General features: G+C 49.7%; 4 long non-coding RNA genes across 5 annotated transcripts; 2 read left to right on the forward strand and 2 right to left on the reverse strand.

Moving 5' to 3' along the window:
* Positions 1-2275: 2275 nt before the first annotated feature.
* On the reverse strand, positions 2276-22075 carry LOC125410546 (uncharacterized). Its single transcript, XR_015736044.1, has 9 exons — positions 20761-22075; positions 19749-19978; positions 18407-19216; positions 15521-17487; positions 10441-15021; positions 8740-8815; positions 2738-2916; positions 2560-2611; positions 2276-2459 (listed from the first exon to the last, which is right to left on the reverse strand). It is a non-coding gene; the product is annotated as an uncharacterized LOC125410546 (long non-coding RNA).
* Positions 6472-8781, forward strand: LOC148118619 (uncharacterized). The gene is made up of 3 exons (XR_015736045.1): positions 6472-6805; positions 7115-7196; positions 8195-8781. It is a non-coding gene; the product is annotated as an uncharacterized LOC148118619 (long non-coding RNA).
* A 1816-nt stretch (positions 22076-23891) lies between the features above and the next one.
* Positions 23892-27712, forward strand: LOC125410547 (uncharacterized). 2 transcript variants are annotated; one of them, XR_014999124.2, is made up of 4 exons: positions 23892-24221; positions 24920-24963; positions 26088-26279; positions 27340-27712. It is a non-coding gene; the product is annotated as an uncharacterized LOC125410547 (long non-coding RNA). The 2 variants fall into 2 exon arrangements; XR_007235096.3 differs by lacking the exon at positions 23892-24221 and having other exon boundaries at positions 24255-24963.
* Positions 27713-29655: 1943 nt separating this feature from the next.
* On the reverse strand, positions 29656-30812 carry LOC125410522 (uncharacterized). Its single transcript, XR_014998955.2, has 2 exons — positions 30468-30812; positions 29656-30238 (listed from the first exon to the last, which is right to left on the reverse strand). It is a non-coding gene; the product is annotated as an uncharacterized LOC125410522 (long non-coding RNA).
* Positions 30813-71230: the final 40418 nt, after the last annotated feature.

Here is a 71230-nt window from a genome sequence, read left to right on the forward strand (position 1 = left end):
ACAAAGAGCCAGGGTCCCTCCCCAGTGTGGCCAGTGTGACCAGGGTCCCAGGAAATATCTCTGAGACCCTCCCCGATTCCACAATTTATTCAGAAATGGTCCCCTGAGAGCTCATTTAGGAGATATTCCCCCACAGATCTATGTAAGTCCCTTTACATATGGGGGCCTAAGACGGAGAGATCTTGGAAAAGTAAAGAAACAGGCAGGAGTTCCAAGGGTCACATGAAGTTGGGGAGAAGATTTATTTGTGGTAGATCAGTGAGTCCCTTCTGTTGCTATTAGGGGCACATACATACATGGTCACATACGTCACCTATGTAACCACAGAGGTCAGGATGGTTCTTCCCAGGCCTGCGGATGCTGGAGCCACCTATGACAACACGCATCAGGGATTATAGCATCCTCTGCTGTGCCGTGAACCTTCACACACACACACACACACACACACACACACACACACACACACACACACACACACACACACACACACACACACACACACACACCACACACACACACACACACACACACGTCAGCCTTCTGCTCAGGACCAACGGCTAACAAAAATATTGTCTCTCTGGCTGCAGTGCGGATTAAGTCAAGAGACGTGTTGACTATACATGGCACAGCTGGCAAGTGCTCACAGGAGACGTAGGCTGATGGCTGTCATTTGTCCTCCATGGCGTGACGGCGCACACAGTTGTACTGTGAACACAGCCGCTGCAAAGTCCAAAGTGCCCCATTGCTATTATTAGGCCGTGACCAGCTGCAAAGCCAGAAAAAGTGACCTGGCTCAGAGGACCTCAACCTCTGAACGAATGTCGTCATCTCGCTTAGTTCCTGAATTCACCGCCACTAGGTTGGGACATTCTCTTTAAGAGCCAGCTCCACAGTCAGACTGTAGGGCGTTGTGTAATCGGTGAAGTTCACTGGCAAGGGTGACTTGCGTCTTTTGCACATTGACCCTCAAGTTCCTGGAAGCTAAAAGCGATGAACGTTCTGTTCTTCCCCCTCCCCCACCCCATTCCTTTCTGTTCTCTGTCCTTCAATCAAACTATGTGACACTCACGGTGCCCAAGGGACCTGACCAGAATGCCAGCTAGCACTCACATGTCCCTAGAGCCTGCACACATACATCTTGGGGGCTCTTTCCTTTTAAAGCCTAATACATGACCATTCTCTGTCAGAACTGCAGAAGCCAGAAGCCTAGCGACTGAGACTTGGGCCAGAAAACACACTGGCTGGACTATTCCTCAGGGACAAATGAACTAGTATCCCAAGGCCGGGAGTGAATGGGGACCATCCTTCCAGTACCTTTGGGAGATTCTGATGAATGGCTTAGAGACGCTTCTCTGTAGATCCAGGGTAAAGTAGGCTGGATATATACACTAACCTGCACTAGATGCAGGGGTCACAGGATCATGATGGGCTGCTGGCAACAGCCCAAAGGTGGCACCTGGCAAATAGGGGTGGGTAGAGGAGAAGAGTTCTAGGAAACAGCTCTGTAATGAAGGCCACTAAGCACTGTTGTGGCCTGTGGCTTCCTCAGTAAAATCTGTTCAAGAGAATGGAGCTGCACTTTCCCAAAACGTCCCTGCTTCGTCTTCTCTGGTTACTCTCCTTTGGTTCACAATCTTTGTTAGCTTTCTGTCCCTAAATGAGAAACGACCCAGATTTTTTATTTTGCTTTGTTTTGAAGCTCTGCTGTGCCTACACCCACTGGCCAAGCCCCTGATGACAAACTTCATCAAAATAGCATGCGTGTGTTACAACCTCTGTCCTAGAAGCAGGCCTTCACTGGGGCCTGTGTGTGTTTGCAGAATGGTTTCCAAATCTGACCTGTGTCCCCAAAGCTGAGATCGTCGTAGAGAGCTGTTATTACATCTCTGTCTTGCCTCAGGAGATACACAAAGTCCAGAACGCTGTGTGCTGGGAGCCGTGCCATCCCCAATGCTCCTTTTGCCTTTGGGATCAATGCCCCCCAAAAACATGTGATCGCTGGACACTAGAAACACAACATCCTCGTGTGTTACTGCTTGAGAGAAAAGAAGAAACTGGGGAGGGTCACTGCTGGGATCTGCCCCTGTCCCTGTCCACACAGCCCTTCCTCCGTCAGGGGACTGACCTGACACACTCCAGGGCAGGCGACCTCCACGGCAGGGCTAGTGTCCTTGCTGCTTCCCCCACCACAACCTAAGATGGCTTCCCTGGCCTCACTTAATTCTCTAGTCCACCTCGTCCATTTTTCACTGACAAAATACCAGAGTCAGGGTACTTTATAATTTAAAAAAACAAAACAAAACAAAACAGTTTATTTCACAGTATTGTGAGTTCAAGAACATGGTGTCAGCTCCGGAAAAGGCTCCCTGAGCCTGCCAGATCATGGCAGATTGCATCGTGTGAAGATCACATGGGAGACAGTAAGTCAGGAAGAAGTGGGGGAGGGACCAGTCTTTCTCCTTTATCAAAAAAAAAAAAATCATCTCTCATGAACCAAGCAGGCTCTCAGGAGAAAGTCTCTAATCCCTCCCCTAGGCAAGCATGCCACTGACGGCTCACCTCGAGCAAGCGCACATCAGGTCAGGTCTGCATGCTTGGACAGTGGGTGAGTCTGGGGTAAGGGAGAGAAGCCTGTAAGAACTGGAGCTGCGGGAGGACGAGCAGTCTGCACTGAGCTCACGGGGACACATTCCAGCCATCATCATCATCACCCAAGGACCCCCCATGCCAGCCTCACCTTCTCCTCCTCCCTCCTCTCCCTTGGGTCCACCTGGCTCTGTGTATCAGGGCTGGGAGGGGCGCTTGTCTCCTCTCATGGACACCTGCCTGGTCCACAGCAACTCAGGTTGAGATCTGTCCACAGCTAGACGATCACTCGGCACCTGTTGCTGAGGCTCTCTGGGAGTCACGCCAGGCCTAGGCAGGACAAACGAGCAAGAATGCATTCCCGCCCTGTAGAAGCTCGGAGGAAAAAATTGTTGAAAATATGGGCCAAACGGGGCCATCGTCTGTTTTTGTACACAGAGTTTCACTGGACCATGCCACACCACTTACCCATGGCTAAGTCACCACACAGAGAACACATTGGACAGTTGGGACCAGAAAAATGATGGGCAAATCAGAAAACACTTACTACGTGGTTCTACGCAAAAACCACCTGTAACAAATCTTTCTCTGTACCACCTGTTCACTCACAAATGACATGGAGAGTTATTATTGATTATGAAAGTTCAGTCTGTAGCTTAGGTTTGTTCTTAACTAGTTCTTATAACTTAAATTAACCCATTTCTATTAATCTACATTCTACCACATAGTGTGTGGCTGTTACCTCTCCTTCTGCATGTCTCGCTTGCTCTGCATCTCCTGGTGTCTTTCTCCTGTGCCTTGATTCCTCCTTCTACTTCCTCTCTCTGCCAGGAAGTCCCACCTACACCTCCTGTCTCGCTATTGGCCACTCAGATCTTTATTAAATCAATCACAGAAATATATCTTTACACAGTGTACAAATATCCCATAACAACCTGTCTGTCTGCTCTGCCCCGTTTAGGGAGCACCAGAAGATGGGCCTTGTCCTGTTTATGTCCCAGGGATTGCCACCCATACGTCCTCAGCAGACAAACTCTCAAGCCTGGAAGGGCCTGGAGACAGGTTCTCTGGATGCTAAACCCAAGGCACGTGAAAAATAGAGGAGAGCTGGGCTGAAACTCAGTCAGTAGAAGGCTTGCCTAGCATGCTTGAAGCCTTGGGTTCCATCCCCAGCATTGCATAAGCCAGATATGGTGGCTCATGCTTCTAATCCCAGCACTCAGGCAGTGAAGGCAGGAACATCAGAAGTTCAAGGCCATCCTTGGCTATATAGTGAAGCCAGCCTGGGCTACCCAAGACTATGTCTCAAAAGAACAACAAAATTGAAATGAGGCAGGTTGCATAGCATCTGCACCATCCTGTCAACACTGGGCTCTATTGCTAAATTATCTTAAATTAAAACTTCTATCAGAAACAGCATCACTATCCCCAGGACAGTGAAAGCCTCCTGTGTTGACAAGAGTCAGCAATTGTCTAGAGATGACCTCAAAGACCTTTTGTTCTTCTGCTTCAGGCATTGAGTGGCCACCATAGAAACTGAAACTGAAGAAAGGGGCCTGGACAGGACAGCCCTAGACAGTCACACAACTGTGCAGGACGCACGCATACCTTCCGGAACTCTGCCTGGCGACTGCCTCACTCCCCTCCACCCCTGCCATGTCCTGCCTACCCCACTCTAAAAATGAAGACAGTTGCTCCCAGAAGAACTACACAGCATACTGAACCCAAACCCCTCCAGCCTCGCTAATGGTTTTCTTTGTTCACACGAGGGATGTGACCAGTCTCTTGGCACAGATGGTGGATGCAGAGAAGGGAAAGGGGTCCTCAGGTTCAGTTCCTGTCTGCTACTTGGAAGGTTTTGCTTTCCACTGTACTTCTTGTGTGCGTGGAAGCCCCTTGAAAACCAAAGCCTGCATGGAGAACCCCCACCCCACCCCACCCTACCTTTCCCATGACACAGGAACACAGCTGTACCTGTGTCTGCTCCACCTCTGAATGATACTTCTGTGCTGCCCTGGTGTGCTTCTCCTGAGCCCCTGCTCTGATCCCCTCTCCAAATGCCCCTCCACCCCAGAGAAGTCACCCACTGGCAGCCGTCCCTGGCCAGGGTCAGTCTGCACACACAGCCCCTTTCCACACACCCCAGTCTGACCTTTCTGCTGTCTCCAGATGTCCAAAGGTTAGCTGTGCATTGGCTGTCACCCCTTACTCAGCCACGCAGCACAGCAAGGTCCTCCTGGCCTCCTGCGCCTGTTGCTATCTGGTCAGCTTTCGCCCGACTGACTCAAGGCCTCGATGTCCTTGAGATGTCTGAGGACCCATCCGTTCGCCTTCAGAAGGTCTCCTCCCACAAACCTCGCTGGTGGGGATGTGGAATGGTCCAGCCACTATGGAAGTCAGTATGGAGGGTTCTCCAAAACTAAGAAACAGGCCTGCCATATGACCAGCTACATCACTCTGGAGGAGTCACCCAGAATGTTCTAAGTTAACACATCACAGAGACACCTGCACATCCATGTTTGCCGTGGTATGGCTTCACAGAGGCTAAGATACAGGGCCAATATAGACAGCCAACAACAGAGGAATGAATAGGAAAAATGCCGTACATTAAAATTCAGTACTTAAACCATAAAAAGTCAGGCAGTTGAACCCTGAGTGACAGGGCGTACGTGCAGAAAGTTCATTACCCAGCAGGTTATGACTACTAAAGTTGCTTCAAGTCTGACCTTGAATCAACAATAAACACCTGGGAATTCAAAAAAGGAAAAAAGGAAAAATGTCATATATACCCAAGAAAGATTTTTTTTATCCATGAAGAAGAGCAAAGCCCTATCATTCATGGGAAAAGGGATGACCCTGAAAACAATAGAGTAAGTCAGTCTCAGAAACACAGATGCTGTGTTTTCTCTCGTATGTGATCTCTCCATCTTATATGACCACACCTAAACGTGTGTGTATGTATTAAATGAAAGCAGATATGAAATTGTAAGGAGATAGTGAAGGGAGAATGGGGGGACAGGGTGGGGCAGAACAGACCCAACATGTCACACATACCTGTAAGAAAATTTAAAATAACTAGGAGGCTGGAGAGATGGCTCAGTGGTTAAGAGCACTGGCTGCCCTTGCAGAGGCCCCAGGTTCAGTTTCCAGCACCCACCTCGTGGCTCACAGCCATCTGTAACTCCAGTTCCAGGGAATCTGATGCCCTCTTCTGGCCTTCACAGACATTGCATGTGTGTGGTGCACAGACACACATGTAGGCCGAACACTCGTACAAACAAAATAAAATAAATAAACATTGTAATAAACAAAGAGAAAACGTCTTCTCTCTCAGACCTCTTCTCTCCCATGCCCAGGGCTATCCGCATGCCAGGCTCTGTTCCGGCATCTGTCCCTGTCCTCCTGTGCCTCACTGTCCCCTCTTCCTTCCGGAAGGCGGATCCCACCTTAGGAGCCCATCACCCCCTCTGGACCATCCCCTGCCAGGCCTTCCAGGACTCTCACCTACCCAACCCCCTCCTAGCCTTCCTTCCTGTCGCACTCCAGCAGGAAGTCTGGATGCCCGCAGACTGCCCCCAGCCCTGTGACCATGTGTCCCCCCACCGTCATCTCTGCTGCGCTGCCCTCACTTGTCCCTCTCCTCTGCCCAGGCAGCACCTCCTCTCAGCCACGCCCAGGTCAGCTCCTGCTGGCAGCCTTCCAGACTCACCAGCAGGCCTGTCCTCCCTGCTCAGCTCCGCATCCCGTCAGCCCATCGCTCTGTGCTGACATCTTCAGGCGCGAAGATGTGGCAGTACTCGCCACCTCCCCACCAGCTCATATGCTAACTCAGCACGTTTCTCTTCCTTCAAAGCACCGCCTCTCCGATTAGTGCCCCAATAGGCACGCACATGTGGGATGCTTGAGATGAATGTGACCTCCAAAACGGAGAGTGCCGACCTGTCTGCATCCCGCCCCCATGATTTAAGTGACAGCATCGTTTCCTACACCAGCTCTCTGGGAGGCCATGGGCCTGGGCCTGGCATTTGTTCTCTAGGCTGTCTCCTGACTCTGTCACCTGACTCTGCACCCGTCAACTGCCTCTCTGTGCATCCCTTTACCTCTTCTGAAAGAGGAAGGGGGGTGCTGCCTCAGTGGCCGGTTTCTGCAGAACAAGGCACATGGCAGAGATGTGCCTTGCAGATGTGGGCATCGGTGTCCTCTCCACTAGGGATGAAATGTAAGAGTGTCTTCCAAATTCCTGTATTGAGACCCAAACCCCCCACCCAGGTGATGGGAGGAGGAGGAGGCCTTTGAGCGTGGTTAGGTCATGAGGGTGAGGCCCTAATGAGTGAAAGCAAGTGTCCTGTGAAAGGAGCTGGAGAGAGGGACCCCACTCTGTTCCCACCACGTGGGGCCACAGCAGGCAGGGCTCTCATGTCGAAGATGCCCTCGCAGAACTGATCTATGCTAACACACTGGTTCTTAGACATCCAGCTTCCAAAACTGTGGGAAACAATGTCTTTTTTTTTTTTTTTTCCACTTTCAGGTCTGCAGAACTTCATTACAATTGGGTTGAGACTGTCTGCCCGCTCGAGCAGGGACGGGGAAATTGAGAACCTGGGAGATTGGTAAGGTTCTGCTTTAAATACACTACATTCTCAGGTGCTGGCTTGGGGGTTCCCAGAGCCTTTGGGGTGTCAGGCAAATGGTTCCTCCCCAGTGCCTTGCCAGCTGACTGACGGCACATGTTCTCACGGAGCATGACTCTCTAGCCCAGCCCCGCCGTGCGTGAGTACAGTAACTCCAAAGCAAGAGCTGCTGGCTGTGCCTATCTGGTTCCCCCACATACGCTTTCATGGAAGAAGAGCCAGGAGTCAGGATGCTGACTCAGAGCTTTTCCAGCCCCCGCTGGGAGGAAGGAAGTGTCCGACTCATATCAGGTCCCAGGGTTTGAGGCGTGATCTCAAAGCATGACTGCCCCAGTCCACCCTGTTCCTCTAGCCATAGCCCTCCTCCAGGCAGGACTTCCTCCTCCACGGTCTTCTGCTCCTGTGTTTGTGACAGCAGAGCGAGGGTGACAGCAGCCTACGCTCCTTTGGGGTGGCTTTCACATCATCGTGGGGTGAGACCCCTGGGTAGACAGATAGGAGGGAGAAACAGGAGAGCCCTACGCACTTGCAAGTCAGCTAGCTTAGTATATGCAGCGCCAAAGGGACCCTGTTTCAAACACTGACACCCAAAGGTGTCCTATGGCCTCCCCAAGAACACCTTGCATGCAGCCCACCCACATGTACCATACCCACAAATATTAAGAAAGAAAGAAAGAAAGAAAGAAAGAGAGAGAGAGAGGGAGGGAGGGAGGGAGGGAGGGAGGGAGGGAGGGAGGGGGAGGGGGGACGGCCCCTTCCTCAGTCACTCAGCTGGAATGTTTCTACCCAACGCTAGCGAGGAGGAACCTTCCTGCAGAGACTGGAGGCCTCGGCAGAGCGGCTTGCCCTTTCTAAAGTTGCTAAGCGATGGCTCCCATTCACCAAAGAGAAAAGTGTGCAGTGGAAGAGAAGAGACAAGAGTCGTGGCCGTAGTTGCTACAATAGGAACCTGAATCTTTCTGTGTTTCTGTATACAGCTTCATACAGGAGAGGACGTCAGCCTTCGGCACCACTGTCACCTACACCTCACTGATGCAAATGTTTCCAAAGGAACAGAGCTGAGGGTGTGTCTCCAGAGACACAGGGAGCCCCAGGGAGGCAGGGGAGCTGTGCTGGCTGGTTCAGGGAGCTCTTAGAGGAAGGAAGACCTGTGGTAGCTGCTCCCATGTGCCTCCTCCTCCTCTGTCGCTCATCCTGCAAGCTGGAGCTTTTGAACCCGGAAGACCAGGAGTCATGTGGAGACTCCAACTTCCAGAAAGTGAAGGCAGGCATGGAGGTCATCCTCCAGCCTGGGGTCGGGGGTGATAAGGAATTAGAGCATTAGCCTTGTGGGCGGGGAGAGACTCGCATGAGGAAGTCCAGCCCCCACATAAAAACCTTCATGGCCAGCTGACCTTGCTGTGTAAGTCGCTCCCGGGAAAGACCCTGTCTCCAAAAGTAAGAGGGAGCCAGCCGGATGGTTCATCGGGTAGGGTGCTGGCCTCCAAGCTCAGATGACCTGAGTTTGTTCCTTGGTACTCACGGAGTAAAAGGATAGAACCAGCTCCTGTGGATTGTCCCCTGATCTGCATACATGTGCCACGGCATCCATGTCTCCCCTGCTCCACATATATACATGAAAAATAAATAAAATATAATTAAAAATAAAGAATGATTGAGGAGGGCCCTGATATTGACATCTGGCCTTCATGTACCACATGTGCACCCACACATACATGTTCATCCATGTGCATGTGTGCACACATGAACCTTCGCCTCTCAGAGAACCTAGTGTTCGTTAACATTAACCCTGAGCTAAATGGAACTCATGATAGTTGAGCTACAGTCTTGGCAACTAAACTCTGCTTTGGATGATAGAAAACAGAAGATTGTGTGTGCATGGCATCCATACCAAGTCCCAAAGAGGAAGGATGAGTCCTGAGACTTCCACACACCTAGGGAGCAGGAGCCAGCCTCCGAAGCCTGGGCTCCTAGTCACTGAGCCCAGTGATCATCCCCAGGTCTCTCAAATCTAACATTATGTCAAAGCCACTTCTATTTTTAACTCATGAAACCAAATGATGATGTTAAAGTCTCCCCCTTGATAGCAGGACCAGGGGGAGAAGGTGCCAGAGTGTGAGGAACACGCAGGCATCCTTGTGAGTCATGCTGTCACCCACAGTAGGCCGAGGCTGGCTTCAGTGTTTTGATCTTCACTCTACAGTGCATAGCCTGCATGCACAGTGGAGCACTAGCTGGAGACGGAAGAGTAACAGCGTGGATGGTGAAATACAAGAGCCCAGCTGTGCATGGAGGGGAGGGGCTTCTGCAAGTTCCTCTCCAGGCTGCTTCCGCTAGGGCCTACATTTCTAGGACTTCGCAGAAGGAACGAGGCTCGGTAGAGTGGGGCAGACCTGTAATCCTAGTTCTGGAGAAGCGGGGCTATATGAGAGTCCCAGGCTAGCCAGGGCTATATGAGAGTCCCAGGCTAGCCAGAGCTACATACTGTCATCCTGTCTCAAAACAGTAGCCAAAGAACAAAATGGAAAGAAATTGGTGTGTATTGGTAGTTATACACGGATTTGACTCTTTTTTCTTATTAGTAAAAATTTTAAAATGCAATTAGCACAACGCAGGTTTCAAGAAAAACAAAATCTCTTAGCTTCTCTTGGCTACTGGGAACAAAATATCAAAAACTGTTATGAAGATATGGTAGCTCTGATACCTGTCATCCAATACTCCGAGAGACGATGGCAGGAGGTTTGCCAGTAAGAGTTCAGGCAAAACTCTTTCAAAACTGTTTCAAAAAAAAAAGAATCTTTTTTACAAGAGGCCAGTTTGAGTGTAAGATAAAAAGATTCTTAATGCCAGGAAAATAAAATGATTTTTTTATTATAAAATTACGAAGTACCGTAGTCACTGAAAGTCATTTTATGTAACTGTAATGTGTCTCAGACTGGTAAACCGTCACATGCTATTTGTGCTCCCTGAGGAGCTGGCTCTGGAAGCAGAGTAGACACCTCCCCATTTCAGACCCAAGAGTCTTCGTCTCAAAGTATCCTCCGAGGCCCCTGTTTGGGTAGAACTGGTCCCCTAACTCTGTGAGATCAAGAAAACAGCCCCAAAAGTAAAAACACCGCATCCTTGAGAACAGCCAGAAGGGAGCTATTTCCAGGAGAGGGAAGTAATGTTTATCCCACACGATAGAGACGCCCACAGCGGGAAGGAGAAGTTGGACGCTCACCCATGAAGAGGAAGTGTATCCAGGGATCCTCAGCTTCCCTAGTTGGTTTCTGCTGGATATTTTGAGCCTTAAATCAGATGATGTTTTCCTGTCTATTTGTCTCTTTAACTATTGACTGAGGCTGGACACGGCAGCACTTGGGAGGCGGAGGCAAGAGGATCTCTGTGAGTGAGCTCAAGGCCAGCCTGGTCTACATATCAAGTTCCAGATCAGCCAGTGCTACAGAACAAAACAAAACAAAGACCCAAAAAGACACAAAGCAAAACAATAACAATGAAAAAATAAAAGCTACTGGTAGCTATTTATTCTTTTTCTTTGTTTTTCTACAGACATAATAAGCTCACTCATTCGAATCTGGAAGCATAGCTATTGTCGACCATTCTCTGAACCCTATAGATTAGCCGTGCTTCAATTGAGTGGAATGTGTCATTCAAGAGAGGAAAAAGGCAAAGGTCGTGACTAGTCTAGACATGGCACAGAAAGAAACTCTCAGGAAAAGAATAATCTAGGACCTGTTTCACCCAAAAGTCACTTTTTTTTGAGACAGGGTTTCACATAGTTCAGGCTGGCTTCAAACTCACTGCGTAGCTGGGGTGACCTTGAACTCTTGACCCACTGAAGTGCTGCAATTGGATCAAGAAAGAAAACGTGATTCTGGCTCACGGGAAGTTTTAAAAGGCTTTGAATAAGTCTGGGGCTATGGTCCAATGACAGGGGACTGTCCAGTGGACGCCACACATTGGCTTTGAGAGCCAGGACCATGTGGGAAACAGAGATTAGTAGAGGCTTTCCCTAAAAGCAAGAGAACATTGACCTCAGGAAGACTCTCCAGATCCCAGTCCCTGTCTTAGCTTCTCTAATCTAATTTGTGTGTTTATATGTATGTATGTATGCATGTATGTATGTATGCATATATGCATGTATGTATGTGCATGGAGAAGCCAGAAGACAACCTTGGGTGTCATTCCTCAGGTTCCGCCTCCATACTGTTTTGAGGCAGGGTCTCTCACTGTTCTACCTGTAAGCTAGAATGGCCCTGATTTCAGTGATCTCTAGGCTTCCACTCTTATACAAGGGTCCTGGGGGTTGGACTTAGGTCCCTGTGCTTGCATGCCCAGTCCTGCCTTTTAACTTATTCATGAACAGGCCTATTTTGTGGGTGTGATGGGAGGCTTTTTTGAGACAGGGTTTCTCTGTGGAACAGTCCTGGCTGTCCTGGAACTCGCTCTATAGACCAGGCTGGTCTCTAACTCACAGAGATCCTCCTGCATCTGCCTTCCAAGTGCCAGGATTAAAGGCAGCCTAAATGATGAACAAGACATTTGAAAAATAGGCGGCCTAGCAAAAGCTATGCCATTCACATCCTCATGTTTAACTATCGGCAGCCTGGCCCTACCTGGAACACCCTTGGTTACCGGCTTCTACTCAAAAGACCTAATTATTGAAGCCTCTAAAACCTGTTATACCAACGCCTGAGCCCTCTTAGTAACACTAGTAACCACCTCAATAACAGCTGCTTACAGCATGTGAATCATTTATTTTATCTTCGCCAGCACACCCAGATAAATAGTTCTATTTTAAGGACTGATATTACTTAACTTCTTTCTTCAAATTTTTCCGAAGATGGAAAAAAGATATCGCTACTTATTTTGACTACAGTAGGACTTACTCGACGTCATTAGCACCATATGCATCCATTAGACCCTTTTAGATACCCGAGTTACTGCTAAGGGTCTTGGAGCTCTTATTTTTCCTACACCTAGCGACAGTTTTGTTATCCCTTAGTTCATCTTGAATTAATTATATCATGATTATTGCCGATGAAACTAAAGGAAAGAATGACAGAATGACTTAGACTTGGATGCAATAGTGAACTACACCACCATGGCCATGTCATTCTTTATTTTCCTATTGCCTTGGCAGAGTGGGGCGCCATCTTTAAAAGGGTGTGAAGGAAGACTGGAGAGACCGTCTTTGTAGTCATTGTTAGCCTAGATGATGTGGGTGGTCATTCAGAGAGAACCTTTTGTTTTTAGTCTATCGTCTTAAGGACAAAAAGGTAGAAGATGTTTCAAAGTCTTAAACGAATCAGAAAATGGACTCAGAGAGACAACATGTCTCTATATACCCCCCAAAACAATATTCTGTGATCTTCACAGCCCTCCTATGGGATGTCACCTCGTGTACCCCTTCCTCGCCTCCATTAACTCGTCCCTGAAAGGACTTTCCTAATGGAGGATAGTGGAGAAGAAGGAAATGAGGAAACACACAGTAGATGCCAGACACCATCTGCCAAGAGAATGAGGAAGTTGGTGGACCAAGGTATGGCCAGGTGGACTACACTCAGCTGAGAGAAGAAATGAATTACCCCATTGCCAGAGAGTCAGCTGAATGTCTTCAGCTGTGTCCGATGGGCCACGAGGGAGACAAGGGCTTGGCGTGTCCCCGAGAGCACACAGGCACATTGGGTCTGATGCATGCTGGGAGGAGGGCTGCTTTCCAGCTGAGGGCTAGTTTTCTGGACAACACTAGCCAGCATCCCCCACCTGTAAGACCTAAGAGGAGGAAGTAAGTCTAAACAAAAAGTGAGAGCAGGGGTAGAGACCAGATGGCTACTTGGAAGCCAAGAGACTGTTCAGTAAAGATGGGGAGAAGTGAAGAGTTGAAGCAGTTGCCTAGATCGATTAAGTAAAAATAAAAGGAGGTGATGGGAGCTGGTGACCCAGGACAGTTGGTTGTCTGCGCCATTAAACCACCAGACAGTTAACCAGACGGCCCAGCTTGTGGGAAAGCAACAGCAAGCTAAGGCTGAGTGGGTTTAGAAGCTCATGATGATTTCTCCCTTCCTAGCAGCCCTTGGCTATGAAGTCAAGCCATTCAACCCGGTGAAAAATAAAACAAGAGCATCGAATTAGCGGCCGCTTGTAATCAGGAGGCATTAAATAGGACGAGACTGGCTGGGCTTGACCTTTCCCTTAGTGGACACAATGATGGCATTGGATGTGAAGTGAGGAGAATTATGCTGTATTCACTCGTGAGCATTTGACCACTAGTCAGTGAGCATTTGGGCTGTATTGATTAACTAGAATTGAGTCTTCCTCCTAAGGAGATTACATTCTGAAACAACATTTTCATTCATGAGCTGAGCATGGAAGACCATGCCTGAAATCCCAGCACCCAGGAGACTGAGAGAAAAAAAAAATAACGATTACTGTGAACTTGAGGCTAGCCTGTACTACATAGAATACACTATCTCCAATATGTAGCGTGTATATTTGTAAGTCATTTAATCCCATCAAAAACTGGTGAGTTAGCAAGTGTTGCTCCCATTTTATGGCTGAGAAAAACCACATTCAGGATATGTGAGTGTTGTGTGTCGTGTCTGTGAGTGTTGCGTGTCGTGTCTCATGGGCCTCGACAGAACCTAGATTTGACCCATGTCTCTCACTACACTTTTTTTTCCTATATCCTTTTTTAAGGTTTTGTTTTGTTTTTTAGAAAGAGACATTTGAATGCAAAGTCTATGGGAACAAAGAAACAGATATTAAAGGAAAAGTACCTAATATGGGGGGCAAAATGAGTGCAGGGATGTATCGTGATATTCACATTGGGGGGGCAGATTACAAGAAAGAGGAAGTTTGTGGGTGGAAACTATGAACTCAACTTTAAGAATAATTTTGAAGGGCTTCTAGGACACACTGAAGAAATAAACAGCGCTCACTGAGACACGTAAGAGTGGAGCCCTACTGAGTGGCCTTGGCCAGAAAGCTAGTTCTGGGCATCAGAAGGAATGATGGGAACCACCATTAACAAAGGCAAGGAGTCCTCAAAGAGAAATGGGAAGGAAGATCAGAAGAGGACCAAGAAATTTTAGGAAGCTCTCCCCTTAGACAAGTAGCAGAAAGTGTAAAGGAACAAGTATTTGGGAGATCCTAGAGTCTCAAACTTCCCAGCACCCAGGGAAGGAGCTACACAGAGAGAGAGCGGTAAAACCATTGCAAAGTCTTCAAAGGACTGGACCAGATATGGACCAGGAAGAGCCTATTGTAGGACTGAAACTGGCTACCAGGTTCAGTCCCCAGCACCTCATAAACCAGGCATGATAGAGAATGCCTGCAACCCCAATACTTGGAAGGCAGAGGTAGAAGGATCAGAAGTTCAAGGTCATCCTCAGCTACGTAAAGAACTTGAAGGCCACCCCCAGCTACATGAGGCCCTGTTCTGTTTTGGTTTTTTTTTTTTTTTTTAAGCCCTATGTGGGCAAGTCGGGTGGTTCTCACACCCTTTAAATCCAAGTGTGTGCTTGAGTAATGGAGACAGCAAGGCTGGGTTGCCCAGTCAGATACTCTGGCAATAAAAGGGAGGAAAGAGGAGGAGCCAGGAGAAAGTTTTTATGGAAAGTTCCGGGCTGGGCTGCATAATTTCAAACATTATAAACCTCTTCCTGCATCTCTATTTTTTTCCATCCTCGCTCCCTCTTTCACGCTTCTCCAGTGATGTGTAAACTTGTCCTGGCCACGCTAATCCGTCAAGACAGGAACACTTAGGAGCACCGGTCGAAGCGGGTCTGCCAGGGTGGATCTGCAGTGGGGAAACGAAGCTGATAAACTGTTCCAGCAAGAACTTTCACCAAAAATAGCACCATCTAGACTAGTGATTACAGAAGGTGGAAGGCCACAGGGGGAAAAGTTGGCTGTGTTTGTAGAGAAGACAGCTGAACATGTTTGTAGGAAAGGTTCTAGTGTCCAGGGATAAACTAAAGATTATTTATAATTCTAGACAAGAACGAAGGCAAAGATGACCAGGCCATGACAAGAAGGGCCTGTTTGAGAGGGAAGCAGGTGTTCTCTCCCCTGAAGCCTAGAGAAAACAAAGGCGAGAAGTCTGTTCAGAGAAATTAGAGACAGAAAGCAGCAGACTGGGTAACTCGTATCAAGCATACAAATAGCACAAAATATAAACAGCATCCTCTGGGGCTGTAAAGTTGGTTCCATGGGTAAGAGAGTTTGTTGTACAAGCTTGAGTCTCTGAGTTCGAATCCCCAGCACCCCTGTAAGAAACCTGGTTTGATTTTACTCACCTATAATTCCCACACGGTAGAAGGAAGAGAGAGAAAGATCACTGAGGCTTGCCAGCTGCCGGTCTCGCTTGCTTGGGGTTCAGTGAGAAAGCCTGTCTCAGGGTCATAAGTTAGAGTGACAGCCTCTGGAGCTCTACACTCACCCACGTGAGTGTGCACACCCACGCGTGTTGACACCACCACCATCACCACCATCACCCCCGTCTCATCTCTCTGAATGCCTTAGATGACTAACATAAGAGGAAAGATTTAACCAGCTAGCATCTGGGGAATGGAGGCCCAGGAGGTCAAAGTATGAAGTCATGCTTCCTTCCAGGTGGCAATCAAGTTGTCTACGTTCGGGTTTCTATTGCTGTGACGAAACACCATGACCAAAAGGCAAAGGGTTTATTTGGCTTATGGTGCCACAGCATTGTCTGTCACTGGCTGAAGCCAGGACAGGAATTCAAAGAGGGCAGAAACCTGGAGACAGAAGCTGATGCAGAGACCATGGAGAAGAGCTGTTTACTGGCTTGCTTGCCTTGGCTTGCTTGGCCTGCTTTCCTCTAGAGCCCAGGACCACCAGCCCAGGGATGGCACCACCCACAATGAACTGGGTTCCCCCCAACTGATCACTGATTAAGAAAACACCTTACAGCTGGATCTTATGGAGGCATCTTCTCAATGGAGGTTCTGATGTGGGATTTCCCTCTGTAAGCTGTGATTACCATTGGTTAATAAAGAAACTGTCTTGGGCCTGCGCAGGGAACAGAGCTAGGTGGGGAAAACTAAACAGAATGCTGGGAGGAAGAAGGAGGAGTCAGAGAGAAGCCAAGGAGTCGCTGGAGACAGATGCTGGGAACTTAACCTGGTAAGCCACTCTTATAATTCCCAGCACCCTCAGGAGGGGCCCACAGCATCTATAACTCTGGTCCCAGGGGACCTGACACTCTCTGCTGGCCTCCAGGGGACCCGACCCTCTCTGCTGGCCTCTGTCAGCACCACCCTTCCGTATGCATACACACACAGAGATGCGTGTGGACATGAAAAATAACTCTTTTAAAAGTAAAAGCAAAATAACAACTCAGTGAATACAAAGCCAAGGCATTAACTAGGGACAATGAACATTTCTTAGTCATAAAAATTCAATGTAACGTTATAAAGTTGAACAGATTTACCTTGAAAATATAGAAAACAAATAGCGATGAATTTACCCATAGATAACCCCACAGTCACCGTAGGAGACACCGGCTAATCTCTTGTGATATCTACCATGACGCACAATCAAGTCAGCGTGACCTGAAGGATTCCAATATGGCCAGAAGCCAGAAGCTAGCGGTCCGTAGAGGCTCCCAAGCATCAGTTAGGAATAAAGCCGCAATGGGAATCTACTTATGTACCTATTTTAATGGCAAAACAATATAGGAAATCAAGGGCATTTTCCTCGGGAGTTAGAATGGTGATATCTGCTGGGAGGAAAGGTGGGACACTCAGGGAAGACAGTCCTAAGTCTTGACCTAGTTGATAAGGACACAAGCGGTCATTATCTCTAGAGAGATCTTGGAGGAGGTACCGAGGATGTGTGGCCTCAACTCCTTTCAATCGTGCAGGAGGCAAGGCCTCCGGGTGAGATAAAGAACTTGAGAGCCCTGGGCAAGATATAGAATGACCCATAGGAACCATGGCGGGCTACCAGTCCATTAGAGGTGGGAAGTGACTGCCAGGAGATCTCTACCTTATCCACGGCACAAACTAAAATGCCTCGCAGGAAGGGCCAGACACTCAGCCTGTAAGGTAGGTCAGAGGGTGAGGAGGGATAAGCCTACTCACCGGTAGTGTCTAGTCCCCAGTCGCAATGTCTAGTCAGACGTTCTTGGATGTCGTCATGGCGCAGCATGGACAGCGTGCCGTGTGGAGGTGCTGCCTTTTTGTGCCGGCCAACGGACACCCCCAAAGCGAGCAGTTACCCAGTGGTGCTGCGAGGCAAGCTAAAAATGAATTCAGGAAAATCAAAGCCCATTTTATGGCCCAGGCGAGTTCTGTGAGGATGCTAGGTAAGACAGGAGGACTGGCGTGGAGTGTGTCCCCTTAGACTGGACTTTTTCAGTAGCCACACCAGCATTCAGCATCAAATTTGGGGCATGAAAGAGGAAAAGAGGATCCAAAACTATAGGAAGGAGCACTCCCATGTCTAGGACGGCATAAGGACCCAGGGTCCCCAGATGTAGTTTCTATGGAAACAAAAAGAAGCCAAGAGAGACAGGAAGGATAAGATAGAAAGTTGGGAGCTGGTAAGGTGACTCAGCCAGTAAAGGGATTTGCTAACAAATCAGTTCAATCACTGGGACTCAGTGGGGAGAACTGCTCCCCACAGTTGCCCTTCACACACACACACACACACACACACACACACGATGCACATGGCATATACACAATGAATAAATGTAATAAAAGTTAAAAGAAAGAGAAGAAGGAAAAGGAGAAAGAGGAAGAAGAGAAAGAGGAAGAGAAAGAAGAGAAGGAGGAACAGGAGAAGGAGGATGAAGAGGAGAAGAGGGTGAGAAAGAGAAGAAGGAAGAACAAGAAGAAGAGGAGGAGGAGGAAGAAGAAGAAGAAGAGGAATATCTGAAGAGTTTCAGAACAAAAGGCTCCATAAATAAACCATTCTTTGTTACTACTGGTCTTCACTTTCATTATTGTCAACTCTCTCTGTCTCTCTGTCTCTGTCTCTGTCTCTCTCTCTCTCTCTCTCTCTCTTTGTCTCTCTCTTTATCTCTAGCATTCTTCAAGGAACTTCAAGTGTGAGTCAAGCGAAGCTACTCTAGAGCCCCGGAGCCATGCTGCTCATTCATGCTTGCCCCAGTGACTTCAAAAGTACCCAGCTCATCCATTAGTCTCTCTGGATACGTTGGTGGTGAGGTCAAGCCCAGCAGGTCATGATCAGCATAGGACACGTATTCCATCTGCCTGGCCCCATATGGCTACCTTCCAAGTAGGTGCTAGAGCCGAGGAAGCAGAGAGAGGTGTGGGGAGACTGGTCAACAGTTGAGCAGCAGGAGGGAGGCGGGCTGGGGAGCAAACAGCAGACCTCAGGGAAATTAGGCTTTGGCTGAGCAAAGTTCAGCCTTGTTTTCTCAGAAAGCGGAGCTGGGCTGAGCCACCCTAAAGAACAGGGAAAAGAGCAACCGGGCTGAATATTGGCTTCCACGCTTCCTCGGCATGACAGGCTTGGCCACCCAACAGTGACCGGGGCTGTTGCTGGCAACGGCTCTGGGTGAATGGGAAGAAGGACCGGCAACCAAAACAAGACCAACCAGCTGGGGGATGGCTAGGTAGCTTGCCATCCAATCGTAATGGCCTGAGTTCTGATCCCCACTTAAACAATCAGCGTGGTGGTGAGCATCAGTCAACAGCCCTAAGCAGGGAGAGAGTAGGCCAACCCTGAGAACGCAAGGGCCAACCAGTGTAGCGGATCAGGGAGCTTCAGATACAGCAAGATGCCCTGTCTTAAAAGCTGAGGTGGAGATTCTGAAAAATGACTAAGCGAAGATGCGTGACGCCACACGCTGAGCCTGATTTCTGGGGCCCACGGGTGACGCCCACAGCCTGACTTGCACCCCCTCCCCCAGCCCCAGCAGTTCTGGGGTTCCTCTGCTTTCCTCTTCCGTGCTGGGATTACAGGTTGCCTTCTTCCACACCTCCTTCTTTGTGTGAATCCTGGAGACACAAAGGCAGGTCTTCAGGTTTGCGCAGGAAGCAGCCAGCACTTTGCCCACTGAGCCGGCAGCCATGGCTCCAGCCCCTGGGGCTGTCTATTTTCAAGTGCTGTGTGTAGTAGGTTCAGTAGATGAAAACTCCAACGAGACAGGACAGCGTGGCCTGTTCCCCACTGGGTGTGCACAGCCCACCTCCACAGCTGCCTCTGTTACTCGCCCAGGCCTTAAACCCCACAGCATCCCCTCCCCCAGCCCCTAAATCACGCCCGGACCCTTTGTTCCTCCCCCACAGCTGCTCAGCAAATTCCTTGATTTGAAATTATGATCACAGGTTGGAGAGCTACTTAAAATAATTTTGCCAAATGTTCCGTCTCTGCATTGATGAATATAATGGAGGAGGAATTTTCAAGAGGAAAAAAAAAATTCAAGAATTCACTTTGTTCAGAAAAAAAAACATCAGAGCTTATAGCACAATATTAGCTCACATCTAAGGACTCCCCCCCCCCCTTCCAGGAAGTTGGCTGTATGCTGACCTTTGGCGAGCCGGTGAGCCCTGTGCCAGCAAAGGTGAGAGAGGGAGTTGCTGGTGGGTAAGGCCTGCCGCAGACGCAGACACAGGGAGCAAAGGTCGGGGGTGTGTTTGGTTTGTTTAAGCGTGAGTCAGAGGAATGGGGGGGTCGATCCCGGGTCTCCGATTTCCAATTTCCTGTGCAAGCCACTGAACGCACAGTGCCCCGTCCCGGCAGGTTTTTATGCTGCTGCTCTGTGGAACAAAGGTAGATGCTGTACGAGGCCACACACACAATAACCCAGTCGGGTCACCGCTTCCTTCTCGAAGGGAGACATCTGTGGAACCCAGAGTCTGCAAGGAAACAAACTCTAAGGGAAGTGTGTGTTGAGGGGGGAAGCCGAACACTGTCTGGCTTCTTGGTCATCAGAGGCCCTTAGCATTCCCTCCCAACATGCTGTTCCGTAGGAGGCCTGGGCCCTGGGCCAGTCCCCAGGGGCCTGTGGTCAGGGGGTAGCCATTCATTCATGACAGCCCTGCAGCCCAGGCTCCAGGCTGGAGGACACAGGGACTGACCATGAGTCAGAACAAGGCTCCTAGGTCACTGCATGCTCTCCTGCAGCAAGCTGGCCCATGAAGGACCTACTTCCCACTTTCCTGGAGTTTCCTCAAGGCTTGGACTAAACCCCAAGAGAGGGTGGGTGTACACCTCAGTAGCTCCCTGGGATCAGGAGGCACTAGGGAGAGTGGAGGCCAGCTTCTAGCAGGATCCAGGAACCAAAAGGGACACATGTCTACGGGTCACCTTAGACAGACATTGTCCTAGGAGGCTCTGTCTGCCAACCACACAGCCAGCGAAGCCCCGCCCTCTGAGGAGAGTATCGTCTCTAAAGGGTCTCTGCCAGTCTGGAGGGGCACACTTTGGGGTGTCTCATAAACTCAGTCAGGGTTTTGCTGAATACACTCAGCTGGTCCAATGAGTGTGGGAGTGGGACCCTGTGCTCCCCCTAAATGACAAAGGAAACAACTCCTGCTACCTCGCTCAGCAGGTATCTCCCAGAAACTCCAGGACTTTTGAAGTGCAGAGACCACAGACTCAGGGACTAGACGAGTCCACGATTCTTCTCTTCTGCTTCCAGAGCAGAAAAGGTCATTGGCCCTTGTTTGAGCCTCTGTTTCCTCATCTGTTGAATGGGCACAGCTCTAACCACTTCACCAGTTGATTGGGAGGGTGAGACAAACCTGCCTCACAGGTCAACACCAGTCTGCAGGAGAATGGCTCTGAAAGGGGCCAAAGAACACTGGGGTAGGAGTGGGGTGGGCGGAAGGGATGAACATGGGCCTGCGTGGGAGCATGGCGTCTTTCTATGCAGGGACAGGGCTGTCTGCCACAGGTCTGCTAGCCAGCTTCCCTCCAAGGGGACCTGGTCTCAGCTCCAAGGCAGGCTCCGCTCCAAATCCCTCTCCCACTCCCTCTTCCTCTTTCTCATGGGACTCTTTGACCCCAGGAACCCCTGAGCACCTGTCTCCTCCAGTCTCCGCTGCTGGAGACAGGAAACAACTCAGATTCCTCTGTCTCTGGGCCTTTGCCCCCACTCACCCCTGTGCCCTGAGAGGGGCAGAAGGGCCAGCTGCGCAGAGGAGGAGATTTATCGCTAACAGTGTTTGGAATTTCTAGTGCTTGGCAGTCTGAAGTCTAAAGTGCAGCACAGCCTTCAGCCTGGGTTGTTGTTGTGTTCTGAACTCCGGGGGACAACATAGGTCTCATCTGCCCACCATGCCCACTTCTGTGGTTCCCCTAGGCGACCCCCTCCCCTCTCTTCTCATGTCCTAGGCACAGGAGGTGATTGGCTGTCTTGCTCACGTCTCCATGAGTCATCCTTAGTGTGTGGCGAGGGTCCTCGGGCCTGCTCTTTCTTCTCACGGTTCCTTCTGTTTTTGCAGAGGACTGGATTTAATGAGGAAGTGCTGTCAGCAGAAGAGAAAAGAAAGTCTTAGCCAACGCCCCATCCAGGGAACCAGTCCCAAGTCCTTTCCCTGGGAGGTGTGAGGTCAGGGAGTGCAGACCGGTCACCTTAGTTCTTCCAGAAGAGCTGAAGTAGGAGGATACTGAGTTCAAAGCCTGCTTGGTCCTTTTAACAAGATAAAGCCTTGTCTCAAAATTAAAAAAAAAAATAGTAGATACAGACAGACACAAACACACACAGACACACATGCAGACACACACACACAGACACACATACAGACACACACACAGAGACACATAGACACTTCTTTGGCTCTAGTCTTTAAAAATCCTTGAAGGCCCTGTTTTTTATTAGTCCCCAGTAACACACACACACACACACACACACACACACACACACACACACACATGTTGGGGGGGGCTCTTCCACTCTGATTCTTGAAGGGAGGCTCTGTAGAAATTTCTAGAAAGAAGAGGCAGAGGCTATATTGCACACCACATTAATGACTTGTGACACCAGTCCTCACGACAGGCTGCTCCAGGGTCTACTGCACACCGTATCCACACCAGCCCTTCTCTTCTGCTCCCTTGGTTGGATATCAAAGCAACCTATAAGCTTGGTTTGTTTGGAATTTTTTATCTACTCTTATTTCACAGCCGAGGAAACTGAGGCCAGAGACGTCTGCGGTCGGAGCCACTGATCTCCCATCCTCCACCCCAGAGGTGCCCACTGGGCCTTATGCCAGTCATGATGCCTTCCTGCTTAGGATGTCACCACACCTAGTCAATGAAGAACTGCCACCTGCTCCAACACCGGGAGACCAGCCCTTTGAACGCAAGCCCGAATCCAAACTCGGGGTTAATGATAAAGCTGACTAACGTAAGGACTGGCCTGCCCTCCCCTCTTTATCAACATGTGACTTAGACTTGAGTGCCAAGCCAGCCCTCTCCAGAGCCACATCCTCGGCAGTGACTTATTAAAGAGTAAATCAAAGTTTGCTGGAAGAGAAGAGTAAATACCCACACTCCGCATGCCAGGCTGGTCCTGAGCCCACTTCCTGGTTCCACTGTTGACTTGGGCTGTAATCCTAGATAAGTGAATACATTCACTGCCCTGGGCCTGGGGAGAGAGGCCAGGACAGAGTCTGCCCCCACCCCTTACACACACACACACACACACACACACACACACACACACACCTGGCAAGATGCCGGCTCTCGTGGTTTGCCTCGGAGAGGAAAACCTCAGACAAAAGCCAGGCAGGTGCAGAGCTCTGCATTCAGCCGCTCGTGCTTGTGCCTGTGACTGTGGAGAAGTGGGTCACATCACCAATAGAACCCGACCATCCTTTGGCTCCGAGCTCACCCATAATTAGCGGGACCGAGGAGAGGAGAGCTGCACTTTGGGCCTCAGATGGCAGGGCGAAAGAATCAGAGCAACGTTGACAAGAGTCAACTGTAATCACGCAGTGAGCATGTTCAAAGAAACAAATAAAAATAGCCAGAAGTGGGTCAGCATTTACAGGAAGGTCACAGGCAGGAAACTGGGACAGACTTCAAGTCCCGCACGGAGGGACAGAAGTTGTGTTTTGTGAATACAAACTTGTGCTATCTTTGGGTTCTCGCCCCCTGCTGCTCCTTCCCCCTTCTCTGTCTTCTGGCAGAAAGCAGAAGAGAACCCATCCTGAGTGGTCTACTTGAGTCCCAGAAGGCTGGATTTGGATCTCTTCAGGACATCATTGGCACCAAGACCATGAAGTACATGTATTCATGCATGCACACATATGCAGACAACAGCACCTCCTGTCATTGCTTCTCAGATCTGTGGCATCCAGTGTGCTACACACACTGGAAGCTTGCAAGAATGTGTATATACATATGAAGCTCACAGAGCACACACAAACAAAGCACCTGCATATAGCACACCTTCCTACATGTTCTGAATACATGCTCATGTATGCATACAGGGGCACCCAATGGACACATGCAGTTGCAGTAGTAGGCACAGTATCTATTCGCACACGTGGTTAAGTGTGCATTCATGTCATGTAAACACATGAAAACCATGTACACATACCCAATACAGTTAGGGCTCTGTAAGTTCTTCGGCCATGGAATTAACCAACTTCAAATGGGGGGATATTTATGTCTTTACTACAGGCTTTTTTCTCTTGCTGCAATTCCTAAAACAATATAGTATAATAGACATTACTTGGCATTTACACTGTTAGGCGCAGTAAAACTCGAGGTGATTGGTTTGCAAAAGGATATGACTATCAAATGCAAATATACCATTTTATATCAGAGACAAGAATCTGCAGATCCCAGAACTGGTCTCCTGTGGGTCCCAGAAGCCCCTGTACTCCTGAGCATGCCCAGTGTGCATCATGGACCCTATGTGCACACACAATAGGCCTGCATCCCTCCCGCCCTCTCTGTAACCTTAAGACTCTGGCAGTTGTTAACTTTCGCTCTTGGCAGGATTGCACTTCCTGGTGGCCTTAGTGACGCGCGATGGGTCAGATTGATCAGGTATATGTGAGAGGGGCGTGCAATCATCTGAGCTCTGGGTTTCAGGTTCCGGGTCCTCAGGACCAGCATGGAGGAGCTGGCAGTATGGCGTGCTTTGGTGAGAGCTAGGCATGCTTGTTAGTTTTCTGGAGTCTTGAAACACATGCTGCTTCCAAATGCTGCCTTTAAAAGGAGTTCTGGAGCTATGCCCAGAGGCATAAAGAACACATATGTGCATGGGAGTAAGCATGTTCACCACGTGGAGCGAAGCATGCAGACACCATGAATGCAGAGGGTTGGGGTGCGGAAGCTCTTTGTCCTTTCAATGTCTCTCCTTCATGCAGGAAAGAGGGACAGTCACCCAGAGGCAAGTTCATGGGCTGTCTATGGGTCACGGGAGAAGCAACCTCTCTCTGGGGATTAACTGAGCTGCATAAATGTCTGGGGCACTCAAGCAGCCTCACACCTCTACCAACAGAGCCTTCCTTGCTGTGGTGAGGGGGTTCCAGCCCAGGAATAGGGGCTGTTTCCAGTTATTCTGAAACGCCAGAGGTCCTGGAACATTTGCCCTCGGGGGGGGAGAGGATGAAGGTTCCAGAAAGGCATGATGGACTTTCCTTGCGCCCTCGGCCTCAGACCCCAGTGACGGCGTGGAGGTGTCGGAGGGCATCTTTAAAATATTGCATTATTTAAAAAGATTTACTTCTTTGTATGTCTAGCCTGGAGAGCAGATTAACCAAACACAGACCCGTGTGGGAGTAGGGTAAGTGTCTACAGGAATTTGCGTTTTTGTCTTTAAGTTTGGGTTTTCAGAGGGCAGGATTCAGGGGGGGATGGGGGGAGCAAAAGGAAGCTACACGGGCCAGATAAACTTAAAACTGTAAGCAAAATTCCCTTTTAGCTTTTCAAAAAATGACAAAGTCACACCAGAGAGGAAATGAAAAGGGAAATTTTTAGACTTCTCATCTGTCCAGAAAGCCCCGGCTGGGTTTCAGAACCCGGTAGGGTAACTGTCGGGCCTGCGGTCACACAGCAATCCCAGGAGGCCTTGCGTCAGCAGCCATTATATCAATAAGGAAATACAATCAGCAAACCACAGCCCCGCTTTTTTTTTTTTTTTTTTTGCCTAAGCCCACATGTTGCTTTAGGAGGGTTTTAAAACAAGAGACTTTCCTGTTGTCGAAACCTGTGAACCCACAGCTCCTCCAGGTTACTTAAATTATCCTACCTCTTACAGCCGTCACATGGTGAATTTCAGAACTTTCTCCTCCCCCTCCCCTGGCCGGCAGAAGCCCTGGACTCCCTGGAACCCTTATGTCCCAAACCGTGTGGCTAACTGCTGACACAGGAGGAAAAACACTCGTTGCATATTAAGCTCTGCAGCAAAGCACCCTTGCCAGATGCTGTTCCGATGCGTTTATTCACTGACCTGAAGGGGGACAGACACAGCAAAAGAGGATTCTGCAGAAATGGCCCTGTGGTCACGGCCGTGTTGCTCAGCACGACCAGGCCATTTTACACACACACACACACACACACACACACACACACACACACACACAGGCTTGTAAACATAAGCTATCACAGGAGGCTGTTGTTTATCATAGGATGTGCAATCAATCTGCTGGAAATTTTGAACTACAACCTACAGGCAGCCCCGACCGCTTTACGAGGCTGCTTGTCTGAGTTGCTGGGAAAAGCCAAGTAGGAAAGCGTAGGTGCAGGGCTCGGCAGGGGCATGGGTGAGCAACGTCAGCTCTTCAGGACAGGGCCTTTGTGCACGCAAGATTTGTTTTTCCCTCGAGCCAATAGGAAGCCACAGATGAAAGACTGCATTGTGGAGCCATGAGCCAAATCCACAGAGAAATCTCTCTCTTTCCTGCTCAGCTCAGCAAAGAATGATTGTGCCAGACCCAACAACTGCGCTTGAAAGCCATCTCCCACCTTAACTTCTGGCCTGGACAGGGGCCACTTGACGCTGTTCAAGCTTTGCCTGTAAACGGCACCCGTGAACCCTCGCCTTGCCTGAAGCATCTGTCATGCGAGTCAGGCCTGCAGCTCACAGAGGGCTTCCAGAAGGTAACTCGTCCACTTGAGGAGCCAACTGCACAGAGAATGACTGAGGGGCGAACTTTATTCTGCAGCCACAGGCGGCGCTCTTCCCGCCCCCTCCTGTCTCCACGCCGAGGCTTGAATCTACCCGACAGTTACCTAACTTCACACTGTCAGCCTTTTTGGGTTAGAATCAACACTTAGCTCATCAGAAACACACACGCGCGCGCACACACACACACACAAACTCCGTGCGCGCACACACACACAAACTCCGCGCGCGCACACACACACAAAGAGAATCTGCTCTCAGTTTGAGCACATTGAGTGTTCTGTTTATTTTCTTTTATTTATTTTTCTTCATCCCAATGTATCTGCCTGCCAGGGCTGGACTGCTAAAACAGATACTCTGAAGCCTTTGTGGGGGTATGTTTTGTGTTTTTTGTTTGTTTGTTTGTTTGTTTCACATTTGAGGGCAGGTGCTTTCAGAACAACGCCGATCCTCTTTCATAGGAAATGTGGGGCATGAGTGGGGCCACACCAAAAAAAGAAGTCAGAAGTAAATCAATCCCAGGTTATGATCAGCCTACTGTGTCATAGGATAACTAACCCTTAGGAGAATCGCTTTTTTTCCCCCCTACTAATAATTCTAGAGGATTCTAGACTCCCCACACGGGCCCAGTCGACAGTTTTAATCTTAGTGCCACCCCGTGACAAATGACCTGTCGTCTTCTTTAGAAAGCATTCCACTCTTCCACCGTGTTTTTGGGTGGAGGAACCCGCGTGACAAAATGAGTACAAAGTAAAAGCGGGGTTGCTTTCCAGCTCTTTCGATGTGGTCGTCGGGGCTCCAAGGCCTGAGTCGCCCAGCCTGACGGCAGTTTGCTGGACAGCTGCTCAAAGGCACAGCTGCCGCCTCACCACGGGGACAACACTGATTCTTCCCTTGGATGCCACCTCCAAGGCCCCTGACTCCCCAGGCCTCCCTCTAGAACTGCAGAGCTACAAAACCCATAAGCATTTGCAAATAGTTTTTGCAAGCATGGGCTCCAATTCCTTGCCATCTCATTGTAAGTTTTCATTGCAGAAATGTGCATGTGTTCGGGAGGAAGGAACATAGCACCACCACACAGCGAAAGTTCTCCAATCCGTGGCTCCGATGAGCAGCGCCAGAACGTCTCCCAATTTGCTTTCTGTTTTGTTTCTCACATTTTTTTTTTCTGTTTTAAATTGTTTTCTAAAAACCCCACATGGAAAAACAAATTTTTAAGGAGACAGCAAGACAACTCAGTGGGTAAAGACGCTTGCTACCAAACTCGCCAGCTTGAGTGCGTGAGCCGCAGGAACCGCACGGCAAAGGGAGCACACGGATTCCCACAAGCTGTTCCCTGCCCTCCACACATTAGCTGAAGCACATACACCACACACACAAACAAATAAATGCAATTTAATCTTTTTAAGATTGTGTTTTATGTGTATGAGTGTCTTATATGTCTGTATGTATATGTGCCGTGCGGTGCATTGTGAGACCAGAAGAGGAATTGGACCTCCTAACACTGGAGCTACAGGCAGTTGTGAGCCATTGTATAGGTGCTGGGAACTGAGCCTGGCTCATCTGAAAAAGAAGTATGCTCCATTGCCCTACCGCAGCCAAAGTCTGAGTCCACAGCCGTGGCTCCTGCTGCAGTCGAGGGCTGTGTGGTGGCCTGGAGTCTGGTCAGTCACCTGAGACCATGTTGGTGTCTGAGGGCCATGCTGCAGCCCAGGCCATACAGATCTGAGGGGCTTGCGCTGTTCGCAGAGCCGTGGTGTCGTCCATGCTCAGCTGCTGCTGACAGCCACGTCTGGGTCGGTGGTCCTCCTGAAGCAGAGGTCTGTGTTGATGTCTGTGGCCCGTGGTAGCATGGGGCGAGGGGGACATAGAATGCATGTGCGATGAAGTCAGAGGGCCATGCTGAGCTAGCCCTACCTTTCCAGGGCCCTGGGAGAGCTGGCCCTGCCCCTAGATGCTCACTGCAGCAGGCAAGCTGGCCAGACCCTCACAGAAGAGCTGCCTCTGCCTGCCCCCCACCCAGCACTGAGGAGAGATGGCTCCACCCCTCACCACAGGTGTGGAAGAGCTGGCCCTGATGATCTGGGCTAGAAGAGCTGGTTCTGCCACTCCACTGAGAAGGGTGATGGGCTCAGCTGGCCCCCAGCCCCACATCCAAGACCATAGGTTAGCCCACCCTAATGTCTCTCCTATCTTTAACCTGCTGGCGTGTGCAAAGGGACTGGTTCTAACGAAACGATGCCAGCAGGATCTCCTCGCCTCGGGGCAGCCATGAGATATCAGAGAGGAGTCCGTGGAGATGATGTGCCAGAGGCCGCGAGCCAGACCAATGAAGACTCATTGCAGAGAATCTTTCTGATAGGACAAAAGGGAAATGTGGATGGTATCACCCACATGGGTTGGAGTCCTCAGAAGAGAGAGAAAGGAGACAGGGGGCTGAGCCCCAGGGTTCGTCGCTCTCTGCAGACTCCATCTGAGTATCCACCTCATGCTTCCACCGCCGAAGTTGGAGCCACCGACATCACCCCACCTTCCCCATCATGATGGACTGTACCCTGGCATCCTGAGCCAAAATAAACCCTACCTTCTTGAAGTTTCTTTTATCAGGAAACAAGAAAAGTAACTTTTTTCCTTCTTTTCTTTCTTTCTTTCTTTTTTTGCAGCAATAGGAAAATAACTCACCAAGCCCCATGCCATTTTCCTCATTCACACTTTCCCACACAACCCTAGCACGAGTGAGCATTTCCTGGTACAGCCACGCCCCGCAAAGGTCCCTTTCCAAAGCAGTGCAAGAAGATGCCCACTGTGGAAACCCCAAATACAGCATGACTTGGGGGCGGGGCTGAGAGAACCCTACTGGCCACACACAGTGCACAGACCCAAAGAGTAATACACCTCAAAGACAGTGGGCAGAAGGGCGAGGATGTGGTCTAAAAGGCTGAGGTAGGTCACTTGCAAGGAAGCTGGAAAGACTGGGGGTTCACTTGGTAGTAGAGTATTTGCCTGGTCCTTAAGAGACCCTGTATTGGGGCCCTCACACCACACATGCAAGCTGCTAGAGTAATAGAGGGTCTGAATAGCAAGTGCGAACTAAGGCATATTTAAAAAAATAAGCATATTCGTAGATGTAAGTCTAACATGCGTGTAGAATACACTTGATAACAAGAACTTTGATGATGTCTCTTACGTCTTCAGAAATGTAGACATTCGGGGGTCACTGATATGGTTCAGTGGGTAAAGAACTTGCTGCCAAGCTGGAAGACCTGAGTTCAATCCCTGAGATCCGCATAGTGGAGGAGAGCTGATTCATACACACACACACACACACACACAAATAAATAAATAAATAAATCTTTTTAAAAAGTTATATATTCAAGCTAGCCCCCCAAAAAGACAGGACTTTCATAACTACCCATTGGGAAATGGGTCACTGCCTCATATTTGGGGTTTCATGCAGCACCTCCCAGCCTCTGCCTACTGGCCCCAGCCAAGAAGAAACTCTTATGAGAGTCCACTAGATTCCAGGCAGACAGCTGGACCCAAGAATAGACATCCTTAGGCACCCGTGAGCCTTGGGAAGGACACACCACCCGCCTAGTGTTTCTCAGGAGTAAAATCTGAGATCGCAAAAAGGTAAATTATCTTCCCAAGGAGATAAAGACAGGGCATGGTCTGAGTTTATTTTGCCTGGTGCCCCTGCCGCTCTTTCAGTCTGCCTGCCCCGGAGGAACTGCTCAGATCTGCCTTCCATCATGCGGCGACATCAGGTTCTATGACGTACTTCAGCTAAGGAGCACTGAGAGGCTGGAGACCGGTCTAGCATCTCCATGATTGTACACAGCCCTTGCTCCATTTCATCACGGCCAAATGGTGTCCTTGGCTGGAATAATTTACTGATAAACAATAGGTGACATTGTCAGTGGGGGCTCCAATCCTGCAAAAAACAAAACCAGCTGAAGTCTTTAAAAAAAAAAAAAAAAAAAGGCTGATCCGTGGGACCAGTGACGCCCTTGAGTCCAATCACATACTTGGTGCTGTCTGACAGCACATCTTCCCAGCCAAAATTCCCATCTCCAGTCGACAGCTGCTCTCATCACCTCCTCTCTCACCAGCCCACCATAAAAAAGGGGGAGAGGGGAGAAGCCCAACAGACCCACTCCTACCCAGAGAAGGTGATCTCACACGTGTAGGTTGGCAGGGGTTTCTTATAAAGGCGGAAAAATCAAATAAAATCCTTATTGCTCCATTCAGCAGCAGCCTGGGTCTCTGTGTTGCTGGGTGACCCCCTAGCAAATCCTGCGGCTTAGCTGCACTTCCTTTATCATTCAGATGCGCTGTATGAAGGCCATAGCACAAAGAGCCAAATGGTATTCTGCAATTAAGGTGGAAACCATCACATAAATGCGGCCGGGGCCAAGGCTTAAATAGCCACATATGGTTTCACCAAACGTACTCCGGATCATCAGCCAGCAGTAAAAACTCACAGGAGGGAGATGGCCTGGCTGGAAATGAACTGCAAATTGATAAACATGTACTTGTTAATGCGGTGTTTATTATTTTTTTTACTGGGATAAAAATTAACTTGTGCAGCCTTGGCCAGCCAGCAGCTTGAACTCTACCATCTGGGTGGTGGGACAAACTTGTTTCTGGAACCCCAGGTTACAGGTTACTCTTGCCAGACTGCATTTGTGGACTGGCTCTGTATATCCAGACAGCAGAACTGAGAGAAACTTTACTGTAGCACCCGCCAGGGCAGCGGAGAGAACTCCCGGGAGGGAGCCGCTCTCACAGTGAGATGTATACTACTTCAAGTTCTGAATTGGTGCATGAATGTGTGTGTGTGTGTCAGTGTATGGGGAGGATGGAGGTCAGCCTTGGCTGTCATCCCTCGGGAGCCAGTCATCCTGCCTTTTGGGGCTCTCTCACTGGATACAGCTCAGCAGTTAGGCCAACTGGCCAGCAAGCTCCAAAGATCAGCCTGTCTCCACCTCCCCAGCTCTGGGATTATAAACACAGGCCATGCACCTAGCTGTTCCGGGTTACTGGACGCAGGTTCTCATGCTTGTGAGTGGCACACTTTGCCAACTCAGCCATCTCCCCAGTACTCACTCCACATTTCAAGTCAAGAGAGGGGCTGCCAACTTCCTGGAAAAACCACCTTCGCTTCGTGAAAAGAGCCAGGCTATGAGGTGGCCCTTCTAGAGGCAAAGGAGATGGCAAGAGATGTATCGTGGAGGCTGTGGGAGAGGATGCAGAGAGATCATGAGGGCACTGGGGGCAAGCCTAAGCAAGCACAGCCAGTCATGTGACACCCTCAGCAACTGCCCCAGCTGCAGAGCCTAGCTCTCTGTCCCCAGGGCCCCTCTTCCATCAGCTGGATCAATTTACGTTAGCTTCAGCGCCCTACACAAGCAGGGACTGAATTATGAGTCATGGAAATCCCCTCTGTGTCCGGGAACCAGGTAGCTTTCAAACTCCCAACAATTAATGGCCCCTTTGGTCAAAGGAGAATGGGGGGGCGGGGAAGGACAGCCGGCAACGCTATGGGTTTCCAAACAGGCTGTTTGGTTTCTAGTAAATTAGGAGTGGGTGGTGGAGGGACCAGTAATGTTACCCTGTAGAATGCGGTCTTCTTTGACGTCAGCAAGATGTTTCCCTCCCTTTCTCCTCTGCCCTCCTTTCTCTCTCCTTTCTCTTTCGGCGTCCCTTTCTTCTTCCTCCCTTTCTACATCACAGAGGCAGGCCAAAAACAGCTCAGGAGTTTTGCAACACGGTTCAGAAGACTACCTCCACTGACACCAGAGCAGAACACAGGCTGTGGCGGGAGGTGGGCAAGTCAGAAGACAAACAAAAAAGGAAGCTCAGTGACTCAGAGCAGGGAGCAGGACATGCGCCCGGAGGAGGCGGGCACCACCACCGGCTGCACATTCCTGCCTCGCTCGGTCAGGTTAGCCGTCCCCTCCGAGAGAGCATTCCTCCGTGGTAAGAACACACTCTGGCCTCGGGCAGTCCTGAAATAGCATCTTGGAGAGCATGTGCCCTGTTCTGTGGTCACTCAGCCTGGCACCCTGCCTGGTTTCCTGGCCGCTCCTTCTGTTTCTTTCACCAGGATACGTTCTCTGCTCATCAAAGACGTCACAGCTGCCCTCTTGTCAGCACAGAACCAGCGAGAGTAGGACCGCGAGGCTAGGCCAGCGTTTGAGGCCCAGCCCAGAAATGCTGCTGTTTTCATTTAAACTACACTTGTGTATGCTCATCCACACACATATGCAGTGCACGCACATGTACATATGCACACCCATACATATATAGTTACATGCTTGCACATGCACACACATGTACACGTGCATGATTGCTTCGACAGAGACATTGCTATGGATATTAGAATAAGCCACTTCCTGGTTGGCAAATCTTAGCGAGGCCACTTGGTCTCTGGAGTAAAATGACTGTGTGACATTTTCCTGCCGGCAGCTTCTTTGAAGTTGGAATATATGGGGAGGGAGTGGGGGAAGGTAGACTATCACACATCTCTCATATGGAAAAGGATTTAGGTATATTCCCATGTATACATGGCATGAAAGCAGGAAGCCTTTCTTAGAGGGAGGAAAGGGACCAGTGAAGGGAGGGAGCAGGACAGAGGAAGGGGAACAAATACAAAATATACGTAAGAAAATGTCATCATGAAATCCACTGTTTTGTCTACTAGAAAATAATGTGACTGTTTTTAAAATAAATAGTTTTAAAGAGAAGGACAGATGTATGGGACAAGGTCTTGACCCCAGGGGTTTGTCCTGCTAGTTACAAATGAGGTCCCAAGTGGGGGTGGGCGCAAAAGCAGAGAGCAGGCCTGGATGTGCCGCTGGCCCCTCCTCTATCCTCTGAGCTGGAAAGCAAGGGTACGGGAGGCCTCAGAACAGGGAGACTTTGTAAGCCAGCCCCCCAGCTGCCTTCTACAGGCATGAGGCTGTGGGAAACACACATGCACAGAAAGAAGAGAGAGGATCTGTTCCAAAATTAGATGGGGAACATGATGAGATGCATGTGCATCCTCGGTCTCAGGGAACAGGGCCTGCATGGAACTGTCATGGATGGGGAACAGGACGAAATGTATGTGCCTGTGTTCTCAGTCAGGGAGCAGGGACTGCATGGGACTGTCACGAGCAGATAAAGCCATTCAGTAAGAGCTCAGGCCAAACTCGGTGAAGAAATATTTAATATGGGGGATGAATGGATGGACAGGCAGCTGAACAAAGAGGAAAGGATTGTCCTAGAAAACAAAGAAAGTAAGTGTGGCTCTCAGCCTCCTGGAGGGGCTGGACAACAAAGTGTGGATTAGCAATGAAGAACATTCTAGACCCTCTATCTTGCGGTGGATGGAAGTGGGTGTGTCTAACCAAAGGCAAGTCTGTATGCCTTCTACACAGGTACAGAGGGCTCTTATGTGCCAGAGCCCCGCCCCTGCTGTTATGACACCCCATTGGCCGCTGTTGGGAGAGCATGGCTCCCCTGCTGCTCACCCACACTACAAAGGGGACAGAACTCTGAGGCAGGAAGTTAAAGTCAACCTCCTCCCTCTGCTCCTCCCCTTCCTTAATTGGAAAAAGGAGGACACAAAGGGAGCCAAGATGGGAAGAAAGGGCGGCCATATGCTTGCAGGGTCTGTCTACCACCTGTGTTCACCCCTCCCATACGGCCTGAGAGCCCTGCATTCCTGGGGCGCACATGGAATGGGCTCAGCTGACAGCCCGAAAGTGGATGTCCTGGTTGGAGGCAACCCGCCAGAGGTTCTTATTTCTTCCCTATATCCTCACGAGAGCTTCTTCTTCCAAGGGGACACAGCTACCTGGTTTAGGACCACTCCAGAGGTGCTTCACACTCTGCCTCGTTGCTCTGTGGGGCTCTTCTGCTTCCTTCTAAATACATCCATACTGTGGCAATTTCTTCTAAATTCAACCATTTCATCTTGGAGGGAACTTAAGACTCAGAAAGCAAATGAAGACTTCAGGGCTCCAGAAAAAAAAGAAAAAAAAGGAAATTGCAAGTCTCGTGAAGCTCCTAACACTTACAGGATACACAGGCGGTATGAGCAGGAATATTTACTGGGGAGAAGAGACTCTCCCTGCAGCCAAGCTGTCTGCAAGTGGTGTGGGAAGCTCCGGAGACAGAGGTTTTGGGAGCCATCACCCACACTGGGAAGGCATCTCCAGGGCCACAGCTGCCTCTGAGGCATCCGTGATCCCATAAGTAACTCTTCCACGCTTGCTCATTGCTTCACCAAGTTGGACTTCAGGAAATTGTTACTTTAGTCTGCCACTGGTACCCTACTCAGGGTGAATTTATCCACATCACTCCAGGAAAAGTCAGCACAACATACTAATGTCCTGACCCACAGATATGCATTAGGCAGCATGTTCCTGCCAGGGCACGTGTTTCCAACTCATGTAGACATTTTCCTGTGGGAGGACGACACCATGAGGGACCCACACAGAGATCCTGAATGGACAGCGTAGCCCACAAACCACAGGGACAGAAGTCTCGACGCTTCCCACATCCCATGCAGCTCAACATACTGACTCTGCCCACCCACCTACCCGTCCCAATAACAATATGGACGCTTAGCAGAGTTGCAACACCTGCCATGAACTTCACAGGTATGCCTTTCCCTAATGGGGACCGGACACTCGGCTGCTAGCGGGTGTTAGAGTGAGGGATCCACAAAGCTGTCCGCCGACAGCACGTGGACCGGTCTGTGTCTTTGTGATATGGGTAAGTATGAAAGCAGATGTTTCCATGGTCACCTGGCCCGGTTCATTGTCAACCTTACTCATACAGAGACATGACTTCCAGTGTCTCTGCAAAACAGCACCGTGACAGCCCACACGTGCAGAGCTGTGTGGCTCTGATCCTGGATGGAAGGAGTGGGGACACTGGGCTTGTCCTCTGTCCGGTAAGGGTGATCATAGCTCCCAGACAGGCTAAGCGCAATGCATGGAGAGCTCACGGCTTGGAGCAGACCCTTGATAACTGGAGTCCATTTTATTGCTAACAACCACGGTATTCCCTGTGGTCTGGCCCTGAATAACTAAATAAATTCACTGAACAGATTTTACGAACCAAGGATACTAGGTACGTGTTCTCTACCCACACTGACTTGCACGGTGGGTGTTATGGTCTCTACCTCACAAAGGAAAAGTCTGAAACTCAAAGTAAGTAGCATGCCAGAGTCACACAGGCAACCGGTGACAAAGGGACAGCTTATGGCAAAATTAACACAAGTCTTCTTTCTAAAAAGACAGGCCAGCATAAGCAGAGGAAGGTATATACTGTAGGGGGATGCAGAGTGGATATGCCACAGGCTGGCTGTTCGTGTGTGTGTCTGTGTGTGTCTGTGTGTGTGTGTCTGTGTGTGCCTGTGTGTATGTGTGTATGTATGTTTGTGTGTGCCTTGCGTGTGTGTGCCTGTGTGTGTGCATGCCTGTGTGTGTGCCTATGTGTGTGCGCATGTGTGTGTATGCTCACCTTCTGCCTGGAACTGTGCGTCTGGTTAGCATATTCATCTACCCAAGGCCCACAGTCAATCCCCATCTACTAAACTGTTCTCCCGAGGGGCCTGATGGCATTGTCATTTGTCCCAGCACTCAGAAGAAAGAGGCACGTGGATCTTTATGAGTTGGAGACCAACTTGATCTACACAGAGAGTTCCAGGCCAGCATAGGACATAAATCAGGGCCAGGGCAGTCATGAGGAGCATGATTCACGTGGTAAGTTTCTTCAAAGAAAAAGTTCAACAGACAACCAAGGCCATTGGAAAGCACCAGCAGAGAGGTCTGGGTAAAGACAAATGCATTCTGAGTCATTACAAAGGGAGATCAAGGCAAGGGGCTGCGGACACTGGGAAGTGATTGTCTTGCATATTTGAGGACCTGAGCTTGACTCCCAGAGTCCACACTTAAAAAGCCAAGTGTGGCATGCTTGTCATCCCAGCGCTGGGGAGGCAGACAATGGCAGACCCCTGGAGCTCACTGGTTAGCCAGTCTTGCCTATTTGGTGAGTTCCAAACTAGTGAAGAATGCTGTCTCAAAAAAAAAAAAAAAAAAGCTAGAAGGAGTCAGCCAAAATCGTTGCTGGTCCTTCACAGGCATGCCAACACACGGATGCACACATACACGTGCACACATGGAAAGGAAAGGAAGGAAGTGAGGGAAGAAGAAAGACGGAAAAGAGGAAGGAAGGAAGGAAGGAGGGAGGGGAGGAGGGAGGAAGAAAGAAAGGAGGGAGGGAGGAAGGGAGGAAGGAAGGAGGGAAGGAGGGTAGGAGGAAAGAGAAAACCAGGAAGATGCATGCTTCCGTGGGGCAGGAATCCTTTCAATCCTTTCTCTGAGCCAAGCTGGAAAGCCCAAAGTCTTCTCTGAAGAGAAAAAGGTCAGCCCAGTAGGACCTCAAGCAATCATAGTTGAACTGCCGTCAAAATGGCTGTCGGGAAGTGTGCCTTCTGCTATGTAGGTAGCGTACTCAAGAATACTGCCTCGGTTATATCCCTCGAGAACTCTCGGCCCTCTGAATGGAGACTCCACGTTGCTTTCCCTTCTTGGCAAAGCCATCCCTGTGAAAGTCGGTGTCTTAGAACCCAGATACCATCATTACTGCAGGCCCGACTTTCCATCAGCCGTGAGTCACACACAAGTAACCGAGGCCCTGGAAGGAAGCGAGACCATGGGGTGGCGTTTATCAATGGTGGAATCCCAGCAAATGAGGAGAATTTCCTGATCACTGGTCATGTTCACAGGCAGCTCCTTCCAGACCATTGCTGGGGCCTCTCTCAGAATGGTTTCTAAGTATCATTGTTTATAGGAAGCAGGCACCTAGCAACCCAGGCAAATGGATGGGTTGTCTTTAAGGCTGACTCATGCCAAACAAAGCCTTTCGGCTAACTGTTACTTCCCTGAGTCCTCATCAGACAGGGGAAGCTTGTGTGACACCCACATTAGATGAAGAAGTGCCACTAGACCTCGAGAAGACCATGTTTAGTGGGAGGGAAAGGGGATTGTGCTATGCAAACCCCACCCCTAGTGTGCACACTGAGGTTACTGGCAGCCCCACGGGCAGGCCTGTCCCTCTGGGACCCCAGAACTACACAACCCAGGACTGCTTCGTCAACGGAGCACCTGGGATCTCAGCTCTCTTTAAAATCAATGAGCTAAGCGAGCGTTGCCGAAGAGGCCCCTGAGAAGCCACCTTCACACCCGAGCAGTGAGGTGAAACTGTCTGGGGTCCAGGGTTGGAGATAACGCAGGACAAAGCTTATGAGGACGTCCATAGTAAGTATGCTTCCAGATGGGCCAGCCTCTTCACAGGCAGGACAGGCCCAAGGTGGAAAAATGGTCACAGAGGAGGCCCGACGATGAAATGAGCTCACTGTTCCCTCAACAGAAAGACGAGAGTTGTACACCAAAGGCAACTTCGTGACCGAAGGAGCTGTTCTGTGTGACCCTTCTCTGCGCACCCTGCCAGATGCAGCATGGTGCCCCTGAGGCCCCTTTCCTAGACTTCCAGGCAACACACACACTTGGTCACTCTCAGGGGCCATGCATATCTTCTGGTCCTGTGCATGTGAGCTGAGGAGCCTGCAGGGAAAAGAAAGGAAGGCCCCCCAACTCTGTGTTTAAGAATTTTCATCTTATTCCAGAGATTCTGTGGGGTGTCCTCAATGGGGGCCGTGGGCTTTATCCCCTACTCATTCCCTGGTTTCTGCTTTACCCTGGGGATGGGGTGAAGAGAAGCTAACAAAGGAGGGGCTTGGGAGGAGAGATCGGAAAAGGGAAGACAGGCCGATTCCTGTTCCTCTTTCCTTTACTTCTCTTCTTTTGTCTCCAGATGTTTTAGAACACCTGGCACCTGGTCACGTGTTGGTGACCTGTTGAGAGATGACTCTTCTCTCCTTTTAAGTGTTTTTAAGTGTGTGCATGCGCACTCACACACGAGTGCAGGTGCCCAGAGAAGCCTCAGATCCTCCGAAGGTGAAGTCGTAGGCTTTTGCGAGCAGCTTGTCATCAGTGCCGAGAACTGAACTGGGGCCCTCTGCGAGAGCAGTCCTTGCTCTTGACTGCTGAGCTCTCTGGCACAGCCTGGCCTGGCTCTTCTTACAAAGACACCAGCTGAACTGCATGAGGGCTCCCTCCGAGGACCCTGTTACCTTGATCACCTCTCTCAAGACCTAGGGAGGCCACACTCCGAGGTTCTGGGGTCAGGGTTTGCACCCCAACAAGAAAAAGTGGGAAGATAAGTTCCTAATCCCTGCAGAGCCCCTGCTCCAGGGTCAGCGCTGTGCTGGGCAACAGAGACCAAACAAGCGGTCAGCTCTCACTGTGGCTGAGGAAACACAGCTCTAGAGGCAGTGCATGACGAGCTAAATGGGTCATCCTGAAAGGCTTGACGTTGCCTCCAGGTTTGAGAGAGCTCACCAGACGTGACCAAGAGAAACTGGGTATGGCAGTGCCCACTTGCAGTCCAACACTAAAAGGTGGAGGCAGCGGGATAGAAGTTGAAGATTGTCTTTGGCTACTTAATGTGTTCGAGGCCAGCCCGAGCTACCTGAGACCTTGTTTAAACACACACACACACACACACACACACACACACACACACACACACACTCATGCACGCACGTGCACACACACACGTGCACACACACCATGAATCCCTAGCTGCTCAAAGCCACAGAGCAGAACCGAAAGCTCCCACAAACTCCATCCCAGGTAACTATGCAGGCAGAGCTGCCAACCACAGGCCACACACAGCTGCTGCAGGGGACAGCAGAGCTCCATCCTTGGGATGCTGCTGCCTCCAGAAACTAGAGTGAAAGTCACCACATCCTCCACTCCATCCCCTAGAGCAGTCTCTGAACCAGGCCCCAGATGGCACCTCTCGGTGAGGAAGCTCATGAGGGGAACAGAAAGTCTGATGTCTGGCAGTCCGCTACCTGGGTGCTCACTCTCCTTGCTTCAGATAACCAAGTGACATCACTCCGCTCTTATCTGCCCTGTGAGCGCTTACTTAATCTTCAAAGAGAGTTCCAGACTGGTATCTGGTGACTGAGTGGAGGTCAGAGGTCCTCTGACATCAGGCGTACCCACAGGGGCAGGCCCAGTGACAGTTGCCAGTTCTCGGCGACCATGTGCAAACGCAGACTTTGAGCCTAGTGCCTCTCTCTCAGGCTCCTCACACGCCCTGGCCACGAGACAGCTTCCCGATGGCCGCCAGTCACCACGCAAGCACAAATACACATGGGTGCTGCCTCTTATTGTTTTCCAGAACATCCTCTCTCAGGCCCAAACATTGCCACATCACCACCACCTCTTGGCGAAGCTGCCCTTTATGACCCAGCACAGGCACCAAAGGCATCAGGCTGGTATTTCCTCTGCCCCGGAGGGATTTTTATGGGGCTTTTATTCGGTTTCGTTTTTGCTACACTTCTGAGAATTCTTCTTTTGTTCTTCCGTTTGGTCGTGACGTCCACTCTCCAAGGAATTCTGCTCAGAAAAGTCACACAGCTGCTACCTGAAGCATATACCTCCAGAAAGAGAGCTGCACCCGCCGCCGCCGCCACCACCACATCCTCCCGGGAAATAATGTCTCAAATGACAGAATAAGTCCATCCTCACTGCTGGGTTTGGGTAAGCTGAACATAGGCAGAAAGGTCATATTTTCATGCTGGGACTCAGGGAGAGCCTGACTGTCTGGGTTAGTGGCCCTAGCAACCGCTTGCCTGAGACAGGGATCTGTCTGCTCATCACACATCCAGAACACAGGTGATTATTAGATCGTCAGACCCCAGGCCACCATCATGGAGGGGTCACCGACACTTGCCTGGCCCTAGCAGAGGTCATCAAGTCCATGTCTGGGACTTTGAACTCTTAGTCACTCCCTGGCAGTAAAGACAGGGGCGATTTCAAAAGCTGCCATCTTGTGTGTCACCTACCTAGGTGGAGGAAGTTTCTCAAAGACAAGTGATTGAAATCAGAGTTCAGAGGAAGCTGGAATGAGAGAGAAGGGAATCCCTGACCTGTCTGTAACGGCAGGTGGCCTGGGTCACACAAAATCCCCATTAGAAACACCAGCTGGGTCAACTCACGTCACTCTTGCGTGCGGCTACATGCCCCCGCTGACTGTGGGGTGACCAAGGTTAGTCTGAGGTGGTCCAACTGCCCATCTGCCTCCGTCACACAGTGTGTGCATATGGGAGGAAGAAAGGAGTGAGCAGAATGAGCTAGAAGAACACAACACCATCTAAGATGATGGTGGGCAGACACCAAGGCCCAAAGCCACGGAAGCCTTTGGTAGAGGGTTCCAGGTCTCTGTCGGGTGGGTAATCTTAACACCAGGTGCCACTGGGCAGAGGCAATTAGCACCTAGACAGGAGGAACGCTCTTTAGACAGGTTTTGGATGACAGAAGTGACAGCCCACTATGGTCAGTTCTGGATCATCACTGGAGACTCCTTGTCTGAGATTGTCCTAACCGTGCATGTATCCTTCTGGTACTGTATCATCACCCTATGGGTTAAGTGAAGTCCGGGAGTAGGGGTGACTTCAACTACATCCTCTGTCACTCAGAAGGGACACTCAAACCCAGCTGCCCCTCCAGAGCACGAAGATGTCCGGAACTGAGCACAGCCCCAGAAACCCAGCACTGCACTGTCTGTCTGCTGACCACAGGAAGGGCTCCCATTGAGTCAGAGGGGCGTCTGGCTAAAGGCAGGGCTGGAGGATCCAGCTTAATCCCCTTACTCATCTGAAAGGTCACAGGAGGGCCAGCAGCCTTAGCAGGCAGAGCCTCGGTGTTGCCTGCAAGCTTGGAGAATCCACAGAAGGCCACACAGTGCCCCCTGGCTCCAACCTCAGAAACAGAGCTGGTCCTGACTCAGAAAGGAAACAAATGCTGACTCACCCTCCACTTCCTCCTCCAGCCCAGCTCAGCCAAGACTGGCAGTTGCTTCCAGGACAGACAGTGACCACGACTTGGAAAGCAAGATGGGGGGCAAGGGCCCACCCTGCCACAGACCCTCAGACCTCGTTTTCCTATGCCCCCCCTCCTTCAGTATATTCTAAACATTGCCTAGCTTCTGACAACCCTGTCCTGTCCTGTCCTATCCTGCCTTGACCTTGGCTGTGTTATTTTTCACTTCCTTGTTCAGAGCACAGCCACACTTTCCAAACATCATGAATCATCAACACGAAGCAACGGCCACTTGGTAAGGCAGGAAACCGCTGCACGCCAGGCCTGGATGCAGCCGGCCCCTGCTCTGGCCTCTCCTGCTGCCTGCTCAGTCTCCTGCACACTCAACCCCTCCACCATCAGCCCTCACACTGGGTGAAACTGGGCAGCATCTTCCGAATTCAGCCTCCCCTGCCTGAGCCGTCTAAAGTGGAGCTGGTATCTCCCAATCCCAGAGGGAGAGAAACAAGTCAGCTCATTCAAAACCCAGGCTGTTTGGATGACTGGATCCGGCAGACAGCAGGGCCAGCAAGCGGACATGGGCTTCCTCTTGCAGCCTTGCTGTTAGCAACAGAAGTCACCTCTGTCATCCAAGTTCCCCAAAAGTGAAGCCCATCAGTCAATCAATCAGCAGGGACTGGGGAGATGACTTAGTTAGTAACAGGAATGACAAGCGTAAGAACCTGAGTCCAATCCCCAGAACCCACACAAGAAGCAAGTGTAGTTCTGGGCAGGTAGAGACTAGAAGATACTGACATCTAGTTTCTCCCAAGTGAGCTTGAAGCTCAGTGAGAGACCCTGTCTCCAAAGTAAGACGGAAGTGATTGAGGAAGAAGCATCAATATTGGGCCCTGTCTTCCCACACATATGCACACACCCCATCATGTTAAAAAAAAAAAAAAGCAACATGGATTTGACGTTTCTCTGACAGGTCATATCTGCCCAAGTTAGGTCTTGAGTGTTCTCTGTCCCTGTGGTCTAGGCTCTGGTAATTTTTCTAATGGAGAAGTCACCCATGTGACTCATCGTAAGTCACCCCCGTGTGGCAGCTAGAAGGATCAGGACAGACAACCAGGGTCAAGAGTGTAGACAGGCATGGCAGAACTTTCTCCTCAAATGCCAAATATCCAATGTGGTAATCAAATCCCAGATTCCAGACACTGGAGAATTAACTAAATTAAGCGCCGCAGACCACTGTTCTGGGTAGCCGAGCAGATCCAGATGTCTTGAAAACATATAAATCACAGCGCTCTAGCTCTTCAAGTCCGGAAACGCATTTTAGAGCCGCAAAGATAATAGAAGCATCTCCTGAAAACAAAACAAAAAACAGCCTGCCCCTGGGGCTGGTGGGGGTGGTTAAGAGTAACATCTGCTCTTGTAGAAGACCCAAATTTGGTTCCCAGGACCTACACAGAGGTCCACAAGCATCTATAACTCCAGTTCCAGGGGATCCAATGCCTTCTTGTGGCTTCCAAGGGCACCAGGCATGCATGTGGTACACTTACACACATGCAGACCAAAAACCAAAACACAAAACCAAATAAAACCTCATCCACATAAGATAAAATAATTCTTAAAAAAAAAATAAACAAGAACTATTCTGATATCCCATCAGGCAGCAGGGAGAGCCAGGGCCCGGAGAAGTGAAATGACTTGCCGAAGGTCACACAACAGAAAGCGAAGAAGGAGCCAAGAGAGCTCACACCCTCTGGCTGGTGATTCAAGGCTGTTCGTATTTATCATAACTGTCATTGCAGTGGGTAGGTGTGGGACTCAAATCAGATGTCCTTCACGCCCTCTGAAGCCATTCTCCTGATGATCTAGAATATTCCCCCATCAGTCCAAACCTGTGGGAGAGTCTACACAGCGTCTGACATTCTTAGTCAGGAGGTCACACATTTCTTCGACAGGAGTTTTGCAAAGATAGCTACCACCATATTTTCAAAGGAGTCCTTTACAGGAAAAACGGAAAATCAGAGAACTAGAGAGTGGCACACACACACACACACACACACACACACACACACACACACATATCCAGGGAGCAAATCTGAGAGAAGGGTGACTTTGGATGCACAGTTTCTGCCAGCCAGACACTCAGTTCTGCCCTTATACTGTGAAAACAGTACTGAATATGCACAAGCAGACACAGTCTGTGCCAATAAAACTTTATTAACAACATAGTATGGGCTCAACCTAATCCAGGCAATTGTTTGTCCTGAACCGAAGTCGATGATTGGCTTTCTTCCCATGACATCAGATTCTGTAGGTATCAGAGAATGAATGGCTCCTAGGTTGCTGCCATGGATCCAGCCCTCATCCAGGGACGAGGGAGGATAAGACACACGACAAAGAATTCATTTCGTTTTTCCATTAAACAATGACAAGTTCTTTGAATCTCTGATTGGAAACTTTCACACATTACTTGAGGTTGCTGCAACTTACTTCCTGCCACCCGCTTACTGTGTATTTTGAGCAAAACTGTGGGGAAGGCTGAGGCTGCCCTTTGGCCTCTGGCGGTTGTCTGGAGTGCAGTATCCCGACTCATGGGTGCACAGGCCGCGGGAGAGCTGCTCCTATGGTCGTCCCTCATGGCATAAAGCTCTGACTGCATTCACAACTGAATGCTCTAAACTAAGCTCACACTGGGCTCTAAACTAAGATCTCGAGACCAAACACAGCTCGGAAGGAACTGCAACTCTCCCTTCTTTCTGAGTCAGGAGTTTGAACCTAGCCGTAGGGCATTTGTTCTCATCTTGCCCTCCTTCTTGTGGGAATCCCTACCCCCCAAAGTTGCTCCCTGCTCCCACAGACATTTGACTGTCCATGTTTCTGAAAAGTCATCCGTTCTTGACTGAAGAGAGGGAAAGTGACAGCTCGGCCTCTCTAGAGCTCCACCCGCCTGCCGTCAGTGGCAGAGAGGTCACCCTCGGTCCTCACACTGAGAGTGTGGATGTGAGTCCCTCTGTGGCTGGCTTTCTGAATCTTCCCCTAGAGACCCCACTTCTGATATGGCTGCTTCTCTGTGTCTTTGCACACCTACGTTCTCATGTAAGCACCGGGGCATTGATGAGCACACATCTCCCGGCATCCTCCCAGGGAAACGGGATGCAGGGGGATGAAGCAGGATGCTGAGGCCATGGGCTACAGGCTATGTTTCCCTACATCTCCTAGCAGGCACCATCACAGAGCTTCTGGAGAACCAGAACCTTCCTTTTTCTTCCTCTCTTCCTTTTTCTTGTTCTATCAGGACGCCTTTCTCAGCCTTCCCATGGAAAATCTCAGAGCAGGCCACTTCCTGTTTTTGTTTTGTTTTCCTGCCCTACTGCTGTGCCCTTCGACCTTCTGTCCTGCATCAAGATCCTTGTCCTGAACTGAGAACAAGGAGCAGGCATGTGTCCCAGCACCGAGGAGCTGGCTCAGCAGCTGGAAAAGGAAAGACCCAGTAGGCCCTGCTCATTCCTGCCTGCATGCCTGTGGGTTGAGACAATGGCTCCTCCCAAGTCCTGAGTCATTGCCTAAAAAAGGGGGACTCATGAGGAGGGGTGTAGGAACCCAGAAGGATCTGCAGGCAGTTAGTGGCTGCTTCGGTAGCACAGCCACTGGTCAGCAGCCCACGCTCCTGCAAGCAACCTAAACGAAACTCTGCCTCCCACCAAATAAAAAGATGGGAAAGGAGAAAGGGGCCTAGTTGGGCAGAGGAAGAGGCTTAGTGGGAAGGGAGGGGGTGACCGTGATCAAAATAACATCATGTACATATATGAAAATATTTTATACAGGCTGGAGAGATGGTTTCACAGTCACGCCTATTGCTCTTGTAGAGGACCAGAGTTCCGTTCCCAGCACCACACAGTTGACAACTCTCTCTCTCTCTAATCCAGGGAATCTGGCGCCCTCTTTTGGCATCTTGGAGGACTGCATTCACACATGAACATAAACTCACCAAGGCTATACCCGGGTAAATTAAAAATAAATAAATCTTTAAAAGGTAAACCAAGAAAATGTTGTCATGAAACCCATGAAAGTAGGAAATTAATATATGCTAATTCTAAAACATTTTCAAAAGTCAGACAAGAATATAAAGAATTGGTTTGGGGCATACCCACCCACACTAGACGCCAATGTAAGTGAATGTTTGTTTTTGAGTCCTGACCCTTCTTGACTCGCTCACATTTGGTGCTGTGCGATCTCTTTTCCTTGGCTGTCCCCACTGGCTCAGTTAGGAGCGTGTACATTCCTTCTTTTCTACGGCACTTGTCCCCCTTCGCCTAGGGCCACATTCTTGGCATGCTTGGAACCCGCAGGCACTGACCAGGGATCACTTCTGGAGACTGCTGAGGCTGCATTCTTTGCTTCATTTCCTCCACACCTGCCCCAGGCACAGCCCAGATGCAGATAGGACAGCAGAAAACACCCCAGCAGAGCCGACAGAGGGCATCCCCCCCACAGACAGCAACTCTTGCTAAGTTGGCTGGGAAACCCCAGAGGGAGCATGTAAAACAGCCCTCGGTGGGTTATACAGGGAGTTTCCATAATTTATACCAACCAGGAAAGAGAGCAGACAGGCCACAAACTCTGAAGCCCTGCAGTTTGGGAAGGGTCTGCCAAGGGAAGCAGCAGAGCGAGGCCGAGCTTAGCTGTTGGCGGTGTCTGCGAAGCATTTCCCTGCTGGAGACAGCCTGTCCGGTTCTTCCCTTTGCATGGAAAGCTCCAGTTTTTGCTCATCATCTCCTGAGGTGGCCCTCAATAACACACTTAAACATCTAGGGGATGAGAGGGTTCAAGCTCTTGGGAGGCGTCAGGATCAGCTGCAGAGTCACCAACAGGGGACGCTCCTGGCCTCAGAAGCCATGGCGACACCCTGTGTTGAGTGGACCTTTGCAGAAACAGGTCAGGCTTGGCATACCTCTCAGAGAGGCAATGTCAAGTTCCCATAGGGGAAAGAGACTGATTTGTTCTGTGAATAAGAGCGAAGGCCTTGGTTTTCCGCCTTGAACTGTATAAACGTCCCCAGGAAGAAAACCAAACCAAACCAAAACAAAACATTATCTTTGGTTGAAAACATTGTCAGTCTTTTTTTTAAAAAAGTCAACTGGAGATAAAGCAGACAGTCCTCTGGACAAACCTCACTGAGCGCCACACCTTGAGTATCTGATGCTGGCCTTCCTCTGCAAACTCCTCCCCAGCGCTTGCTTGCCTGAAAGAGTGGCTAGGAACAGAAAGTACAGGAGGAATGACCTCAGCCCTTCTAGGTTTCTCATGCTGGTGACCAGATCAAAGCAGTGCACCGAGAAAGACAAGGAAAAGGAGAGAATTCATCTAAGGGGGATGGAGAGAGGGCTCAGTACGTAAGAGCACTGACTCCCTTGCAGAGGACCAGGGCTTGAGTCCCAGCCTCCACATGGCAGCTCACAAGCATCCGTAACTCCACTTCCAGGGGCTCTGACACCCTCCTTTGGCTTCTGTGTGCTCTGCACACATGTGGTGCACAGACATTGATGCAGACAAAACACCCAAACACATAAAATATAAATAAATAATGAATAAACCAAAAGTATGTTTTTGAAAGAACACATTTAAGTGTAAAATTCACACACAATATAAAATTCAGGGCTCTGGTTTCCTTCAAAGAAACATTGGCTGCACAGTGCAAATGTGGAAGCAGCTCAATCAAGGTCCTCTTTGGAGGACCGGGCAAACAGAGACAGGTGGACATCCACGGGTTCTCGTCTGGCCCTCTAACGCAAAGACGCCTGGCACCTGCGGCAGCGTAGACGGACACGGGAGACATTGTCCCGAGTGACAAAAGCCAGACACAAAGGGAAAGAGCGATGCAATTCTGCTCACACCAGGGACCAAAAATAGTCAGATTCGTAGAGACAGAGAGTAGAGAGGTGATTTCCTGGGCTGGCGGGAGCTGGGGGAGGTTGTTTCATGGGTGCAGATTTTTGGTTTTGCAAAATGAAAAGGTTTAGAGATGACTGGTGCGAACGAATGTGAATGTGTTTAGCCCTTCCTAACCGTACCTTGAGAAAGGCTGACCGTGGTGAGTTTTGTCTCTTCTGCATCTTACCACAATTAAGAATAACTATAGATTGCAATCTTTGAACCATCTTGGGATAGAGAATGATGAAAGACTAGACTTTGCTCTTCTGCAGTCACGGGGCTCAGCACTGATACCCACTGGCCGTGCTGGCACTCAGAGCCCAACTGGGGTCTCGAAGCCACACTCCAGCTTTTCCGCTTCGGCGGCGTGATGCTGGGGCTCCTCTGTCTCCACCTCCATGGCGACTGGGAGACAGTTCTCTCTGTGCTGGGGGAGCAGCTCTCAACACTGTCTGACTGGCCCAACAGCTAAAGGCGTGGAGGGCAAAGAAGCAGCTCAAAGATTCAGGGTTAACGGACTCTGCTCTCTGTCTAAAGCTCCTGGTAGATTCGAGCATTCTGACCTCTGAGTGTGGACGAGGCTGGGGGCTCCGCCAGTCCTCACAGGCGCCCGCAGAGAGGAGCTTCACTGTTTCTTTGACCGCTGACTGAAGGTCCTGCAGGTGCTGACCTTGGACAGAACCAGGGTCATTGTCCCTTCTCTTCACAAGCAGCAATGCCATTCACCCAGGCTGGAAGGGAATGTGCCAACCAGAGTTAAAATATAGGTGTTTCTAGTCTTTTCAGCTGAGGCGGTCTTGACTTAAATCTCTCTGGGGCTTGAGGCAATTCAGCAGGCTTCGGTGGGGGTAGCAACCGCGTTTGTTCCTACCACGGGTCTTTGTACATGTTCTTCACTACGTTCTTCACCTCAGCTGCAATCTCCTGGCCTCAGAAGCAACCAGCCCTTTCTATACCTGGATCTTGGACTTTCAGTGTCCAGACCTGAGACAGTAAATGTCTGTGTTTAAGAAATAAAAACCGGGCGGTGACCAAGTCTCCTGGCAGATGTGGTACCTAGGTTCCACTAGAAAGACACTTTGAGAATAAAAGGAGCTTGCCCCGCAGAGGTCTGTGGGTGACGGCTGGTGCCGTGCCAGTGTCTTGCTCACGCTACTGATAGACTTCACTTGAGTTGACAAGGCTTGGAATTTAATGAAAGTGAGGCTCAAGAGAGTCCCCCAGAACCAGGAGGAACAATGTTGCTGCTTGTGGAGAGGAAGGACAATGACCTTGGTTCTGTCCGGCACAGGCTGAGATATCTGCACCTGCAGGACCTCCAGTTAGAGGTCAAAGGAGAACAGCGAGGCTCCCCTCTCTGAGGACTGACCCAGTGGGAGACACCCACCCCGAATGGCGGGTGGCGCCATTCCACAAACTGAGGGCCTGGAACAGAGGGAAGAGGAAGCCATTTCACAGGTGTTCTTTCTCTCTCTGCTTCCTGGTCACCACAGCAAGCTGTTCTACGTCTACTCCCCACGTCCCTGCCACCATGGCGCGTGGAAATCTCTGGATCCGTGAAGTAAAATGACCCCTTCTCTCTTCAGTTGTTCAGTCAGCTCCTCTTGTCACAGTGACAAAGTCTGACTTAATGCAGTCCTGGGATCCAGGACTAAGACACCTTAAAGATACCTTAAACACGACCCTAACTAAGGATTCTCAGTGCATGCTCAAAGGATGCAGTGCTTTAAAAAAAAAAAAAAAGAACAAAACAAGCAACTTAGAAAGAAGAGGAGCATTCCATCCTCGGTCACCTGTCACCACATCCTGAAGAGGAGGTCAATCCACCTTTTCTTACGGCTTCCGAGATGAAGGTCAAGACATCTCCTTCCTCTTCCCACACTGCACTCCCTCCTGCCATCCTTGGTGGTGACATCTGTGACATTTCTGCCCCTTCATTTGCCCTCCACACTGTCCCTGCAGACTAGAAAAGAGACTAACCTCCGATTGAGGACCCTAGGATCCATGTCCTGGTCTTATTCATAATGTGGCTGAAGGGGCAACATGTCACCCACATGGGGTAAAACTCTGAGCAGGCTGTTGGGCAGACACATTGCAGAAACCCACAGGGAGATTTGGGAGACCTAGCAGAGTGGCTCCAGGGGGAACAAGAGTTACCTGAGTGACTGACATATCAACTTCCCCCTCAGGCCAACATTGCTGGCATTCCGAAGATGACCAGGGTACAGCTGTCCCTCTGCAGTTGTCCCTACAGAAGTGACATTGTAGGAATCAGCTGTCTCAAAGCCGATATATATCCAGATCTTCAGAACCCAGGGGCCCTGGACCCTGCAGGCTGGCGCCTGACTGCCCTGTGTTGTGTTCGGTGTCTCATGCCCTGCCTCCTCCACTTCCTGGGTATTGCAAGTCAAGGGCTCTCTGGATAAGGCCAGGAGCTGGAGATACCCCAGACACTGTCACCATGTGTCAAATTTATTTGCACCATGGCCTGTTATGTTCTTCTCTCCAGCACCTCTAATCCCCACCATGGTGAAGTGAATTGGCATGGAGAAGTCTCTGCAGCTCCCAGTATCCACAAAACCACAGCTTCCTCCCACCCAAAGGGGTACCTCCCAGCCTTGCCTTTGATCCCAGACTGCCGGGACTTGGGAGAATCCTTGAGGCTCACCTTGACTTACAAGGTAAAGGAATTTTCCATAACAAATGGGAAAGTTGAAACCTCTGTGTCCCCTTTCTGGGTCTACTCCTTTGGGCCTTGGTTCTTCGTGTGGAAGTCTGGCCTTACAGCTCCCCCACCTACCTCCCAAATCATCTCTTCTGACAAACCAGGTAACACGGGCCTATCACCCCAGTATTCAGGAAGCTAAGGCAAGAGAATCAAGTTCAGGACTCCGGTTCAAGGTTACTGTCATGTACTGTATGAAAATGGTTCCCAGAGGCTCACAGGGAATGGCACTCTTAGGAGGTGTGGCACTGGTGGAGGAAGTGTGGCACTGGGGTGGGCTTTGGGGTTTCAGAAGCCTAAGCCAGGTCCAGTCCAGATGTAGAACTCTTAACTCCTTCTCCAACACCATGTCTGTCTGTGCGCTGCCATGCTTCCGGCATGATGACAAGGGACTAAGCCACTGAACTGTAAGCCACCTGAGTTAAATGCTTTCCTTAGAAGAGATGCTGTGGTCATGGTGTCTCTTCACAGCAATAGACACTCTAATTAAGAGAGAGGGGGGGACAGAGAGAGAGAGAAGGAAAAGAAAGGAGAGGAGAGGAGAGGAGAGGAGAGGAGAGGAGAGGAGAGGAGAGGAGAGGAGAGGAGAGGAGAGGAGAGGAGAGGAGAGGAAAGGAAAGGAAAGGAAAGGAAAGGAAAGGAAAGGAAAGGAAAGGAAAGGAAAGGAAAGGAAAGGAAAGGAAACTGAAAAGCAGGTAGTGGTGGTACACGCCTTTAATCCCACATTCAGGAGGCAGAGGCATACAGGTCTCTGTGAGTTTAAGGCCAACCTGGTCTATAACAACTAGTTCCAGGACAGGTTCCAAAGCTACAGAGAAACCCTGTCTTGAAGAAAAACCAAAAAAGAAAGAAAGAAAGGAAAAAAGGAAGGAAGGAAGGAAGTCCAAGACAACTCTCTTGGGCTACATAGTGAAACCTTGTTACAAAAACAAACGACTAAAACAACCATACAAAAAGTAACCTGAAGTAACCAGGTGTGAACCAATCAGGCTGTGAGGTCCTTTTAATTCTTAAGTGTGGGCAGCTAGCAGGGGCCAGGTCTCTCCCTCCCCCAGGGGAGTTCCAGGAATCAAACTCAAGTCATTAGCCTTGGTGACAAGTGTCTTACCCACAACGCTATCTCATTGACCCGCTACTAGTTTTTAAGCTGGGCAGGATGGTTTGTGCAAATAATCCCAGCATTCTGGATGCTGAGGCACTCGGGGGCAAGGAGCTCACAACTCATTCAGAGAGGAAGGATAGTTTCCCTTTTTATTTTATGAGACAGAATCTCACCATGTAGCTTACACTAGCCTCAAACCTACTATATAGCTCAGGCTGGACCTAACTGGAAGTGGTCTTTCTGCCTCAGCGTCCACAAGGGCACTCCAGGTGCTCCAAGGGCCCAGGATCACACTTCACAACCCCCCTCCCATGGGCTCCATCTCCTTCTCTGCCCACTGCAATTGTCTTGACTGAGTTTCCCGCAGCTCAGACACACTCACAGCCTGGGCAATCTGCTGTTCTCATTGCCAGATGAGTTCTGGTCCTGCTTAACCTTCATACGAGGCCTCAGATGAAACTCCCTCCGAGGCGGCCTTCACGGTTTCCTAGTGGCCTCCAGTTCACGGCCACCCCCTCATTGGAGCCTCACCAGACCTTGATGACGTGGGACGTACCACAGGACAGTCAACCCATGGGGAGAGCAAAGAGTGCCAGAAGCCACAGAGCTAATGGACAGCAGACCTGGGCCCAGAGCCTGGCCTCTTGTGTCTGGGGCCATCGCTCGGTTCCACAGCTCATACTTCCACTGTGTGGGCCTACACGGCTGTCAGCACCACCGCCCGCCGCAGTCAGAGGGTGTGGAGGGGACCTGCAGATGCACCCTAGAGTGAGGAAGGCAGGAAAGCCTGCTCTTCACCCAGCCGGCTCATGGGGTAGCTGGATTATGGCATAGCCAGCTGCTGTGTCTTCAGTGACAAATGTCCCCCGTGGGCTCATGCATTCAGGCACTTAGTCTGCTGCTAGTGGTGATGTTTTGTGAGCTTGTGAGGCCTTTGGGAGCTGGGGCCTAGCAAAGGAACCAGGCCACTGGGGTAGGCCTTGAGGTTAGGAGCCCAACTCAGCTACCCTGCTCTGGGTCTACCTTCTCTCTTTTAGTCCACTGAGACAGGAGCAAGCAATCTGATGCTCCTGCTTCCATATGCCCTGATAGAACACAACCTCAAACCAGGAGTCAAAACTAATCCTTCCTCCATCCTGTGGCTTCAAGCAACAGAAAGAGGAGCTGGGAATCTCCATGCTACGCTCCTCTGTCCCCTCTGGTTTCAGCCCAGGGATCCGATGGCTGCAGGATGCTACCCATTCAGGTTGGACTGACAAGGTTTAGTATTCGCAGGGGGACCTGACAGCACCTTCTCATACTCTGCCTCCACCTCCAAAGGCAGCACAGCTGTCGTAACAGCATAAGCCATAGCAAGGGTGTGAGCCAGGGGCTTCCTCCAGCTTCTCAGCATATGCACGGTGAGCCAGAGTCAGAGAGCAGAGGCACTCCAGTGGTGCCCAAAGGTGATTGCCGATGTCTCCGGGGAGGGGCTCAGACGTCCATATCAGTGTTAGCAACTGCCCTCATCAGCAGCACACATTGCCACCCATCACTCCAGGGGGCCTTGTCTCTGCTGTGGCTCATACCCCGAAACCTACACGCTTCTCAAGACACTGGTATCTCTGTCACACAGAAATCCACGCAGTATCGGTTGCCAGAGGGTACAGGATTTCTTGACTTAGGAGGACCAAAAGAGGGCCGAGAGCAGTCATGGCAAATTAATCTGCCTTGCTGAGTATTATTCAAAGAGAGAAAAGAGATGAGGGGAGGGAAGGATCACAAAGAACAGAAGGGGGAAAGGGTAGGAAAAGCAGAATCATTGTTTTGCCCACTTGGGTTTCTTGGCTTTCGGGAACACTCTGTGTCTGTCATATAACTTAACTGGTGACTTTCACCTGGAGCTTAATGGAATGAAATGGGGTGTCTGGGGAGAAAGCTGTGCAAGTTTGAGGACCTGAGGTTGATCCCCAGAACCCACTTAGAAAAGGCGGTGGTGGCAGCAAGCGTCTGGAATCCCAGCACAAGGAGGTGGACACAGGCAGATCCCCAGGGCTTTCTGACCAGGCAGCCTCATGTGTAGTAAGGAGTTGCGGGGAGGCCTGCTTTTCATCCTGCCCGGCTCCCGCACAGCTAGCTTAGCCCCAGAAATAATAACACATAAGTTGTATTCATTTAAATACTGCCTGGCCCATTATCTCTAGAGAGTTAGTTACTGGCTAACTCTCACATCTTGATTAACCCATTTCTAATAATCTGTATCACACCACGAGGTGTGGCTTACCGGGAAAGATTCAGCATGTCTAACCTGGTGGCTGGCTCCATGGCGTCTGCCTCAATTCCCTCTTCCCAGCATTCTGTTCTGTTTACTCCGCCTACCTAACTTTCTGTCCTATCAAGGGGCCAAGGCAGTCTCTTTATTGACCAATGATAATAACACAATAGACAGATAACCCTCCTCCATCATTTCCCCTTTTTCTGTTTAAACAAAAAGAAAGGCTTTCATTTTAACATAGTAAAATTACACATAACAAAACAGTTATCAAGCAAGAATTACAGTCACAATATTTATAACTAAATCTTTATCATAATAATGGAAAACTATAACTACGACTATCCATTCTTTAACTCCATCAAAGACTCCAGAAGGATATATTACCTAAGTAAACAAGAAGTAAGCAACTTCCAAAACTCTAGAAATGACAGAGACATCTCGCTACCTGTACAGTCACCCAAAGTTCCTCTGTACCGTTGGGGCATCCATCTTCAGCCATCAGGCCCATAGTATCCAGCAGACATTTCCATGAAGCAGGAACTTTTAAAGACAGTTCAGTCATTATCTGCTGTGTCCTGCAGAATGTGTCGTAGACTCTTTCATGAATCAGGAACCCCGAAAGATCATCTCACCTTTAGGCAAGTTCAGCAGTCCTCTCTCTGTGGGTTCTCTGTGTCCAGTTTATACAACAGTCCAGGCAAGAGCAGTTTCTTGCCCAAATGGCTAACCAACTCCATAAGGAGCCTCTTCAATGCCCATCTTCCTCTTAAAGTAGATTGGTGCTGCCAGGAGCAGACGTGTCTCATTGTCCTAAGTTATTAAAACATTAAAAGCTATGTTCTGTATTCTTTGAAAGATATGAAGAATGTCTCTTTGAAATATATCTATGCACATCTAGAAAATCAGACTAACATTACTACAAGCTTGACTATTATCGATGATTATCCATTAACAACCTATATTTTTATTTATACATTGCATTTTTAAATGAACTATACAATCAAAATCAGAAATATATACACATATAACAAAATTGACCTTAAAATCCATACCAATGCAAATTATTCATATCTATATCATATCCCCCTTTAAATGTAAAAGAACAATTATAAGCAATATTTGGGAATATGGACATAGTTATTTCTCTCCAAACTTCTTCCTGCTGTATAGGGGCGCAGTTAATCAGGTCTTTCATGGTATAACCTATCTGCCAGGTTCATCTCAGTTGGCAGTTGAGTGAAGAAATTTTTTGAGGGTGTTCACAGCAAGCTTTCAGGAGGGCGTGGTCTATCATACCATATTGGGATAGAAGCAATCCATAGGGTCTCATCTTCTGTGAAAACAAAAGAAGAACCTCCTTTCCAAAGTATCATATCCTTAGATCCAAATTTAGAAGTCAAGGTATTTTCAACATATCTATCTTGGATTAGTTCAGCAGCATTTATAAATAAATATCTTTTAGCAGCTGTTGCTCCTTCCTCAGCATTCAAACAATTCAAAGAGAGCATAATAGCATACAGTATCAAGATTCTCTGTGTATTTTTCATCTTTATGCAGCTTTATTTTTAACCTCTATTTCTTTTATTTTTACTTTTACTTTTTGACACAGGTTCTCTGTAAATCTTTGTCCTGGAATAACTCTGTAGACCAGGCTGTCCTTGAACTCACAGAGATCTGTCTGTCTCTGCTCCCCAGTGCTGGGATTAAAGGCGTGTGCTACCACACCTTGAAGTCACAGAGGTCAATCTCTACCTCTGTCCCTTGAAGTCACAGAGGTCAATATGCCTCTGCCTCCCAGGCATTGGGATTTAAGGTGTGTACCACCACACCCAACTACTCTCTTTCTTCCTTTTTTTACCCTAAGAAATTTAACCTGTAGCCTACATATATTTTTAACGCATAGTAAACCATTTAGAGGTTTTCTTTCTCTTTGAATCTCTTTTTACTGTATAGCTCTCTTTTTCTCTGACCACATGAGCCTAAAACCGTGGCTTTGATGGCTGGATCTAGGCCATTTCTTAGCTTTCCAGCCTTGTGGCTGAAGTACCAGCCAGAGCTGTGTTCACTGCCACAACTCTACTGCGTTTCAAGGTCCTTGCCAGCAAGCTGCAGCATTCTGCTCACAGACCACACTCAGTCGGACTGCCTGCCTGAAAGAGTCAGAGATTGCCTTGGCAGGACAGCCCAGAAAACCAGCATTTTAAAACAGCACAGCTTTTTTCCTGCTACAGCTTAAAGCCGAAAAGCATGCTTTTCACCATGCTTTTTGGTTCAGCTTTTCACCAACACCATTTAAGCGTTTCATGGCAGGACCTCTTAATGAGCTGCAGGGTTTTGCAGCTAAAGCTGAGTCAGGAAGCCTCTCTTAGATGAGAGCGCTTGTTTGCCTCTAGCCAGCAGAGCAGACCCGAGAAATTGCTGCCACCAAGAAACCATGCTGTACTCTATTCTTTCCCAAGCTTTCTCAGGCTTTCTGTGGATTCAGTTATCCACGTTGGGCAGCCATCTGTAGTGAGGGGCTGCGGGCAGGTCTGTTTTTCATCCTGCCCGGCTCCCGCACAGCTAGCTTAGCCCCAGAAATAATAACACATAAGTTGTATTCATTTAAATACTGCCTGGCCCATTATCTCTAGAGAGTTAGTTACTGGCTAACTCTCACATCTTGATTAAACCATTTCTAATAATCTGTATCACACCATGATGTGTGGCTTACCGGGAAAGATTCAGCATGTCTAACCTGGTGGCTGGCTCCATGGCGTCTGCCTCAATTCCCTCTTCCCAGCATTCTGTTCTGTTTACTCCGCCTACCTAACTTTCTGTCCTATCAAGGGGCCAAGGCAGTCTCTTTATTGACCAATGATAATAACACAATAGACAGATAACCCTCCTCCATCACTAATGTAATCAGTGGACTGAGATTTCCCCAAAATCATGAGCCAAAATATGTTCTTCTCTTGAGTGCTCCTGCGAGTATCTGCCTGCCACAGTGACAAGAGTAACTAATACATCTTGCTGCAAGGTCTAAATCCTTGTGCACTGTTGGTGGATGTGAGCTAATGCAATCACTACAGAAAACAGCACAGGTCAGAGTATGTTGGTCCATGCCTGCAATTCCAGCATTTGGGAGGCAGAGGTAGAAGGGATGGGAGTTCAGGACCATCTTCAGCTATACTGGGGGATTCCAGGCCAGCCTGGGCTGCATGGGAGCCAATGGGAGATGTTTTATATTGTGTATTTTACCTCAATTTAAATTAACTGTTGTTATTATTATTGTGTGTATGATGTGTATGTGTGTGGGCACATGTGCCACGGCATGCATGTGGAGGTCAGGGCACAACTGTGGAGTCAATTCTCTCTTATCACCTTTACATGGATTCAGGGGTCAAGTTGAGTCCACCAGGCTTATACAACAAGCACCTTTAACAGTTGAGCCATTTTATTTATTTAAATCAGGCCCTTACATTTTTTCTCTAATTCTTTACTTAACAACACGTAGAAAGCCTCTTCATGTAATACAGTAACATTCATACCATACCCTATACACACACACACACACACACAGGACCCCGCAAGAACACACACTACTCTCCCTAGACAAGCATATGCTTTTTACTTCCAGCCTGGCTGCTCTGTCTTTGTCCCCGTTCTGCCCTAAACCCTAACAGACACCTGTGCAGATATCCATGGAAGGAGAGGCAGGCCCCGATATCCACACCCCACAGAGAGGGCTCAGATTCAAGTGGGCAGGAACCTGGGCATGCTCCAGAGAACCACTCATGGGGCCCTCGCAGGGAGGAGGCTCTGGAGACAGCTGGCGCTGGGAGGGCAGCCACCTGCCACCTCCCACTCCTCCTCTGTGGGCCTGCTTGCTGCTCTACAAAAGGGAAGCAGCCAATTGAACACGAACTTCTGGCCATACCTGCCATGAATTTTAACAAACACGGTGACGTCATCGGGGTGTGGTGGCAAAGGCCTTTAGTCCTAGAACTCGGGAGTTCAAGGCCAGCCAGGGGTACTGGTGAGATCCTGTTTCAAAACAAACAGCAAAAATCCCCAGAAAATTCTGAGCTGGGGAATTATTTTATTTATTTCTATTTAGACCGTGTGTGTGTGTGTGTGTGTGTGTGTGTGTGTGTGTGTGTGTGGTGTATGTGCGTGTTGCGTGTGTAGTGTGGGGAGGGTGTAGGGAGTATTTGTATGTTTATGTATGTGCCAGGGCACACATGTTGAGGATGACTTGCAGGAGTTAATTCTCTGCTTCCTCTAGTCCAGGGGTTCTCAACCTTCCTAATGCTGAGACCCTTTAATATAGTCCCTCGTGTTGTGGTGACCCCCAACTATAAAATTATTTTGTTGCTACTTCCTGTCATTATGCTACTGTTATGAATCATAATGTAAATATCTGATATGCAGAATATCCAATGTAGGACCCCCCCCCAGAGGGGTCATGAGCCACAGATTGAGAACTGCTGCATCCATCCCTGGGCTGGCAGTTCAGTAGTTAGGTTCCACAGCAAAAACTTCTACGGCTAAGCCAGGTCGCCAGCTCTGAGCTGGAGACGTCTAGTTATCATCCCCATTATACAGATAAGAAAACCCACATCCCAGACACAGCACATCCCTTTCCTGAGGTCATATAGCCAGACAGAGAAGAGCCTGGATTTGAACCCAGGCTCCTGCCGACCAATACTCGTATCGCTTCTCTTATTAACAAAACTCCAACTCCAAAACTGACAGCAAAGGTTCTAAAAACTACTTGCGGGGTAAGTTTTCCACAGTGCTGGGTGGTAGGAAAGGGGCCAAGCAATACAGTTAAAATCCCTGAGACATGGAGCCCCAGGTAAGCGGCTCCCCAAAACTGTGACAGTTTATTACAAGACACAACTGATTGGTGAGAACACATGAATACAGGGAAGAGCACATGCGATAACGCCACACGTTTCCAAAGCCACCAAAGTGTTACTCCGGTAGTCTGATTCCGGTTAACAGGGCAGATCACCCAGCAGGAGCAGCACCTAAGGACTATTGCCAGGGAAGCTCTTGGGAGGCTCACTTGGGGAGACCCATCTAGAAACCAGTGACGCAGAAGAAGGGAGGAAGTCGGGGAAGCTGGAGCCTCGGACCTAGAGAAGATCAGAATCCTGTCCAGGGCTCAGGGACACATGGGAGGTGAAGACCAAGAGGAACCATGCCGAAAGGTACCCCAAAGTGCTCCAAAGACATGAGATGGTAGTGGTGGCCCAGGAAGATTCTAGACACAGAGCAAAGCTGGGGCGCAAAGGCTGAGTTGCAGAGGTCTTTCCTGGGGGCAGACTGTGTGTCCAAGCCTGCCCTGTCTGTAAGGGCGTCTGGCCACCGGGCCTTAGGTAGGAGGGAGTGGCTGTAGAGTGTGAGTCCCCAGGGTCAGGTCCAGGCAGCACCACACCTTGGAGGAAAAGACCTTCTTGAAACAGAATTTTAGAACAGCACATCAGATATTAAGTTACAAAGGGTGAGAATAAGTGGTGGTTTCTTGACGGTCCCTGAGACGACGAATTAGGGTTCTCTAGACTTTTATCCATGTCAGACTCAGCTGGTCATCCTTTGGAACGTGTGGAGTTTACATGTGTGTGCACGCTCATGTGTGTGAACATATGTGAGAAGGAGCATGAGTCCTCACGTGCGTGGAAGCCAGAGGTTGACATTGGATGTCTTCCCCAGTTGCTGTCCACCTTGCCATTCAAGACGGTTTCTCACTAAGCCCAGATCTCACCAGCTGGCTAGACTGAGACTAGCTGGCTAGCAAGCCCCGGGCGCCCTCCTGCCTCAGCCTCCCCCCTCCAGCATCAGACTAGCTGGCTAGCAAGCCCCGGGCACCCTCCTGCCTCAGCCTCCCCCCTCCAGCATCAGACTAGCTGGCTAGCAAGCCTGGGGAGCCCTCCTGCCTCAGCCTCCCCCCTCCAGCATCAGACTAGCTGGCTAGCAAGCCCTGGGCGCCCTCCTGCCTCAGCCTCCCCCCTCCAGCATCAGACTAGCTGGCTAGCAAGCCCTGGGCGCCCTCCTGCCTCAGCCTCCCCCCTCCAGCATCAGACTAGCTGGCTAGCAAGCCCTGGGCGCCCTCCTGCCTCAGCCTCCCCCCTCCAGCATCAGACTAGCTGGCTAGCAAGCCCTGGGCGCCCTCCTGCCTCAGCCTCCCCCCTCCAGCATCAGACTAGCTGGCTAGCAAGCCTGGGGAGCCCTCCTGCCTCAGCCTCCCCAGTATAAGACTAGCTGGCTAGCAAGCCCCGGGCACCCTCCTGCCTCAGCCTCCCCAGTATAAGACTAGCTGGCTAGCAAGCCCTGGGCGCCCTCCTGCCTCAGCCTCCCCCTCCAGCATCAGACTAGCTGGCTAGCAAGCCCTGGGCACCCTCCTGCCTCAGCCTCCCCAGTATAAGACTAGCTGGCTAGCAAGCCCCGGGCGCCCTCCTGCCTCAGCCTCCCCAGTATAAGACTAGCTGGCTAGCAAGCCTGGGGAGCCCTCCTGCCTCAGCCTCCCCCCTCCAGCATCAGACTAGCTGGCTAGCAAGCCTGGGGAGCCCTCCTGCCTCAGCCTCCCCCTCCAGCATCAGACTAGCTGGCTAGCAAGCCTGGGGAGCCCTCCTGCCTCAGCCTCCCCCCTCCAGCATCAGACTAGCTGGCTAGCAAGCCTGGGGAGCCCTTCTGCCTCAGCCTCCCCCCTCCAGCATCAGACTAGCTGGCTAGCAAGCCTGGGGAGCCCTTCTGCCTCAGCCTCCCCAGCATGAAGATCGCAGACAGATGTGCACACACAGCTCTTTTTACACGAACCCTGGGGAGCTGAACTCAGGTCCTCACACTTGTACAGTCAACACTTCGCTGAGCATCTTCCTCGCCCATCTTTACCAATGTTTCTACTGCAACAAAACGAGCAAAAGATAAAACACATACTTAAGAGAAAATATACCATCTTGGTCATTGTGGAGAAAACTGTCTTCAACAGTAGGCAATACACATTGCTGCAGCACCGTCTCCGTAAGACAACCAGTCTCTCCCTCCAGCTGATGTCATATACCTGTCCCAACCCTGAAGTTTCTAGCTAAGATCTTTTTTTAAGAAACCAAGATTTAATTAGGCAAGGTAGCTCACACCTATAATCTTAACTTTGAGAGGCAGGAAGATGGGGGCAAGTTTGAGGCCAGCCTGAGCTACATAGTGAAACTTTGTCTCAAAAAAAAAGAATCAATTAAATTAAATTTCAAATAAATGTGCTATGGGGATAGTCTATAAAGTGTTTGCTATGTAAGAAGGAGGACCTGAGTTTGATCCCCAGAACCCACACTTAAAAGCTGGACATGGTGGCTCACACTTGAAAGATTTGCTCTGGGGAGGAAGCGACAGCTGGGCCCCTGGGACTCACTGACCGGCCAGCCTAGCCTACTTGGTAAGGTCCAGCCTAGTGAGAGATCAGTTCATAAGGTGAACAGCCTCCAAGGGATGGCATTCTAACTCGGCCTCTGGTCTCCGACTTACATGCACATGTGTGTGCATTCAGAAACAGGAACGGTCATAAACATGTACACAGACAAAAATAAGAATGAACAAACTGTTTAAAGATGGCCTCAGCCAGGGCCTCTGCCCCGAAGAATGCTGACGGAAGCATTTTCCTGTGCTCTTTCTTTTCTCGAGTAAAAAGACAGAGGATGTCCAATGTACTGTTCCCCAAACCAGTAAGAGTGTGGGTGTCTCACAGAAAGCAGGAGGTTTTGGTGTAGTCCCATGGGCGTCTGGGGTTCCCCCACCCCTGCCCTCTGCTTTTCCTCTCTCACCCCCTCCACGTCCCTCCCTCGGGGAGTTGGGCAGAACGAGAGGCCTCTTTACTTTGCAGTCTGAAGGAAGGGCCCTCTGTCTCTGTATCTTAAGTCTAGAAAAAGCTCCTGAGGAGCCACCGTGAGTCCACCCTCAGGGGTTCAGAGTGAAGACTGCAGGACACCCCCTCACGCAGCAGCAGCAGCCCTGCTTTGAGTCCACGACCCAGTGACAGCATGCAAGATTCTCTTCAGGCCCCTCTGAAGCCCTTGTCCGCACCTGCCTGCTTCCCAGACAGAAGCGACACTGTACCGTGAAGCATAGAAAACAGAAAGCCGTTAACCCCCAGTGAATGTTATTTTTAATGAAAGTGGTACGTTTTGAGTCACTGCGTTGAAACCAGGTCAGGAATGAATCATCAGAGAATCGACCACAAAGTCCCCTGGAGGTGATCTGCAGATGACTGCCCCGTCACCGGCTCTGCACACGCCTCCCTCAGACGCTGTCACACTGAAGCCAGCATGGGGCCACTGGGTGCCATGTCAGCTCAAACATGCTATGTTGTCACCAGTGGGATTCCCCGGCCTGGTGACGCGGCGGTCTGCCCACACAAGGAAGCCGCCATCATCCTGGTATGCCTCTGATTGCATCACTCTACTTCCAGGTAGTGAGTCTCAGATGCTGGAAAGAGATAGAAGGACCTGCTCCTCCCTGACCCAGACTCATCCTCTCTTCTTTGGAGAGGCAGCCCAGGGGCAGGGAAGTGGCTCGGTCAGTAATGTGTTTGCTACACAATCATGAAAACCTGAGTTTGATCCTCAGCACCTGCACAAAAAAAAAAAAATCCGGGTACGGTGGCATGTGCTTGTAATCCCAGCACCAGAGAAGCAGAGATGGGCAGAAGCAGGGGCAGGCAGATCCCTGGGGTTCAACAGCTTAGCCCAATAGGCAAGCCCACGCCTTTGAGAGACCCGGCCTCAATAAACAAGCAGGGGACCCCCTGAAGAGCAACACTCAAGGTTGACCTCTGGCCTCCAAACATACATGCACACATATGCAGGGACATGAACATATACCATATACAAGACACCCATGTGAACACGTACACACACACACACCACATACACACACACTCACACACACACACACTCACACACACTGCAACAGCAGCTCAGGATGGACTACTGTACTGAATAATTTTATGTCAACTTGACACAAGCTAGAGTCTTCTGAGAGAGGGAACCCCAATTGAGACAATGCCTCCATAAGACTGGGCTGTAAGCAAGCCTGAAAAACATTTTCTTAGTTAGTGATTGATGTGGGAGGGCCCGGCTCCTTGTGCGTGGGATCTTCCCGGGCTGGTGGTCCTGGGTTCTACATGAAAGCAGGCTAGCTGAGCGGTGGTGGCGCGTGCCTTTAATCCCAGCACTCGGGAGGCAGAGGCAGGCGGGTCTCTGTGAGTTTGAGGCCAGCCTGGTCTACAGATGGAATTCCAGGACAGCCAAGGCTACAAAGAGAAACCCTGTCTCAAAACAACAACAACAAAAAGTGGGTGTCAAATTGACATGGTCAGTTATGCTGGATAATGAGTATGAGTGTGCTTTTCTTTTATTTTTTTACAAAAAATAGAAAACAAACTATCTTTTTTCATTTTACATATCAATCCCAGTTTCCACTCCCTTCCCTCCTCCCATCCCCTCCACTTCCCTCCCCAACCCCATCCACTCCTCAGACGGGGTGAGTGTGCTGGATAATTTTATATCAACTTGATACAAGCTGGAGTCATTTTAAAAAGCAAACGCTCTCAGACTGAGAGATTGCCTCTGTAAGACTGGGCCGGAGGCAGGCATGGCTACTAGAGCATTTTCTTAATTACTGATTGATGTGAGAGGGCCCAGTCCACTGCGGGTGGTGCCATCCCTGGGCTGATGGTCCTGGGTTCCATAAGACAACAGGCTGAGCAAGCCAAGGAGAGAAGCAAGCCGGGAAACAGCACCCCTCCACGACCTCTGCATCAGCTCCTGCCTCCAAGTTCTCACCCCGTTTGCTTCCTGTCCTGACTTCCTTCAGTGATGGACTTAAGGAAGTGTAAGCCAAGTGAACCAGTCTGCGATGCTATGCAGTCCTTGAGTACCTGCCTGGGATGTGGGAGGCTCTAGGCTTCCTCCCCGACACTGCAAAGAACAATAAATAAGAAGAAAAACGTCCTCTCCCTCTCGACAATTGAGTTCCCTCCCCCCAGCCATACAGACCTGCAGGTCAGCTATTTAAGATCAAACACAAACAAGAATGGATGGGGCAGGAGCCATCCAGGGGTGATAGCCACAGTCCCTCAACCAAACCAGCAGCGTCTTCCAGCCTGGGCTGCTACTTGTCATCTGCCCACACTGCCTTTGTCGAGGTCACAAATCCTGCCACCTAGCACAATTCCAGTACACTCTCTAGGTTATGCTTGTCTCCTAACTCACTTCCCTGATCCATTTCCATCCCACCGCCCTTCCTTCCCCTTGGTAAAGCCAGAGGGATTTATTTTAAAATACATGCCTCCTCTAGTTGACATTCTGATTCACATTTGAAAAATCAGTGATTAGAATATGTGATAAAAGCTGAGAGAGAGAAAAAAAATGGAGCAGAAAAAGTGGGGCGCGGGGAATGAAGACAAGCGGGTGGGGCAATCCAAGAAGGTTCTAGAGATGGCAAACCAAGAAGGCACTTACGGCACCACCGGTGGGGCTATTGGTGATCACTGCCCGAGACAGAGCATCCTGGAGTACTTCAGGAAAGCGTGGAGGCCTGTGGGCTGGGACCTGATAAGTGTGGGGGTCACATGATAGAAAACGAGTTAAACAAGAATCGGGGATGGGGAGAAGAGCCGAGGGCAGTCAGAGGGGATGCAGTTTTGCCCAGAGGTATGAAGCCACGAGAACCACAAGGAAAGCACCACAGGATCTGACGTAGGCTTTCAAAGGAGCGTTCTCAATAACGCATTGAATACAGACTGAAGAATATTCTGGGATGACGGCCTATAGCATCGTTTTTAACATCTCCAAATTCCAACCAAAACATAGTACAATTAATAGAGACTAGCGAAAGCAAAACTTCACAGATGATATGCACTACATAAATAGCAGACACGGGCAGATGAAAGGGCTGAGAGGGGTAGAGGCACTTGCCACCAAGCCTAATGACCCAAGTTCAATCCCCAGCAACCAATGGTGAAAGGAAAGAACTAACTCCCCAAATAATCCTCTGACCTCCACATATAAAACGTGGTGTACTCACCTGTATGTATCCAAATAAACAAATAAATCGATGTAAGTAATTAAAAAGGATTCTTTACATTAAAAAAAATAAACAACTTTAAATAGCCAACAAGGGAAAGATTTGGTGGCTCACACTGGTAGTCCCAGCACTTGCCACACAGAAGCAGAAGAAGGGGAAGCTCAAGCCCGACCTGGGCTACCTAGCGAGACACTGCATCAAGCTCTGAGACCTAGGGACCTGGGTGAGGCTCAGGGGGAGCACACTCGGCTTGCAGGAGTGAAGCCCCAAGAAAGGGTGGGGAGAGATCATAAAAGACAGTTAGAAAAACTCAGAAGTAAGTTTACAGAATCCAAGAACGTATTAAGAATAAAGGGATAAGAATATCCAAAAACAAGGATTAAGTTTAAAAAAAAGGAGAGTAAATCCAGAAGATGTTGACGTAAGATGAGCAGAAAGCATAAACATAGCAAATGGCAGGAAGAAGGAGAACTAAGAGGGATTTGGGAGAAAGGGCCGCATATAGACGACAGGTCGAGAAGAGCCAAGAGTCCCCCCCGCCCCCAAACAGAAAGCCAAGTACAGAACAGAACAAAGTTAAAACCACTCTGGGAAACCTTGCAGAAGAAACGCCCGAACTGTATAAAACTGCGGATAGAAAGTAAAAATAAACACACCAGAATATTCTCTGGTAAAATTTTTAGATGTCAGAGAAAATTATGAAGCCACTTACATATGCAGGGATGTTTGGAGGACAGATCTGGGCTAGAAATTTATAACTAGAAATGATCTGGGGAGGCAGAAACAGGTGGATCCCTAGGGAACTGGCCAGCAAGACCAGCCTGCTTGATGAGTTCTGGGCCAGTGAGAGACCCTGTCTCAGAAAAAACAAGATGGGTGGGGCATTAAAATTGACACCTGAGATTATATATATATATATACACACACATGAAGAATTCAGACAGGGTATAACAGCGAGTGCTGGTATCTGACCACATATCTGGACCTCAGTAGGGTAGCCTCAAAAGCCAGGCTGACTCCATAGCTGGGGTTTGGAGTTAACTGGATACCCGACCTCTCAGGCATCTGGAACCCGGACTCCGCTGACTCAGAGGCCAAGCCTGCTGACCAGAGGCCTCATGTGGCTTCTCCATGTGCCTCAGCTTCCTCCCAGCACACCACCGCAGGGTGGTCAAACTTCCCTAGTTACAGAGACCGAGAAGTAAGAGATCCAAAACACAAAACAGAAGCCATATGGCCTCATGAGGCCCTGTTTCGGATACCACGTCATGTCACAGGCCCCTTATTTACGGATCAAACTCATCTCTGGTAGATGAAAAGGGGCATAGACCTCATCTCATAGGGGGAAAAGAAGCAAGAGGTCTTGAGATGAAGCCCTGCACGTGGCCAGGGACGCATGTCCCTGTGCTGTGATTCGCTTGCCAAGCCTGCCTGTTGTGGGGATCGCCCCCTTCCTTCATGTCCCTCTGTTGACCCATGCATATCTGGCGCTCACAGTCTCCTGCTTCCCTACAGAGGATTCTGGATTCTCAGTTGCTGGGGCAACTATAGAGTCTTTGGTGAATATGTTTAATGGATACTCTTTATTGCCAAGCTGATGGGAATTTTGGATCACCTAGAAGGTGCATCTTTGGGTATGTTTATGAGGATATTTCCAGAGAGGCTTACCTTGGAATGGAAGACCCACTCAGAAAGGGGATGGTCACCTCCCATGGGCTAGGACCCCAGCATAAAAACAGCAAGGGGGAAAGACAGCTAAGCTGCAGCGTTCACCTCTCTCTCTGGCTCCTGACTATGGGTGTGGAGCAAGCAACTCCCTGCTCACACTGTGCCCCGGCCACCATGAACCGTGGCCCGTCCACCATGAAGGACTGCACCAGCAAGATAACCCCGCCCTTCCTTGAGTTGCTTCCCTCGGGCATTTTGTCACCACAATGGGAAAAGTGTCTGAGACAGTTTCTAAACCTGTCAGCCATCCCTCCACAGTGATGGATGGTCCACCCCTGTTTTGCAATCTGGTTCCTGTTAAGCCTCTACAGCTTCTTGTCAGGACTCTTGAAAGGGATAAATATATATTTCTGAATATTGAAAAAACACACAAACACGCAAGCAGAGAGCTATAAAGCAAGTCCACAGTAGCTTCCTCACAATGCTGCTTGATTGAAAATAATTGGACAAAGAAAATGAATTCCAGACCAAACGGAGTAGTTATTTTCCTACATGGAAAGAAGTTCTTCTCCTCGCACCATCAAAGCCCCTAAACATGCCATTGAGGGTGTCGACTAATACCCACTTGGGACAGGAATCGTATGGCTTTATAGACTCACACCTTTGGCCTGAGCTTGCTGGACACAAAGGATGGCAAGCTCCTGAGGAGTGATAAACAAACTCTAGAAGCTTCATGTGTCACCGGCAACAAGAAATTCTCTTGGATCAAGCCTGAGGCTGGGCATGGAATTATACAAATAAAATAAAATAAAAGAGGCAGTTCCACATCCCAGAGGGAGACCAAACCAAGCTAAACAAAGCCAAAGAAAGGCCAGACCCAAACCCAGATCCCACCCACAGGCTCAAATGTGATTCCGGCTGTCTGGAAGCAGCTCTCAGACAGAACCTCGGGCGATGAATCAGTTTCCTCGGGCACTGGGGGGATAAAGCCGCCGCTCTGGAGATGGAGTGGGCTAGTCAGGGAAGGACTGTGAGAATCCACCAAAGCCGCGGTGGGGGTGGGGGGTGGAATGCACAGCGAGAAAAGCCACCGTGAATCCCCAGTCTAGACAGTGAGCCCAGAATGCCCGAAGAAAAGCAAAGGATAAGAATGAAAAGGACAGGTTCAGAGGAGCCAGCTGGATGCACCTCCAAAATGGGGTGGGGGTGAGGGCACATGCAAGACAGCTGTGCAGTCACGTTGCTCAAAAGCGCAGAGAAGGGGCTGAGGAGATGGGTGGGCTTCTAAAGTGATCGCCTTGCAAGCATGGGGGTCTGAGTTAGACACCCCCAGAACCCACATAAAACAAAAACCATGGGTGGTAGCATTTGCCTCTAATACCTGTCCTGGGGAGGTGGAGACAGGTGACTCCCTGCAGGTCTCTGGCCAGCCAGGCTAATCTGAGCAGCCCCAGGATCTAAGAAGAGGCCCCACCCAGAAAAAAAAATTATTAAAAAGATGGCTCCACACCGATAAATGTGGGAAAGGAAGTATCAGTGGGATCCAGGAGTGGGGAAGCGGAAAGGCTTTGGGTTGCGATACATTGTATACATGTACAAAATTGTTAAAGAATAGATTTTAAAACTCTGAAAAATTAAAACTAGGTCCTGTAGAGCTAGTTCAGCTGTTACGAGCACTGGCTGTTCTTCCAGAGGACACAGTTTCTATTCCCAGCTCCCATGTAGCAGCTTACAATTGTCTGTAATCCCAGTCCCAGGGGATCTGATGCCTTCTTCTGGCCTCAGAGGCAACAGGCATGCATGTGGTACACGGACATGTAGGTAGGCAAACCACCCATGCATGCACATAAAATAAAAATAAATAAATCTTTTTAAAAGATTGACGTTTAAAAACAAGGTGGACAGCATTTGAGGAATAACATCAAAGTTGCCCTACGGCCTCCACATGGCACGCATACACATGCACACACACACATACACATACACACATGCACATACACACATACACACAGAAAGATCACAGGACAAAATCGAGACAATGAAAAAAAATAGAGGAACACACATCTCCTTCTCCATCCTGTAATCAAATCTATGTTCCTACAGAGGAAGATTTCTATACCAAACCATGCAATGCTGTCAAAGCTCCAAATCAAGGCTTAGACACACTTCATCTAACTCAGGGAGATGGTTTTGGGATTGACAGGACTTGGAGCTAAGAGGTTAAGGGCTGACCCTGATGTTTCTGTGTGCACTTCTAGAGTTGGAGGGGAATGAGTGTCATCAGATAGAAGACCTTCCGAACTAGGAGTGTGGATGCAGCAGCTTCTCAGTGCCCCTACCTAGAAAATGGGGGAATGACCCTTCAGAAGAAAGCAATCAGGAAAGTTCCTGAGCTAGAGAAGCAAATGGGAGCCTCGGGGGCTTGTACCACCTGAGATGGGGGTACAGTTCAGTGACTCCATGTTGGCGCGCAGGCATAGGCCACAGCAAGATGGACTGTTCTTCTGGGTCCAAGAATGTTAGTTCAGTGGCAGAAGTAGGTAGTGTGAGCTGAAGATCAGAAGCAGACTCGGGGCGGGGGTGGGGGGTGCTCAACATGGAGATCGCTTGCTACACATGTATGAGGACCCAAGTTGAGACCCCCAGGACCCACACAGAAGCCAGATGTGGCAGCTTGTATCTGTAATCCGAGTACTCCGGATGGAGACGGGAGGATCCCAGGGGCTCACTAGCCATCCAGCCTGGCTAAATCAGCGAGCTCCCAGGTTCAGTGAGAAATCCTGTCTGGAAAAAGAAGGTGAAGGGCGATAAACGGTAGCCTGTATCAACCTCCACACGAGGACAGACTCTGTGCTCGAGGCTGCAAGATCAGGAATCACACGGTGATGTCCTGGAAGGCCTTGGAACAAGTCAGAGCAGCAGAGGGCTTAGAAAAGTCCCCTGGGCGATGGGTAATTACCACCCCAGAACAGCAGGCTCATGGGTCAGGCTGGCTGCTACCCAAGTCCTAACGGCTCCTGAGTCAGCTGCCCCTTCCTCCAGGAGGAGCCTGTGGCCTATGGCCCCACGGGCCCTGGGGTTTATGTAACAGCCCTCTTGACATAGTGAGAATCAAGTCTTTTCTCCGGTCCTTGGAAGTCACTGGAAGCCATCAGAGGGTTTCATGGGTCCCTAAGTCAGAATGTTAGCCACGCAAGGTAGCTCAGAAATGGCCGAGGGAGTTTGTTTTCCCTTCCCTGAGAGGTCCCTGCGTAAATGCCGGCCTGAAAGGGCCCTTGTTCCTATTGTTCTGCACAGCCCATCTTCAGTCCTACCTACTCGTGTGTGTTGCCAACACCCAAGCCTCCAGTGTGGCTCCTTACAGTATGAAATGGCTCTGGGGACTGAGGCCAGGGCAGGAAGCCACTGTCCAATCTGGAAGGCTGACCCTGGGCCCAGATGCAGGTTATTTTTACAGCAGCCTCTGCCCCTAGATACCCTGCCAACTCCCCTAACATCCCCTCCTCTGTACGCACTGCCTCCACCTGTGGGCTCCGTGTCACTGTCAGACTCTGGGTGTCCCGTGTCCTTCATGACGGGCTCCCTGTCCCTCGGTTGCTCACTGCTGAAAGTCAGCTGGCAAGACAAGTATGGAATGTTCTCTCAACCTCTGTGGAATCCTTGCCGTGTACATGAGCACCAAACCAGAAAAGTCCCCAGGGCCACTACCGGAGATCCCAGAGTGACGGCTTCTGAGGGCCAAAATAAGAACGGTGTGCAAGTGTTTTAGACATTGGCCCTGCGCCTTAATTGTCCCATTCAGCATTGCAGCAGCCTGAATCATGGCTCTGCAGAATTCCCAATGCTGAGGTCATAGCCGAGCACCTCAGAGAGGGTCTACATTTAGGGGTGGGGTTTTCAACTCAGTGACTAAGTTTAAATGAGGTCATGAAGGTGGATCCCCTGTCGATGTGAACGTGGTAGCGACTCTTGTCTGCAGAGATGGTGGCTGGGGACGTAGCTTAAGCTTTGTCCCTCCCCCAGTAGAGAAAGAGAGAGAGACAAAGACAGAGTAGAGAAAGGGAGAGAGAGAGAGAGAGAGAGAGAGAGAGAGAGAGAGAGAGAGCATCGTTGAAAGAAGCTAAAGAACGAAAATACCACCAGAAGTCTTCGTTGTCAAGGACGGCAGGGAAGGGCAGATGTCAGGGCCACAGGGCGGCTCTTCACCTGCTGCACCATCCCCTCCATCCACTCTGAGGACGAGGACTAGGACCCCAGGAATCCTTGGCAGTAGTTGTTTTAGAAACACCTTGTTTCAAGCCTGACCTGGGGAAACAGGTTTGTCTGCTACCCAGGAAGCTTGAGAGTGTAAAGACTGCCTAAGCTAAGAGAGTGACTTCAAGGCCCACCGGTGCAATTTAGTGAGACTCTACCTCAAAAAAAAATATAAAGAAAAAAGACATCTTAAAAGGACTGGGTAGTGCAGTAGCAGAGTGCTTGGCGGCAGGGGTCTCTGCAACCTCAGACAGCACAGCAGCAGAGAGATGCTCCCTTGGAGGCGAGCAGGCAGGCCAGCTCCACACAGCTCAGTAGCCAGTGCTGTTCAAGCTCCTGGAGTCTGACTGGGTGGTTTATTTTAGGTATATTTGAGCAAAGCACAATTTGATGAAAACTTTCCTACACTGTGGACAATAAAGCAGGCATAAATATCCCTGAGGAACAAAGCAAGCTCAATAAAGATTAGACATGACTACATCAAAGCTGTTTGTAAAGTCCACGTGGACACCTTTCAAAAAGATGGCTTCTATAGACTGAGAGGAAAAGAAAAAAGAAAAAAAAACAAGCTTACGGTAAGTGTCTAAGGGGGATCTGGTGTGGTCTCCCACCACAGATAGTACAAAGGTCACCAGGCTATTAACAATGTCTGTCCCCAGTCTACTGGGCAGAAAACAGGTTATGCATCCCTTCCTTTGAAGGAGCAGCATGGTGTGTTTAATATTCTATGTAGCCTAGTGCTGATCTGTGAGCATAAGGATCTCTGGGCCTCCCACACTTGCCTCAGATGTTCGAGGCCTTAGGTCAATGCCCAGTACATTGGGATGAAGGGAACCCTGTTGAAAGATTCTAAAGGACCACGGTATGAGGAGAGACGTCGCGAGCCTGCTTTAGAAGACTCGATATTGCAAAACCTTTGTGTTATCTCCAAATAAATCTGCATGGCTTGAACAAGAGTTCGGAACAAGGGTGAGGGGCTG

This window comes from Myodes glareolus, chromosome 22, assembly GCF_982192425.1.
Source record: "Myodes glareolus chromosome 22, mMyoGla1.1, whole genome shotgun sequence".
Classification (NCBI taxonomy): domain Eukaryota; kingdom Metazoa; phylum Chordata; class Mammalia; order Rodentia; family Cricetidae; genus Myodes; species Myodes glareolus.